At 42.5% G+C, this 72,089-nt stretch overlaps 1 pseudogene; it reads right to left on the bottom strand.

The window, feature by feature from the left end:
• Window positions 1–41,222: 41,222 nt before the first annotated feature.
• LOC127196714 (glyceraldehyde-3-phosphate dehydrogenase-like) lies at window positions 41,223–42,190 on the bottom strand (annotated as a pseudogene).
• Window positions 42,191–72,089: the final 29,899 nt, after the last annotated feature.

The following is a 72,089-nucleotide window of genomic DNA, read 5'->3' as shown; positions in this document are numbered from 1 at the left end:
CTACAGACTGGGAAAAAATCTTCACCAACCCTACATCTGACAAAGGTCTAATATCCAAAATATATAAAGAACTCAAGAAATTAAACACCACCAAACCGAATAACCCAATTGAGAAATGGGGCTTGGAACTAAACAGAGAATTCTCAACAGAGGAGTATCAAATGGCTGAGAAACACTTAAAGAAATGCTCAACCTCCTTAGTCATCAGGGAAATGCAAATCAAAACAACTCTGAGATTCCATCTTACACTCATCAGAATGGCTAAGATCAAAAATTCAAGCGACACCACATGCTGGCGAGGATGTGGGGAGAGAGGAACACTCCTTCATTGCTTGTGGGAATGCAAACTAGTACAGCCACTTTGGAAATCTATCTGGTGCTATCTCAGAAAATGGGAATAGGGCTTCCTCAAGACCCAGCTATTCCACTCCTTGGAATATACCCAGAAGATGCTCCAGCACACAACAAGAAAATTTGCTCAACCATGTTCATAGCAGCCTTATTCATAATAGCCAGAACATGGAAACAGCCTAAGTGTCCCTCAGTAGAAGAGTGGATAAAGAAACTGTGGTACATATACACTATGGAATACTACTCAGCTATTAAAAACAAGGAATTCCCGAAATTTGTGGATAAATGGATTGAGCTAGAAATGATCATAATGAGTGAGTTAACCCAGAAGCAGAAAGAATCAAATGGTATATACTCACTTATATCTGCATACTAGCCCAAGGGGCATGTCCCACAAAAGCCTTCACTTACCAGGAAACTGGGACAGAGGGGAAGGCATCCTATTGGGACTCTAAATGAGAGACGCATGGGAGAACAGCAAAATAAAAGGATACAGAGGGTCCTAGAAATCTACAAGTAGAACAATATGATAGGCAGATTTGGGCCCAGGGGTCCCGCTCAAACTAAGGCACCAGCCAAGGACAATACAGGAGGTAAACTTTAAACCCCTACCCAGATCTAGCCAATGGTCAGAATATTCTCCACAGTTGAGTGGAGAGTGTGATACGACTTTCTCACGTACTCTGGTGCCTCACATTTGACCATGTTCCCTGGAGGGGGAGACCTGGTGGCACTCAGAGGAAGGACAGCAGGTTACCAAGAAGAGACTTGATACCCTATGAGAATATATAGGGGGACGTAATCCCCCTCAGGAACAGTCATAGGGGAGGGGAATAATGGGAAAATGGGGGGGGGGGGAGGAATGGGAAGATACAAGGGATGGGATAACCATTGAGATGTAACAAGAATAAATTAATTAAAAAAATAAAATAAAATAAAGCTCAATATCTCCTTTCATATCCCAACCAATAGGCACTTGCTAAGCTGGAACTCCCCTGCTTTGGGCATGCTGAGAGGGAAAGGAATCTATAAATTACCTCCCAGTTCAGAGTTCAAGGCTCTTCTCCGGATGCCACTCTATTGGTGATGGTCAGAGCCTGGCTCGAGCCGCAAATAAAAATTCTCTTGTGCTTGCATTGGTTTTGTCTCCCATTGGTCTTTCGAGGGTGGGGTCTCACGAACCGGACACAACAGTAGCTAGACAAAGCATTTTAAGCTGCTTGGCTGGGATTTAGAGTAGGGGAATTTTGGGGGCCTTTCCACCTGTCTGGGAGAAAGGAACATTACAAGGTGTTGCAGTTTAACTCTAACAGAATGTACATTTATCTTTAACTCAAGAAGAACATGCATTTGTTGTCTATTGTTTTATTCTAAGCAGCAAGTACTGAATTATTGAATTGTAAGTAAAGGCTATTCTTGTGTCAGGCAGGCAGAGCCTGGGAACTTGAACTCAATTTTACCTTATGATCAAAATGGAAACTAAAGATAAAAATGGCTTCATTTATGCTAAAGAGAAAAGCAGATGTTAACAGAGGAGTTACAGTTATGCTAAAAACTAAACAGAGGGCTATAGGTATTAAAAAAAAAAAAAAAGTTTAAGCAGGCTACAACAAAGCCTGTCTCTTTGTCTCTTGTACCAGCTTAGATATTACCTTTTGAAAGGGACCCTCCTGACCTCCTCTACTATGTTGGGGCTCGGTCTGGTGATATGTATTCTAATGCTGATTACTTGCCCCAGATATCTGGTTGCCACCCAGAGTGCACCAAGTGATGCTGTGTACACTTTGCGCTCCAATATTCTCTGACTTATTAAAGCAGCTGACAGCCTATAGTTGGGCAGAAGAGAAGCGGGTGGAGCTTAGGTTTCCAGACTTGAAGTCAGATGGGACCATGAGTGCATGGCCATGAGGGCTGGCCTGATGGAACAGAAGCAGCCCAAACAGAACACAGGGCAAGTAATATTGAGGTACATGTATCTGAAAAACAACAAAATAGCTTAGACGGTTACTACCTTCCCAGGCATGGTGCTTTAAAACTTGTTTAAATCTAAAAGTTCTCTGCCTCAATTATTTGGCTAGCTGGGGTAGAGAGCCCCTTAGAGTCTAATATTCACTTCCACATTACTGTTACTTTCTGCCTTGCATCATTTGTCACAATTTACAATTGTTTTATTTGCTTGGTTTGGCCACATGTACACATCTGTCTCATTACACAGTGTCACTGAAGGGCCCTTGTCCCTTGCTAGACAAGACATTCCCATACACTATTTAGAATAGCTGTGTAAAGTTCTGCAGAGCTGTTCAATGGATAAATTAGCAATTTCAGGAATGTTGTGCAGCATAACTAATTTGTGACACTGAACAAGTACTCAATAAAGCCATCTTTTCCAATCCTAATTTTAGGAAGAGAATAGGTACATAGTACATCTAGCACAATCTACTAGCATGGCTGTCCATGGGCAATAAAAGGTATAACTTGTGTGGAAATAAAGTCATTTTTGGCCCACTGAAAGACCAACGTGCAGAGGAAAATCTCAGAGACGCGTGGCCTACCATTGGAAGATATTTCCAGATTTGGAAGTAATTGCAGCCTATTTTCAGAGGTTTTTATTTCCTAAAGACAAGCCGGGCCAATAGATAACTGAGCATCCTCCCAGAGGGAGCATTTTCTTCACTGTCCTTACAGTCTGGCTAAATTATAGCAACAAGTCAGGGGTGCATCACCTACACCTTTGAGATAAACAGGCTTTTCCTCTCATTCTTTCTTCAATCAAAAGCAAGCTTTTTAAACAAGTCAGGGATCCATTTTAAACAAAAACAACTCATTGGAAGAGAATAGGTAAGCCATTGAGGGATCTCTCTACTGTATTTTTCCAGTTAATGAGTCATATCCAGGTCTCTGTAGATGCATCCAAGATGATGACAGAAAGGAAGGCTCTACAAACGCCTTCCTAAAAATTGTGGCAAGGCCAATAAAAACCAATGATCTAAGGACAAACACCCGCCAATCCTGTGTCCCTGAGTCATCCGCTGAGGGGAAGTGTTTGGACTTTACCAGGCTTTCAGGAACCACAGGCTGGCTTATTATTTTCATTTTTATTTTCTTAGTGGGTTGTCCTGAAACTTCACATCATTAATATGAGGGATAAAGTACTTAATAAGCTGTAATTTCCTGGGTGAGCACAATAGTGATGAAAACGATAACCGCGGAGAGCTCTCACAGTTGCTTCTGTCAACTGAGCTCCACAAAGACTCAAGCAGTGCACCCTGCAGATTATCTAACCATCAGCCTCCACCCCCCCCCTCCAGCCCGGCCCCCTGCATCTCCTCATCTTAGCTTGGATTCTGAGCTCCCATGGTTTCCCTTTTCCCCTTGTGTATTCAACTCACATTCAATATCTAGGCTCAACCCTATTAACATTGTTCAAATCTATATTCTCACACCCTATCCCCCCACCCATTACCCCACTACCCACCCCCCACCACACTTTGACGGGATTTTTTTCTGATCATTTCCACGTTGGAGTATTTTTAACAGTGTCATTCTTTTTTTTTTTTTTTTTTTTTTTTTAACAGTGTCATTCTTTTAAGATCATTTCTAGGCATGTGTGGCTAAGAGATTGTTAGCAGAGACGCGCCAGTGCTGTCTCTACAGGATTCTTCCTTGTACTGTGCTGTTTTAACAGTCCTGTTGCAACAGGATTGTCTCCTATGCCATGTCACAGACTGAAAAGGGTCAAGTATGGAATCCAGGGGATCAGTCAGAGGCTGATGTAGTTAATAACAGATGAGAAATGATGGTGGCAGAATAAAAACAATGGTCATATATTCTTTTCTTTTTAAAAGATTATTTAAAATTGTGTGTATGTGTGTGCATGCATGCATGTGTCTGTGCACATGGTTGTAGGTGCCCACAGAGGCAAGAAGCGAGCATTGGATACTTTGGATCTGGAGTTGTATGCAATTATGAACTACCTGACATGAGTATTGAGAACAAAATTAGGGTCCTTTGTAAGAGTAATATATATATGTACACACACACACACATATATATACATACATATATATTACATCTTAGTCACTTTAACCATTTCCTTAGGCCACAGCCCCCAGATTTTCCTCCCCTTCCTTCTTCTTTTGAGATAGGGTCTTACTCTGTAGCCCTAGAGGGCCTGGAACTCACTTTATAGATCAGACTGACTTTGAACTCGCAGAGATCCTCCTACCTCTGCCTTACAAGTGCAACCACACCCAGCTACAGTCATTTTCTTGTAAAACTATACACCTCGAGAGGCTGGATGTGGGTGTGAGAGAAAGGCATAGTAGTCAAGGATGATGGCCAGGTTCATCTGGGCAACCTGAAAAGAGGGTTCCTCTTTGCTGAGACTGGAAAAAAAAACTTTGGTTTATGTTTATTTACTTATTAGATATTCAAGCAAGGAATCTGGTGAGGAGCCATAAATGTTAGCCTCAGGTTCATGAGGAGACCTGGTAGAGGATGTACACTTGAAGATTGTCAAAATATGTCAATGGAACAGGAACTAGAAATTCCTGTTTGACAAAGGGAAGCATTGACTGAAAGAAAAGTTCTGCCTTAGTTTGAGTTAACAAGGAGTTAAACAATTAAATTTAATTGCAGGATGAACCTTTAGAAAACATGACTATGGAAGAGGGAAAAAATGAAACAAGGAGGCAATACAATGAGAGGGCTGAGAATAAGAGGTTGGTTGCCTCTGAGGATACCTGGAATCCCAGTGGGGACTCTAGGGAAGGGTATAAAAACACTTCATAATTTCCCTAATCTTGAGTATCAACTCTTCATTTTCTGGCTTCTTTAGTTAAAGATGCTGTAGACTGTAAGTCCCTGGTACTTCAAGAATAGAGAAAGCCCTTTAGTAGAGACTGTTAATGAATACTAATAATTATATTCAGTCATATGTTTAGTAAAACATTATTTATTAATTAATCAATAATTTCACCCAAATAATCACACATTGACACTATGGCTCATTCAAAATTAAGCGTAGAAGTGAACATAATAACCAATCTATTATCCCACTATCAACTTAACTTTCTCCCATCCAAGGTCCCAGGTACTTGCATCATTATCTTCTTGAAATCAGTCCATTCTCCTCCCCCCTTGCCTGCACCTTTTCTTCATGTTCCCCAACCCCGGCCTCACAACCTCAAAACTCCACCCCCTTCTCTTCGGCCAAATCCCAAGCTTCAGCATTTTTATTAACCAATCAACTTTAATTAGGCAGGGCAAGGTTTATACACCAAAGACAGGTATGCTCGTCTTGGCAAGGACCAGATCTTAGGGGCCAGTAATTAGTATTAAAATACATAGCACCAGACCAACCTCCAACAGAGATACACAGAAATGGGGACATGGGATGAAACATTGATGGTCTGATGTAAGTGTGCAAATTGAATCATGTTTGCAGATGTAGTGTACAGGGGCAGGGGAATGGAGGGTGAGCTGAGAGACTGAGACAAAGTGGCCAGTAGTGCTAGAAGAGTGTAATAGATAGAAGTTAAGAAAAGTAATTGTAGAAGGAAATGGTACCAAAGCCTGCTCCTTGGATGGTACATCACAGAACTTGAAGTCCACTTCATGAGATGGAGCAGGATGCAAATCCAATAGGAGTAAGTTCAAGACATGAGAACAGGAAAACAACTTAGCATAGATAGCCAACTGGAGAAATGTTGCACGAACAAGCAAAGAATGGAGAAGGTTGGAGGGGTGTAAGGATCATCTTTCTGTGAAATCCAGCTTATAGTGGGAGCAAAACAGATGTGTTTGGGACCAGGGGATGATTTCAGATATAGATACCAATTAGCTTGGCTGTGCTATAATGAATGAATCCACCATTAGATTTTTCAGTCATCAGTCACACTGGTCTCTCCCTCTAAAGTTGGACATTTGCCTCCCAAACCAGAACACTGAATAAACTAAAATTATATCTAATACTACTAGTAAGCATGTCCAAAATATGTTATTTTAACTTTCAGTGACTCAAGAGTTTGAATAAAAATGATTATGTTTATGAGCTGAGTTATGATGTTTTTCAGGGCATTTTATGAAAGATAGAACACTTAAAAACCAAAACTCTGCAGCTTATATACATGTGTGTACTACCTGGGTGTTTGTGTGTGAACAGATGATAGCAAATACAGCTAACTGGACACACAAAGTCATTATATTTTTAAAGTTTTCTTCTGTGTTATTCATTGTTTCTATGACTCTCATACCTGACAATTGGTTTTTACAAATTGACCTGATGACTCTGAAATTATAAACAATTGTATATATCAGAGTGAAATTCTACAGACAAGGCCTATGAGGATTAGACAGTATGGTCACATAGGTTACAGGGAAAGTGGAAGAGAGAAAATGTATGGTATTCTGATGCTTTGTCATGAGCTTATGCCAAACATAAATGGAGAAAAGTTGTTGAAAGAAAAACAAATCCATACACTCTACATCAACAAAACTAAATTAAACAAAACAACCCACCCAGGTAAAACACTTGCCCCATGAGCATAAAGGCATGAATTCAGGTCCCCAGTACCCATGTAAAAAGCTGGACATATCCAGCCATGTCTACAGCCCTTGTATTGTTGAAACAGAAATGGGAAAACACTTGCCCCATGAGCATGAAGGCATGAATTCAGATCCCCAGTACCCATGTAAAAAACTGGACATATCCAGCCATGTCTACAGCCCTTGTATTGTTGAAACAGAAATGGGAAGATTCCCAGAGTTCCCTGGCCAGATAACCTAGCATACTGGTGAACACCAGGTTCAGTGGGAGACCCAGTCTCAAAAAAAAGAAGGTTGAGAACAATAGAAGAAGACACTGGATTTCAGCCTTTGGTCTACATACACACAAACATGCATGCACATCCGAGCACAAACCCACATCCTCACACTAAATATAACATACAGGCACATACATGTATCAAGTGTGCCTTCCATGTAATTTTCCTTTAAAATAGTATATTAGTTTTGTTGTTGTTGTTGTTGTTGTTGTTGTTGTTGTTGTTGTTGTTGTTACTGTGATAAAACACCATAGTCAAGGAAACAGAGAGTACAAAGAGTTTATTTGAGCTTATGATTCCAGAGGGATAAGAGTCCATCATGGCTGGAGCCATGACAGGAAGGGGCAGACACAGCAGTGGGAGTAGTAAGCAGTGGGCTTATATCTCAATTACCAGCTGTAAATAGTGGGAAGGAAGCAAAAGTGGAGTAAGGCTATGTAAATATCAGAACCCACCACTAGCAACATACTTCCTACAACAACGCTGTATCTCCTAAACTTCCCCTAACAGTGTTATCAACTGGAAGCCAAGTAGACAAATGTCCAACCTATGGGGAGACACTGCTCATTCAAATCATCAGTAGCCATTGTCTTTCATATTGCTTTTGAATAAGAAGTTCTTTCTCTTTGATACAGGATCTCACTGTATAGACAAGTCTAGCCTTGAACTAGTAGACATCCTCCTGCCTCTACCTCTCAAGTGCTAGGATTAAAAAAAATGTATACCACCACGCCTAACCTGATTATAAATCTTAGAAATGCCTAGGTTTCTTTTTCTGGAGAGCAATATGATGCCTTGTTTTCAAATACCATTCATAGAAGATTTCCATAGGAGACAATGCTTAGCACAAAGCACTCTGTCTCACACAGGCATGATAAGGTGATTTGGGTTCACCTTTGGAACATGAGGAGTGACAAAAGGTGAGTTAATTCACTCTCCCTCTTGAATTTTAAATTGAACTAATTAAGTCAAAAATATAATGCCACAATTGAAATTATGGTCACACCACAAATGAGTCCATTTCAGCCCAACAGCTGTATTAAAAACTACGTTATCCAGCATCCAGATGTAAAGCAGCAAAGCTCTGTGTGAGTGCATAAAACTTTTTGGAAGGTATATAATAAATAATAGCTATTTTCAAAAAAAAAATCAATCACTTGTAGCAGTTACAAGAAACAGCACATTAATTTATAATGCAATTCTAGTTTTCACCTTCCTTTAAAAATATTTTGAGGATAATGAGAATAATTCTTTTTTTTTTTTTTTTTTTTTTTTTTTTTGAGAATAATTCTTTTGTCTCAGGGGTGGTAAGGAGGGAGAAACTGTGTCCTGTTAAAGGTTTGCCTTACTTCTTAATTTTTAATTTTTTTTTTTCTTTTCTTCAAGATAGGGTTTCTCTGTGTAGCCCTGGCTGTCCTGGATTCACTTTGTAGACCAGGCAGGCCTCAAACTTACAGAGATCTGCCTGCCTCTACCTTGTCAAGTGCTGAGATTACAGGTGTGTCCACTGTGCCTGGCTACTTTGCCTTACTTTTATGACTGGGTCTAGGTGTGTGAGGTAGGCAGGCATGATCTGTGTGACTGCTGAGTAAACAGCAAAAAGAAAGGGCACTCATGTCAAAGAGCCAGTAAATGCTTAGTTCTAAGTGATATTATTTTTAGCCATGAAGCTTGAAAACTGCGAATTTTTGTTTTGGTTTGGTTTTTAAATAGAATTTAGGTTGTCATGTGAAATGTCTTAGCTTTGAGGTTTTGATTCTATTTTTTAGATACTTTGCAGTGCGTGTAAACCATGTGTATAACGCCCTTTACCAATAGGCAGCACATATGCAAACCTTGCTCTCTAAACTTGAAGCCAACACAGGATGGTCTGAACCAGACTTGACATTTTACATTTAATGTGAGTTGCCACAGATTCTTAGTACAGAAACATGCTTTGTCAGTAGAGTTATAAAAAAAAGCAATTGGGGGGCCATCCAGATGGCTCAGCATGCTAAGGCTCTTGTCACACACAACATTTTAGAGTGACAATTAGGAGCTAAATACTCTAGATCAGTGGTTCTCAAGCTGTGAGTTGCAATCCCCTTGGAAGATCAAATGACCCTCTCACAGGGGTCACCTAAGACCATTGGGAAACACAAATATTTATATTACTATTCATAACAGTAGCAAAATTACATTTATGAAGTAGCAACAAAAATAGCCTTATGGTTGGGGAGGGGGCCATTACAACATGAGGAACTGTATTAAAGGGTCACAGCATTAGGAGGGTTGAGAACCACAGCAAGAGTGCAAAAGCCTGGAAAGAAACAAAAGGGAGTTTTCTGGCTGTTGGAAATAGTTACTTTTAAAATGTTTAACGTGTGTGTGTTGTGTTGTGTGTGTGTGTGTGTGTGTGTCACTGTGTGTGCCATGGTGTGCAAAGGTCACAGGCTAACTCTCAGCTCTCTTCTGCCCCTTATGGGATCCAGGGATTGAACTCAGAGTATCAAGACTGCATGCAAAGGCTCCCTACCCACTGAGTCATCACACCGTCCCTGGCATCATCCTTAAATTATGTGGATGATCCTGTCCATACACAAATGCTTTCACAAGTAAAAAAAGCCTTCCAGCTGCAGGCAAGATTGGTCCCCAGCACATATAGCACCCTTGATGAGATGTTACGAATGTCGTAACGTGCACCTCAGCCAACGCACTACCAACTTTAAGACAATTAGATGGTAACTTCTGACTAGTAGTCAGAACAGTCATTTCTTTTTGGGGGATGCAGAACTGAGACAAAACCAGCTTAAGCAACACTTGTGTTTTCTTTAGTGGGAAATAAGACTTCATACAACCAATGGGTGAAAGCTAGACCCACACAGTCCTTTCTTTCTTCAATCCCAGTGTCTTCTCACTCCTTCACATGTGTCACAGGGGACTATGGGCATGGCAGAGGGAAAGGTACACTCGAGAAAACTTCCTCAGCGCAGGTAAAGGACATGTCTGTCTACAAGAAGCGAAGATGAGCCATGCCCATGGGAGAAAGCTTCCTAGCCTGGGTGTCCATGAGAAGAATCTGCTATGGGTGTCTCGGCCTCAACTGGTAAAGATTCCACCTACACACTGAGAAACCTCACCACCCTCTTCCAGAGTAGAGACAGACAGGCAAATAGTGATTTGTGCCTGTCTTATTACCGGAGCAAGCAATTGGTGTCAAGCCAAAAGCGTTCCTGGATAGCTTGGATCTACGGCTGCAGTTTCAGTCTGGCCAACGCTCACGAGCCTCTGTAGGGTGTACAAAAATGAGCAAGCTCTAAATCGCGTCGCGTTAGATTTCTAACCATAAGACAGCACCGTGGTGGCTTAGAACAACATAAATTTCTTGCTTCATCACTCTGGAGGTGGGATTCCAGTGGCAGCATGTTGGCAGGGCCGCGCTTTCTGCAGGTGCTTGGGAGGTATTTACCCCGACTTAAACTTCTGCCTATTCCTTGATATGCAACTCTAATCTTCACCTGGTACTTTCTATGTGTGTGTGTTTCCACCCAACCCCGTCCACTCCTTTTAAGGAATCAGCCACAATGGATTACCAGCTCTACTTATTCCAGTATAACCTGTCTAAACTCAGCTAGTTAAACTTGCTGATGACCCTTCTTCCAAATAAGGTCATTTTCTGAGGTTCTTGAAATTAAGGATTTTAACATATGCATTTTTTTCCAGGACGTAGTTCAACCCAGGGCACTTTCTCTCCAGGGGTTTATGATCCAGTTAGGGGACGAGGCATATGTGCACCCAGAGCCCATTAAAATGTTCCTACTCAGTAGGAGGAAATCACACTGGACTTTCCGCTCAGAGCCAGGATTTTTCTGTTGATGTCTACCTATCAAGCGTTAATTTCACTTTTTGTCAACATGGCAGTAAATCATGCTAGTTTATAGACATTTCAGCAGCGGGGAGATATTTCATCTCAGATAAAAAGCTGAAGAGCAGACGCTAGAGAGATGGCTCGGCAACTAAGAACACCTGCCTTCTTACAGAAGACTGGGGTTCAATTACCAGCACCCACATAGGGGTTCAGACCTATCCAAAACTCCAGTTCTAGGGCACTGGTCACCTTCATCTTACCTCCTTGAGCACCAGGCATGCACATGAGACATTTACCTACAAGCTGGCAAAGTGCTCAAATACACATATGAGTAAATCTTTTTTAAAAACCCAGTCTCTGAACAACAGCACAGCACCATTGTAAGGAAATCATATGTGATCTTTAGTATAAGGCAGAAGTTAAAATGGGCTCACTAATGAAGTCCGTTCAAGTAAGAAAGGAGGAAATGATACTGTCATATGAACTGTGTTTCAGTTTATTACAGGCAAGGGGGCAAAGCATGCAATCACTTTACATAACCTGTGCCCCCGTGATGCGTGTTGGTGTCCATCCAGGTTCAGCTTGAACATCCATTTGCATAAGGCAAGTGTGACGGTGAAGTGAGTAGGACAGATATTGGAAAGAGTCATCCAGAACAGTAGTTTAGATACAGATCACAAAGAAGGGGCCCTGGAAATGAAAGAGATTGAGAAAGATTGTTTTTTGCCTTTTCTCTTCAACCTATCAGCCTAGTAATGGTTATAATACAATTATAGGCACCGAGAGAATAATGTTTAATGTGGGGGCAGTGAATTTTCTCACCATGCAGATGTTGGAGGCACATGTGAAGCCTGCATGTGCTGCTTGGGAGGTTGGGTTATTCCATTGCTTGTTCCTATTACTGATATCTTTCTCCTAAGAAGGAACTTCGGAGACCTCACTGATTTGTGTCCTGTGATGGAAACTTCCTTGGGTATATTTTGTTAGACAGTGTAGTAGTTAGATACCTGACAAGAGGCAACTTGAGGGAAGAAGAGGCTTTGGGGTCATCATCTCAAAGGCTCCATCCCATTATGACAGGCACAGCATGGCAGCCTGGGTCCATGGAGGTGGAAACCTGGACCTGGTACTCCTGACATCATGGTGGATCGAGAACCAGAGGCCTTGGGTTAGAACCAGGGCCAGACTATTTTCTGTAAAGCACCCCGTCCCATCCCAGTGATCCACTTCCTGCTGCTGGGCCCTTCCTGTTTACACTTCTATAGTTTCTACAGTCAGCACCACCATCTGCGGTCCTAGGGCTTGAAACTCATGAGCCCACATGGGACATTTCACATCCAAACTATAACACTTGCTTGTCACTTAGATTCAGATAGTAAAGTGTCACAAACAGTGTCTGGTGGGAAAGATACTGACTCAGATTTTTGGCCCTAAATGAAAATATCAAAATTGCTCATCACACTCTTTCTTTTTCCATATGTTTAGTTCCTCCGAAAGCTGTCATTTTTAGATATATGCCAATCCGGCGAGGATAGTCTCTCACTATGGGCCCTACTGCCCTTAAAATTAGGTAGGAGCTCTGGGATGCAATCTGTAAAGTCCTTCAGAATGTAGCCCCAGCCCGCTTGTCTAGTTAAAAGGAATGTTGTGTGTGTGTGGGGGGGGGGAGGCTCAGTTCCTCAATCTTTCAAGACACTCCCCATTCTCTGCTCTTGCTCCTATTGTTTGTTTCTCTGCCTCAACATTTCCTCATCTCTGTCTGGTTAGTCCTGACTCACATCCTTCCAGTCTCAGTCTAGCTGCAAATTGTTCCAGGAGCTGCCATTGACCCCCCATGACCATATGATGCACCCTTCTTGACACCTGGCACTCCCTCATTTGGGGGCATTCACTGAGCTATGCAGCAGCCACATGCTTGGTTGTAGGCGTTATACATTCCTCCATGTTCTATAATTTTCCTGAGGACAGACACAAATTCTTGTTCAATATCATATTCTCATTACCATCTGGGCAGCATTGGGGCTAGCTAGTGTTTTTGAACAAATGAGTGAGTGAAAATACACTGACCTATGATATCTCTGAAATATGCATAACCACTAACAGTTATGTTAACATTTTAATACTCTGTACAGCCAGTCAAAGCTAATGGATGTCAGAATGGTGCAACCTTCAGAGAAATTGACTGGGAAAAGCTACAATGGAACCTTAAGGGGAACAGAAAATTGTTAATTTTTAACCTGAGTATTGGTTTGGTGAGGGTAAGACTATGTCAAAATACACTGAGCTACATTCTTTCAATTTGTACCCTAATGTAAAAAAAGGAAATTTTACTTTTATCTCATTCTAATACCATTTGTTAGCTCAAAAAGTCTGATTTTATCATTCTGTTAAGCTTGCTACCATTTGATGAGGTGGCTTACAACCACCTGGCACTGAAACTTCTGGAAAACTTTTAAACTGTTTAACACCTATAAAATGGAGGAATCTGAAGCACATTTTACCTAAAGGTGTATGACTTCCTTGGTTGTATTGTTAAGTTCAAAGTCAACATTGTCCAGTGTGTTTCCCTGACAGATAGAGTGGACCCGTATGTGACTTGTCTTTTAGTTTCAGAACCCAAAGCAATTTTAAATCAGTGAGAGGCCTGGGTTGGTTTTACCTGAGCATCAGATTTCTGTGTAATTGTCCCAATAGTGTGAAACACGCTCTCCTAAAGGTCTAACCAGCCATGCTATATTCCCATCAACCGCTTTCAGATGAGTCTTGGCAAACTCAGGAACACTGCTATTGTTAGTCACCCCCAAACTGAACCCCTGTCCTGTAATGACCCAAGAACTCCTTTGACCAACAGTGGAATTTCCTCGTTCTTAGACTATCTTCCACAGGGGACTTCCAGTGAATTCAGAGGGATTCTTGTGTAATTAAGCCATCATTCTTGCATGTTGGCATTTAAAATTGTCTCAAGAAATTGTTCTACACTCCTAAGGAAGTAGAGCAAACTTTCCTGTTATAAAAATGTCAGAGGCTGAACCATGACTCAGTTGATAAAATGATTGTTCCACAGGCAGGAAGTTCAGAGTTTGGATGTTGAGCACCCACATAAAAAGCTGGACATGATGATATGCACCTATAATCCCAGAGCTGGGGTGCAGAAACAGGAGGATCCCTTGGAGGTGCCTGGCCAGCTGTGCTGGCTAAATTGGTAAGATCCAGCAGGGTTAGTAAGAGACCCTGTCTCAGAAAATAACATACACAGACAAATCATATAATTACATTTGCTTATAATACAATCATTTTTTGGAAATGGATGTTTCAATCCTTCGGGTGCCATATTAAAATCTCTTGGAAGATTTCTAAGTCGACTTTACTCTAACCTCTCTTCTCTCTTCTGACTCATCTCTCATTTGGTATATATACTTCAGATGTGTGGTGCCTAACAGTCTGTCTTGGTAGTCACTTAGGGGGTTAAAAATGGGCTATTCAGACGGATGGACAGTTGTCTCTGTGTATCAGGCACACCATCATTCTCGCTATGTGGTATCCTGCAGTTATTCAATGTGGATTAATGGTCAAAATCAATTACAAACTCAAAGTTGCCTTTGACAGGGGTGTATTTATTAGTGTTATTAGATACTGCACAAGCTCTTGGTGCAATATTTATGGAGGTAAGAACATGCTTCTCTCTAAAGATTTTATCTTTTAGAGGGCACATAAAATCTTAGGCTTGCTTTTCAGCATCATAAAAACACACATGGATACGTAGAGTTAACACAGCTTATCCATCTTGAGTTTCTTTCGGTTCAAGAAACCGTGGAACTAAATCCCACATAACCTATATAAGCTGTATGTTTAAATCAACTTTAATGGGGGTGGTGGGGGGGGGAAATGTCTGGATGCTTGATAATTCAGAACTAGGGAAAACTGTAGCTTCAGTTTAACACTGCATTCAACAAAGTTATGTGCCCTTAGAAAATGAGCTGCAGATTTTTCAGCTCTAAGTGTTTTCAATAGGGTAATTAAAAAAAAAAATCTATCTATGTGTGTTGTGTGTGTGTGTGTATGTGATGTGTATTCACGTGTGTGTGTGTGTGTGTGTGTGTGTGTGTGTTCTTCTTTTCTTGGTCACTTTCTACTTCACTTACTGAGACAAGATTTCACAACTGAATCCAAAGCTTGCTGACATGAGTGATTTAAGTGACCAGCTTGTGCCAGGGATCCCTTGTCCTCCACCTTCCCCACACCAGAATAGCAGGCGGGTTGCCATGTTTACCCAGCATTCACTTGGCTTCTGGGGACCTGAATTCTGATCATGTTCTCACAAACACGTGCTTTTTCCACTGAAACCATCTCCCCAACCCGTAAGTATATTAAAATGCTTGTATGAAATTTCTCATATAATTTGAAGCCATAGTAAGAACAATTTGTTTTTCTGTTTTTAATCTCTGAAAACAATATATAGTAGAGTATTGCAGAACTTTCTATTTTTTCACACACACACACACACACACACACACACACATGCACACACACACACACAAATACAAGTCAGTACTGGGAAATAAGGATATCTATCCCAAAAGTTAATGTTTCAAACAATATTTATGTTGCTAATAATTTTTGCAAGTTCAGTGGGAGTCAGCCTAGAAAGAGACTATGGGGGATGCCTGTGGAAGCCTGACCAATGCAGCATTGATGCAAAATATGTAAACTAAGGTTTCTGGGAAGACGGCTTCCCTCCACTGAACTGATTGACCGATTGGAAGAGCAGTGCTTATGGAGCTCCAGAGCCTTCCTTATCTCTTCTCCTCAAATAGTCATTTTTTGCCTACCTCTGTGTATAACTTAACATCCTGTGGCTATCAGGTAAGTCTTCTTGAAATGTACAAACACACCTCTTGCTTCTACCAACCTCAAGGCTAAGGTCATGGTCAGACAGCTTCTGAAGCTTACAGCAGAGATGCCCCGGCTTTGCTGTAACCACCTTCCTGATGTATCCACCAAAGTACTTGGAAAGTCCTTTGATTTTATTTCATTTGTTCTGTTGCTGTAACTATTTCATAAAACCCAGTTACCATGTTGGAACCTGATGCTGGGGATGATCTGTGTTCTCAGCCCATGATCACTCATATTTGTCTCCAGAATAAACTCCGTTGGGCTGTGTATTTATGTTGACAAGTACTGTAGCTACCTAGCTTTGTTTGGTTGTTGGTTGGTTGGCTGGTTGGTTGGTTTTTGTTTTGTTTTCCCTTTTTTCTCACTTTCTCTGTTCCCTGACTCAAGCACAGAACCCAGTCCCCTCCGTATAATGCTCAGAGAAGCAAATGAGAGAACAGGTCAAAAATAGAACAAGGAATCTGTGGCTTGGGTGTTTTCAACGGTCTGACCCCTGCAAGGAGCTCCCACTAGAGCCTGGAATGCAACCTCAAGGGACACAGGGATTCCCTCAGGAAGAACAAGATGAAACCACAGGATCCCTTCCTCAGACAACTGTTCTCTGAGGAAAACTTCTGTCTCACTAGGCATTTTAAAAGACCTGGTTTAATTTTGTAAATGAGCTTTCCGGGTATCAAGGGGTTAAAAGAGCAAAAAGATTCTCCATAGGAATGATCTGGCAGTAAAGAAAGCAGAGCTACCCACTGGACCGCTCACACTATAGGTAACAAAGTAGAAGGCAGAGCCAGCAAAGCTTACAGAGAAACCACATAGAGATGGGTGGTGCTTGTGCTGACCTGTGCTTGGTTCCTCTAAGATGACTTGGTGGGGCACATTCTGGGATTGCTAGGCAAAGTCTAAAGCCAATGGCCCTTTCAAGGCTAAATGGCCTCTCCTTGACACAACCAACAAAGCCTGAAAGAAACAGGACAGCATTGCCTACTCTCTCACTATAGCCCGTATACCCTCTGCTGTTTCTGATGTAAAAACTAACAGGAGGTGTGTGGAGGGGCAGGAGGGAGAAGCACTAAATTAGCAAGGGAGTCTGAGAAATGCAGTGTGGGAAATCTTAGTCCCATAGGACCGGAGTCCGCATGATGCTGAGCCTGAATCAAAGCAACTCCTCTGAAGAAGGTTTTCTAAGATGGACTTAGATGGACCTTTAGCAGCTTTAGTGGGGCTCAGCCCAGAAAGAGAAGGTGGGGGTATTTGTGGAACCCCAGAAACTGCAACTGTAAACTAAAGTTCCTGGGAAGAAGGCTCACCTACACTGAGCTTTCTACAAAGATTGATTGGCTGATTAGAACGTCAATTATTGGGGAGAGGTTAGCCACCTACCTGGTGCAGTGAGTGCCCCTGGGAGGACTGACTATGGGTATAGCTCACTGGTAGAACACTTGCCGGGTGTGGATGATGCCCTAGGCTCAGTCTCTCCTCACTGCCACTTAAAAGAAAAAGAGCTACTACCCCAACATTTACCTTAACATTTGAGCTGTGTTTCCCCTTGTTAATAAAACTATGTACATGCCCCAGCCCCTCTCCCTTTCCCCGTCCCAGATTGCTAGAACCTGTTTCAAGTCCTGTAATGTGCTGGAGGGTAACGGCCAAGAGTTTCTCGTGGTAGTTTCTACAATCTGGGAACATGAATATTTTTTTTCTTGATACCCTAATTGTCTATAATCAGTTTACAGTAAAGTTGTTTTAAGGGACTTATGGATATAAGTGTTATATTGTGGTTTAGATTGTGCTCTAAATGCACACCTGAATTGGCCTGATAAAAAGCCTGAATTTCACTTTTCATTTTCATACTCTTCTTCTTCTTCTTCTTCTTCTTCTTCTTCTTCTTCTTCTTCTTCTTCTTCTTCTTCTTCTTCTTCTTCTTCTTCTTTCTTCTTCTCTTCTTCTTCTTCTTCTTCTTTTCTTCTTCTTCTTCTTCTTCTTCTTTTCTTTCGTCTTCTTCTCTTCTATTCTTCTTCTTCTTCTTCTTCTTCTTCTTCTTCTTCTTTATCATCATCATCATCATCAACATCATCATCTGTGGGGTGTACGTAACATGCCACATCTTCACAAGGAGGTTAGAAGACAACTTTCAAGAGTCAGTTCTCTCCAACTTTGTTGAAGCAGGGTCTCTCTTCCTGTTTCTATTGCCCACGTATTCCAGACTAGGTCGCCCACAAATTTCCATGAGATTCTCTTGTCTCTGCTTCTGGTCTCATGCTAAAATATACAGGTGGAAGCCACCAGATCTGGGTTTTTATAGGTTCTGTGTCTCAAATTCAGGTCTTCAGACTTTTGCAGCAAGCTTCCCCCCCCCCCCCCGCCCCAATGTCTTACTTAGGGTTTCTCTTGCTGCGAAGAGACACCATGACCACAGAAACTCTTATAAATGAAAGCCTTAAATTAGGGCTGGTTTAGAAGTTTAGAAGTTTAGTTCATTGTCAGTATGGCAGGAAGCATGGTGGCACACAGGCTGGCATGGTGCTGGAGGAGGAGCTGAGAGTTCTACATTCCGACGGGCAGGCAGCAAGAAGAGAGAGACAGCCACTAGGCCTGGTCTGGCTTGAGCTTCTGAAACTTGAAAGGCCACCTCCAGTGACGCATTTCCTCCAAGAAGGCCACACTTTCTACTGGTGCCACTCTTTGCTGACCAAGCATTCAAATATATTAGTCTATGGGGGTCATTCCAATCAAACCACTACACCTGCCAAATCATCTCAGGAGCCTCCAGCCGTGTATTTAAGTGTGATTAGAAATTAGCGTATTCTAGAATATGATTCCTTAATATATTCTTCTTAGCCCCACATCTTCTGAATATGAGGAGGATAAGGGGAGGAGGAAGAGGAAGAAGAAGAAAAGGAACGTGATCTTTATTTTTGTATTTCATTTAGGTGACAAAATAATTCCAATCATTTACTTGTTTGAAATTTTCATAAGTTCTTTCTCCTTCCTAGTCACACCAGAGCGTGGTTCTGTTATGGTGGCCTGCGCCTGATCTCTAAAATGCAGCACAAAAGATGCACCAGAATCTCAGAGAACACGTTCCAAAAGCTCGGCAGAGTTCTGGCTCTGTAAGTACAACACGGAAGGTGACGTATAGGGTGTAGGAGCCTATAATCTGCTTGCTGTGGTGGAACACTGCCATGAGGGGAGATTGAGACAGAGGGAAACTTGGGGAAAAAAAAAAGAGAGGAGATAAAACTAATTAGCCACAGAAGAAGCTCACGGTAGGGCTTGGCAACTCCTCGCTGTGTAATATGGGAAGTTCTTCATACACGTAATTTTATCTGGAATATTCTGTGCCATCAGAGAATTCCTCTAACAGTTCTCATCATGAGCATATGTGTATGCATGAGGACTTTCAGAGTCTTTCAATTAGTTCCTATCTCAGAGTTGCAAGCATGGCATCCCTCCCTCATGATCTCTTAGACCTTCATTGCCCTGAGCCTCATATGAGTTAACTCCATCTTGGCACAGGCAAGTTCCCTCCAGCTCATTCATTGGGACATTTTTCTGAAAAATATGACCTGTAGTTAGGTTTGGATTGGTGTGATCCAACAGTGGAAAGAACGTCAATAATATCAAGGCGCTTTGGGCCACATTTGAGTAAGATGGAAGCTATCTGCCTGGAGTTGGTCGTCAAGTTCAGTTTTATCTGCTCTTCAGGCATTGGCTGTCATCTTAAATCCCTGGACCAATGTCATTTTGTCACAAGTTGTGTGGTTCTGAGGAATCTGACAGGCAATAGGTGTAAAGTTTAAAAAGGAAATCACAGAGAAACATCAATTGTGATGTGATGAACCTGGCTAGCACTGTGATTCTAACCCACAAGGTCTGAAGAGAACCTGTGTAAGCCATAAGGAAACACAGAGGCCTGAGACTCGCCACAAGATACTAAAAGAAACTACATGAATTCAGGATCTAGTCCAATTTTTAGGTCAATATTATTGATGACGGTGCTTTGAGAATAGTGAACATATAGCATGAAGTCAATCTTTGGATTTTAAGTCTCTGGGGTCTGTAGCTACTTTTGTGTAACATTGTCTAGCCTGCCTTAATGTTACAGTACAAATCCTGGCAAAGGCATTTTAACAATTAAACCTGTTTATTTAACATATAGAATATTAGGCTTCATTATTGGCACCTTTCCAACACTTTTTCCTTGATTCTACCCATCCTGGCCTCTCAACAGACTTCCTTTATTTACCCTCCCAGCCTCATAGCCTCCTTTCTGCTCTCATGTCACATGGGTCCCCTTGTCTGTCCCTCTTCCTCAATACGTCTTTCCCTTTTTCATGGTCTCCTTCTCAGCTTCCTGGCCAGTGCCTGTACTCACACACCCTTACACACATACATTAAGAGGTAGATTCTGCACATGAAAAAAAGTGGATGTGATTTATGTCTTTCTGAGTCTAGGTCACCTTGCTTAACACAATGACTTCTGGGTTTCATTTTCCTGTGGATTTTATAATTTCATTTTTCTCTTCACAAGTGAATGAGATGCCATTGTGTTGCTGTAACACGTTTTCGTTATGCATTTGTCTGGACATCTGGGCCAAAGCATTTTAACTACCAATATTTAACTGTTCCCCATTAAGAAAGAGTTCATATACCTCATTATTTCAATAATCCAAGGTACAGGCTCAGGTATTTTGAGTAAATTCCTGACATAAAATATATGATATCATATCACTCTTCCTTTTTAGTAAAGACACTTCAGCTATGCTCTGCTTTTTGGAAGAGCATTTCTTAATTTTATCTCTTCATGCTTTCTCCTATTGTCCTTGTTACTTTTTTAAAAACCATTTCAGTGACTGCTTAATGTATATTCCCACAAACACAGCTTAGGGCGTCTTTGTCCATGTGCTATCCAAGCAGCATTTTTCATTTTGATTTTGGGTTATCTGGCAACTACAGAATAAATAAAAGACTATTTCTTCTCTTTAATAAATCTCACAAGAAATAGAAGAAGTAATGGGAAATTAGCGTTTGAGAAATCAGCCATTGCAGCACCTTGCAAGGAAAGCCCTCTAAGGACGGCATGACTGTGATCACAAACTAATAATAAAAAAATTCCATGATTTTGTGGAAGCTGGTCGTTCCTCAGATTCTTCTAATGCGTCCTTTACAGCTGCTAACGGTTAGATTTATTCAACCTTGTTTTTAAAAGTATCCCATTTTCCCCAAGTGCCACCATCGGCAGTGCAAATTTGAGGGTTATTTTTGCTGGGTGTGTGTCTCTCAGGAGAGAATGGGCAGCCTTGAAGCGTCCTCTATTTTCATCAGCTGGGAACAGTAACCTAATCCGTCCACCCAACCACATCTGACCTTCCTGGACACAGCTTGCCTCTAGCTTGGGATAAAACTGGAGGGAAGACACAGTCTGTGGCCCCAAGTGAGAAAAGAAGAGCAGAGTGGGATAAGAACCTCAGTTCCAGCTATCCTTAATGAGAAACCTCCAAGGTCATTTTTCACCAGCATGGGTGCTGTCAAGAGCTTTGCTTCCCGGCTCCTCTCTCCTGGGGATCTTTTTGTTTGGCCACACTAGCATTTGGGTTTTGGCCAGGCTGTGTTTGCATTCCCCAGGTAACCCTAGGTCTGTCTCAATTCCTGGAACGAGTCACGGGTCTGTAACTGATAGATCACTGTCTGGCTTTTGATGGGTTTTTTTTTTGTACCCCAAATTGCTTTCTTATATTCGTTCATTGAACAGCAAGATTAAAGCTGGGTTGGGTTTTGCTTTGTTTGTTTGCTTGCTTGTTTCTTTTTGTATTTCTGGTTGCGTATGGATGGCTCAGAAAGCCAAAAACGCACCAGATTATTTTCAAAGGTAGTTTTGTTTATTTATTTGGTGTTTTTGTTGCGGGGGTGGGGAGTGGGTACACATGATAAACGCAATGAACTTGTTAAGAAATGACAAGGAGATGAGAAAAAGCACGTCGTTAGCAACTTGTGATTTATGAGTCTGAAGGACCTGTCACATGGAGTTGAAGAGCGATGTTAATTAGCTGCAGGACTGAAATGCCTTGTCAGCACTGCACATTGAGGACATGCCCTCTGACGAGTGAGGAGCCAGGAAAGGGAGCCATTGAAGACCGAGGAGAGGCCAGCTATAAACGCAAACCACGCCACTGATTGCTCCCGCCATCTGCGAACTGCCAACACACGGTCCTCAAAAGAACCGCTTTCCCCTTGGACTTCTTTACATCTGGGTCACTGCTAGAAGGTGCTAAGCATTCTGGGAAACCCTTTCTCTGTCAGTGCATCCTTCCTGGAAATGTCATCAGCATCGCAAAGGCATGTCTCTTAGTCAATTCCAGATCCAATCAAAGTGACAATCAATATTATCCATCACAGTGACAAATATCAAAGGTAGAACTACTTTTCCTGCCAACATTCAAAACAATTTCTTGGGCCAGTAAAATGGCTCAGTAGGTTATAGCTCTTTCCACCAAGCCTGATGACCTGAGCATCTGGTTCCCAGGTAGTATAGACAAATTGTCCTCTAACCAACACACTTGGGCTGTAGCAAATATGTGCCTACGCACAGGGACACACACACTAAGTGAATTTAATTAGAATGTTGTTTAAAGCAAAGCAATTCCTGGGGCTGGAGAAATGGCTCAGTGGTTAAGAGCACATTTTGTTCTTCCTGAGGACCTGAGTTCGATTCCCAGCACCCACATCAGGTGACTTACAACTGCCTATAATCCCAGCTCCAGGGGAATCCAACACCTCTGACCTCTGTGGACATTTGCACTCATGTGCATATGCCCCATTATATACATAATTAGAATAATAAAAACAATCTTAAAAAAGAGAAGCGGTTTCTTTATGTACTTTATGTCATATGCAAGTACGCATAACACGTCGGGAGCCTTAGACAACTCATCCCAATACAATACAGTATAGTGAGTAAAGAGAAGTGTAGTGTCAGAAGGTCCTTGTGGGAGCTTGAGTGAGAATGTCCCTGACAGGCACATATATTTGAATAGTTCTTCCCCCATTTGGTAGAACTGTTTGGGAAAGGCCACAGGAGGTGTGGCCTTGTTGGAGGAGGTGCGGCACTGGGGGTGGGCCTTGAGGTTTCAAAAGACTTGCACCATTCCCAGTGTATCTCTTTCTTGGCCTCGTGGTTGTGGATCAAGATGTGAGTTCCCAGCTGTTCCTTCACTCTGCCATCATGAACTCTGACCTTCTGGAGCTGGAAGCCAAATGAACTCTTTCTTCTATAAGTTGCCTTGGTCACAATGCCTTGTCACTACCACAACAAAATAACTGAGACGGTCCTGAACTTTTATGGGATGCACAGAGCATGGTCTTCACATGGGAATAAGAGCTAGGTTCATTTTCAGTACTTCTATATCGTCAGTGACAGATATCCTTCCTGTCGGAGGCTTAGCTCCAAAGCTCAAATGGCTGAACACCAGCAACCTGTCATCTAAAAGGCAAACAACATCCTCCCCTCGCTAAGAGGTTTCTCATTGTACTGAATGCCACACCTGCAGAGAGGGGCACAGAGCCTCTTCTAGAAAGGGGTGAAACATAACAGATGCCCTAGGAAACAAATCATAGAAAAGGCAGAACTTCTTAGTGCAGTGTGAACAGACTGGACTGCCTCGCGCAACATCAACTACAATGACTAACAGAAGAAAGCGAGAAATTTCTGGAGAATTCTGAGTCTTAAACTGATTCCCCACTGCCTTAGTTAGGGTTCATTGCTGTGAAGAGACGCCGTGATGACAGCAACCCTTATAAAGGAAAGCATTTAATTGAGGTTGGGTTACAGTTTCAGAGGTTTAGTCCATTATCATCATGGCGGGAAGCATGGCGGTGCGCAGGCAGACATGGTGCTGGAGAAGGAGCTGAGAGTTCTGCATCTTGATTCATAGGTTCCAGAAGGAGACGGTGTTCCACACAGGGTGTGACTTGAGCATGTATAAGACCTCAAAGCCCGCCCACAGTGACACATTTCCTCCAACAAGGCTACACTTACTCCCATAAGTCCACACCTCCTCGTAGTGCCATTCCTTATGGGCTATGCCCTCAAACACATGCCTGGGCAGACCACCACAACCACATGGACTCCCTTTCAGCCAATCAAGTTTTCCATGGCTTCTGAAGGTATCTGGCCTTTTAAAATTTTTTTTCTTTTTCCACATTTACGCCTTTCTCGTCACTTTTGTGTTTTCATTTTTTACCTATTAAGTTTAAACCCTGCTTACTAAAATCTACTCCTACCACCTTAGCCAGTGGAAGACCTCCCAGGGCCTTTAGGATCTCCCCACTCAATAATGAAGCATCTAATACCAGGTGGTAACGTCTTTTATATGGTTGTCTAGACTTACTACTTAAATATTTCTCACTATCTAACTGTATGTGTGTACAAATGTGGGAGTAATGATTTCCTGGTGAAAACTGCAACTATGTCCAAGCCATGCTCTCTAAACCACTATCACAGCAGGTGGTCTGGATGAGTTAGGTGGCTACGTACAGTAAAGTCACCTGAGAAACTGGACCATTTTCCCTCTAGAGAGTTCAAGGTAGAATCTTCATCTGGAACTGGTCTAGAAGCTTCACAGATGATAAACGCAGACTCCTTCTACCATTTGACCCCACCCTTATGGTACTTAAGCTTCTGTCCTGAAGGTAAAGTGATGAGGCAAAATGGCCAACATCTGTCTGTTCTCAAAGCATCAGAAAGGATAATGAGATAACAGAAAAGGCCCCCCAGGCAAATCAACTAGCATAGGTATGCCTTCTGAAAGGCCTTGGTGTTCAATTTTTAAGAACTGAATCTTGACCACTTACACATCATCACCATGACAATAGAGAAGAGATGGTGGAATGTATAGTCTTTGGCTGCAGTCATTGCCAACATTAATAAAATACTGATTTTTATACAAGGGAAGAAAGAAGAAATTGATGTTCAGTGTTAGCTAATAATTCCTGACACACGGTCTAACACATAATTCTGTAGTGCTCTGAGGATACAGAAGAATAGTTAGATACCCAAAAACCTCAAAATTCTAGGTTATTCTTACTGAGCTAGGGATAAATGGACCGACAGCTAATAGACTAGCATTACCTGCACACCGCGTGTTCTTCAACCAACATAATATCTCAAATTCTATAAAGCCACACTTAGAATTGGGAGAGAGGACATAGATTCCATCACAGGAGCAGACAAAGAGTATGCCAAAGTTGTCACAGTTATACCATAAACCTCCCACATTGGTCTCATGAGGGTCACAAACCAGTCTACCAGTTACGGTCATGAGCACCAGGCTCATAGCTGATCACTGACTGCAAAGACCACCTATGACTACCTCTCCAAGGAAGCCACTAAGAAAACACCAGCATTTCCAGGGTTGCTCTCAAGGCAGCTTGCCTGAGGGTGCAGGAGACAGCCTTTGATGTACCCTGCAATGCAGGGAGATTGGCGACTTCTACTCACTGTCACCCACATGCACATGAATGTCTGGAAATCCTACTTGTGCCTCACCTCCATTATGCCCCCATGTTTACAACATGTCTAATTAAAATAATATATCAGCTTCTAGCCCTCAGATAATTGTCAAGCTACCAATTCAGTATACCAAAACAAGGGCAGGTGCTAGGACCTCCTTCCTACCTCTTACTTCCCTCTATTCACTCATCTGTGTGCAAATTAATCTTGTCCTGCACACCAGCAGATGGAAACAGATAAAGGCAGGGATCTGGGAAAGGTCTCACAGAGTCACCTCTGAACTTTGCCTCACGTAACTCACGTGTTCCACAAATCAATGAACTCTTAGAATTCTGTCAAAAAAAACAAAACAAAACAAAACAAAACAAAAAAACAAAAACAAAAAAAAACCCCAACAAGTCAGAGGTTGTAATAATGTGCATGGCATCTGTGGTAGTTTGAATGAGAATACCCCCCACCCCATAGGCTTATATATGTGAACACTTGGTCTCCAGCTGTGGAATTGTTTGGGAAGGATTAGGAGATGTGGCTTGTTGGACAAGGTTAGTGCTCTCTACCTCCTACATGCTGTTAAGGATGGAAGGTCTCAGCTACTGCTCCCATACCGTTCTTTCCTGTATGTTGCCACATTCCCTAACACATTGGTCATGAACTCACCCTCTGACAACGTAATCCCTAATAAACTCTTTCTTCAATAAGCTACCTTGGTCATGATGTCTCTTCACAGTAACAGAAAAGTAACTAAGAGTCAGAAAGGCAGAATGGATGCTCAAGATAGAGAGAAGCCATTGCTTGCCTAACCTCTGTATTCTCACTGAACCATACCAGCTTAAATATATGTGAAACACACACACACACATACACTCACACACACACACACACACCCAAAGTGAGTAACATCTATCACATCCATAGCACCAAGTGTCTGACAAGCCTCCCACTTCATGGAGCCCATGGAGGACCAGAGGCGTATAGAATTTAGTAATGAAAATGAAACTGATAAATGTTGATGCCCCCGAACTTTCCAGGTATCAGATAAACCAGGACTCACTCTGAAGTTCAGCTATATGAGACCAAAACCATCTTTCCAGACTGCCATAGGACATTTTCTAAATATGTGGCTGGATGTGACTTCCCCAAATTGCTATGCAGTGAAAATGTCATAGACTCTAAATATGGCGGGTTTTTTTTCAACTACATATTCTGGAAAATATGATATTTTCCCCATAGGATTGGATTACATTGGCCTTGGCTGTGTGTCTTAGATTTTAGTAGCTAGGGATTCAGGCCATTCTACCCATGGGGCTCTGACAGCTAAAGATTGATGAATAGAGGGATGAGCATTTGAACAGTGCCAACTTACTTCTCTTAACGAGGAGAACCTGCTTTGTAAAGAAAATACAAGACATTCTCTGTGCCTGGAAGATACCAAGTGTGCTCACCCAGTTTTGGGTAGCCTTATGACTATTAAACGTTTATGGAGCGACTATTCATTCAGTCATCTCTCTTCTCCACTAAACATGAGCTCCCCAAGGGCACCGAGGGTATCGTTTGTCTCTATAGTCCTGATGGGAAAGGATGCATTGGAGGTGAGCCATAAATGGTGGTTAATGGTCTATCCTATGATGCAACCCCATGGTCTGCAAAAACAAGCGGTGCTCTGCAAAGGATGCCCTGCAAGGAAGGCGATACCCAGGAATAAGGTTTGTTCTGAGTCTTCGCCTTGCTCACAGTTTTTGCTTCAGGGGAAGAGTAACAGAGATTTCACTGAAACCTCATTTCTCAACAAATATATAAAAACCCAGAAAAAAAAAAAAAAGACTTAGGACTTGGAGCGATGAGGGAACGTTATAATCTAGTAATACGGTCTGGCTGTCTTGCCACCCTGAAGCTGAAGGTAATTCTTTTTTTTTTTTTTTTTTTTTTTTTTTTTTTGCAGTTTAGGACACACATTGCATTAGGTTTCTCCCATTCCTCTATGCGTCCAATTGTTCTCACGCTTGCCTCTGCTGTCCCTTTGTGCAGCACAGCAAGGGGTCATTGCGGTGACAGCCATTATCCTGCTGCTGCTGATAGAAGGGAGACATTAATTTTAAAATGGGACATTAAGCACTGACTGACAAAATTTTAAATAGATCCTTATGAGAAGTAGGAATCACTTGTCTTTCACCTACTGGGCTATCTTTCCTTCACCTTAAAAATGGCATGCATTTTCTTCCCTTCTCCATCCTCAAATGCTCCTTGCCGTCTGAAGATCTCCACATCGTGTTGTGTTTCCCTCGGCTGCAACAGCCATCACCTGTATGGAATCCAAGTTCTCACGTTCAGTGTAGGGAAAGGAGAGTAATTGCCAGGGAATGGGCCTGTTTCTCGTCTCTGGCTCTGACTGAAACAGTTTGGGTACTTCGTGAGCCTGCTCCCCAAAATTGTGATGATGGCTTTACAGTTTCCACAGGTTGTTGCCTCTTTAACATACCTGTGGTAGCCACAATCCGCAAGCGTACCTGGCAGCAGTCTGGCCTAACTGCAGAGCAAAAGGACTCAATGTGAGGCAGATAGGAACAACTAAACAGGTTCCATATAGTCAGGTAGGCCTGGCTTCAGACACTGCCTATGGCTCAGAGATCATAAAAAGTTACCTTTTTAGCCCCATGGTTTCCCCATCAATAAAGTGGGACTAATGATATCTGCCTTGCTGAGTTGTTCTAGAATGAAGTCATGTGATATGGTATTTACATATAAAGCGTCTTGGAATCAGTAGGTGTCTTATCAAGTGAGACTGAACCCTAGTTTTGGTGAACCTCCTCCCTCTCCCCTCTAGTCACTGGAGCTGAGAGACAAAGAGGAGGCTGGGGACAGCGCGTTTTTTGTTGGAATCCCCCGATCACTCTGTAACCTCTCCTGCTTAGTTATTTTAAAATAAAATTATGGGGTGTGTATTCAAGCTCTACAACCTGATATTATGGGATGCACACAGAAAAGTGGCTCCCATGGCAAAGCAGATTAAATCCACAATCTCACTTAGTTACTATTTTATTGGAGATAGGCAAGAGAAGCTCAAACACTTACTATTTAACAAACATCTTTACCACATTGTCCTGCTTCTATACCTTTGGTACAGGGGCTCATAAAATCTCTAACAGGACGAATGAGGGTGAAGCTCATAGCAGCAACAGCTTACCTAAAAACGAGCACTTTATCTGGCTGTTAAAAGCATAAAGAACCTTCCTCCGTTCTTACCAGTTCCACTTGAATGGTGCTCCGAAACATCTAAAGCTGCTGCTTACGTTCTTATCTAAAGCAGGGGGTGACAGATGAGAAGCCGGGAAAGTTCTTGGGTTCCACAAAGGCAGTTTTGATTTTCAAACTGATACTACTTCCTTGCCTAGTGACACACAAATGTTTGCTCTGTCCCCAGTGATTCTCCCCCACTAGGCTCATGGCCCTTCGTGTGGAGTGGAAGGATTGACAGGGTTGTTGAAAGATGACCCAATTTTCTAGTTTAAAATAACCACCATCGAGCTGTCGAACCAAGACCAATACAAGCAAAGTCGGAAGAAATGCTCCCCACTGCACAGGCATACGGGATCATGAGGGTGGGGCAGCACACGAGGGCCGCCATTACTGAAGTGAGTAAAATGTGCAGAGGAAATGCCTTTGGCCGCAGGGCCGGTTCAGTCATTTGTGCTTGCTATGTCTAGCTGTATCTCCTAAATGCTGAACATATTGTCCTAGCTGTTTATAGCCTTGGCTCCCAGGACTGCTGTACATTCCCCAGCTCCAAGAGCAGAAGCACAGCCTCAGCTTTCCCTAGAAGGCCCGTAAAGCCGTGACTGGTTTATTCTCAGATATCCAAGGTATTTGCTAAAGCATAAGATCTGTTGCAACTGACAGGACTTGGAGTTAAACGTGTCGCAACATGTTCTTAAGGAGACAGAGTTCCTTTGGCTAACCGTCTTGATATTTCTCAAAGCTACTATAGGCCAAAGGTTAACTTCTGCATCTTGACTGGAGAAAATGAGACCTAAAATGCTAAGGTAAATGCTAAACCAGTGAGCTCATTGCCCACTCTCTCTACTCTTTGCTTTGAGTAGATTCTTTCCCAGCACACAAGGTTTAGGCAATACAGGATGTATAAAAACCAGGCAGAAAAGTAAAGGATGCTTCTGTTTCCCAGAGGGGGATGGCTAAGTCTGATTTTTAACAACTCATAGACTCTACTATACTTTAAAGTGAATCTGTCTCCTTGCACTGCTGTTTGTTTGTTTGTTTGTTTGTTTGTTTTTTAGGTAGCTCAGTTTGAGATGTTCAAAACTCAGACAGACTTAAACACTAAAAAGAAGTTTCTAGGCTGAATGTGGTAGTGTGAGTCCTTAATTCCAGCACTCAGGAGGCAGAGGCAGGTAGGTCTCTTAAGTTTGAGGCCAGTCTGGTCTACTAAGTGAGTTCCAAGCCAACCAGGGCTACCTAGTCCTGTTGTTTCAAAACAACAAACAAACAAATAAAACCAATAATGAAATCAAATGGAAAGTCCATTGGGAGAGATCCAGGAAGAGTTAGAGAGGGGAAATGGGGTTAGGCATGATCTCATCTCACTGTAGGCATGAATGAAATTCTCAAAGAATAGATTTTGTTTTAAGTAGGTCTAAGATCAAGTGTCATCGGAATTCAGTAGATTCACCCAAGGCTTCCGAATACCTTGACCATCTCAGTAGCTGAGCATGCACTATGCTGATCGCCTCAGTAAATACCTTCACTCTGGGGCAGCACTGAAATGGGAAGATGAGCAGACAAGATCCCTACAGGGCACGAGGCCTGAGTTAAGGGTCAGAAAACAAATGGAGGGGCCATCAAGATGGACACTGAGGGACCTTTGAGATGGCACCATGAGTAAAGATGCTTTTGGCATAGGCCTGACAATCTGAGTTCAATCTCTGAACCCACATAATGGTGGAAGGAGACCACTGACTCGGCAGGCACACCATGACGTGTGTGTGTTCACAAATATACACCACACACACACACACACACACACACTCACACACACTCACTCACTCACTCATTCACTAATAAATGAAATGTTTCTTGTTTTGTTTTGTTTTAAAGAGAAAACAAGCTAAAGAAGACGGGAAGAATATACCTTTTCTATACATGTATGTATGTTCATATGCATATGGAGGCCAGAAAACACACTTGGATGTCATCCTCAGGGAGCTGTCCACCTTCTTTGAGACAAGGTCTTTCATTGTACTGAAGCTCACCAATTAGGCTAAACTGGCTAGCTAGCAAGCCCCAGTGATCCTCCTGTCTCTGCCTCCCCATTGGCCAGGCTTACAAGCGTGAGCCACCATGCTAGCATCGTCACACAGGTTCTGGGGACAGAACTCAGATCCTCGTGCTTGTGAGACAAATACTTCACCAATTGAGCCATCTCCCTAGGGGCAAGATGACATTCTTGCAAAAGCAGCCGTGCCCCCAAGGCTAAACACTTCTCATCTCTATGAGCACTTAACATACTGGTAACCAAAGCAAATGACTCACTCATGTTCACTCACGCACACTCGCAGTCTCCCTGTGACACTGATACAAGAGCACAGCTGGCCAAGGAAGACAGAACAGTTCCCAGTAAAAGTCTTGAACAGATTGATGTAGGGTTTGTTTTATTTTTATTTGTGTGTGTGTGAGTACGCTTGCAGGAGTTTATATGTATCATGCAGGAGCACATAGGGGTAACAGAGGACTTGTAATCCCCTGTAACTGGAGTTACAGACTGCTGTGAGCCACCATGTGAGTGCCCGGGGGACAAACCTGGTCCTTCGCAAGAGCAGAAAGTAAGATAGGCTTTTTAACTCATCCCAAGTAAAGAGCTGTAAAAATGTTCATTTATAAGAATGCCCACTGCCATCTTGTTTTCAGAAGAAATGGAAAGTTGTCCAAGAATGACACTCTATATAATCCATTCATGGGATGTAATAATTGATAGTTCTCAAGCAGTGATGTATAAAAGAGTGAGATGGAGGTGGGAGAGATGGCTCAGTGGTTAAGAATGTTTGCTGCCCTTCCAGGGGACTTGAGTTTGATGCTCAGAACTCATACCAGGATTTTCTCAACTGCCTGCAACTCCAGCTTCACAGGATCTGACACGCTTGATGCTTTGGTTATAGACATATCCCTACACAGATAAGCACAACTAACTTAAAGAGACTGATACAGAAAGAAGTGACATGTCCTTGAGTGGAGAAAAGGGCAGACCAAAAGCAGCAAAAGAGACTGAGGAGGGTGAAAATCTCAGGAGATAAAAGAGTGCAAAAGACAACATATTTATGAGTCACATAAACGATAAAGAAAACTGTTTCAAAATACATTTTGAAACATCATAAAGTTCATTGGAAATAAGTAAAAAAATCTGAATATATATCACACAAGTGATTTAGACAGCATAAACAAAAATGAAAAGGGAGTTCACGTTGCCTGTTGTTAGGGAAACACAGATTACAACAGCAACAGGATGCAGCTGCTTTCCTGCTGGAACACCTGGAATTCAAGAGTGAATGATGCCGGTTGTTGTCAGGAATGCTGAGCAGCAATGATGCTCACTCATCCGTCATTGCCAGGGATGAAAGTCAGTACAGTCATCTTGGAAGACAATGGTTTCTTAAAACCAGAGTCTTACCATAGGCCCTCACAACCAGATGCCCAAGCATTTGCTCAGTAGACCTGAAAATATAAATCAACACAACCAAATACAAGTAAGTGGAACAATTTTATTTGTATCTTCCCCAAACTAGAAGCTATCAGTGAACTGTGCCCCATCCAAATAATGGAATACTATTGAGCAATCAAAAGGAAAGTGCTATACAAGCCGTGGGGGGGGGGGGGGGCAGAAGATGACTCTTGAACGCAAATTTCTCAATAAAATTGGCCCATTGGAAAAGGGCTGTGTATTCAACAACACTATTTTTATGACATTATGGGGAAGGAAAAAAAAAAAGCAGAGAGACAGAAAATAGATAAGTGGCTGTCACAGTCTTAAAGAAGGCCAGTGGTTGGGTGGGTGCAGCTATCGTATGTTTTAAGGTGAAAGAACTATTCTGCATGACTGTGCCAGTAGTAACATGGCACTCTCCGTTCATCAACACCATAGGGCTTTGGGGCACAGACTGAAATGTAATGTGCATGCGTACAAAAGCTCACTCTGGGGCATTCGGAGGACAGACTGAGGATTAGGACAAAAGACTCCATCTGTATTACACGTGTTCTAAATTACATCACTGAGGAGGGTGGGGGGTGAAAGCGCTAAACTAAATGATGTTAAAGTGAAGTCACACCTGAAGCTGACCCAGCCCGTGAGCTCTGCACTCTGGCTGGTAAACCGGCCTCCCACGAGATGGGGCTAACAATTCTGGAATCATTCTGTGTGTGCTAGAACCGAGCAGTTAAGAAAATGGATGGCAGATAGCAAGCACTAGGTCTCTTTCACTTTGAGTGAGAGCTTACAGACGAGCAAGGGAAAAGGTCTAGAATGATTCTCTTAGGATTTACTGGATTAGAGTTGAGCTATCAGCGTGAACTCATGTTTAGTTTAATATCAGTGCACATAAACACACAGGAATAAATAATTAGAGATATGTTTATATACACCAGCTATTATACACATACATATTGCCCTGTTAGCTGAGAGGGCCTAAAGGCAGGAGCGTTCATGTGGTAACAAGCACTCCTAGGCCCTAGCTCTTGGTTTCTGATGATGTTCTTCAATATGAGGAAGCGAGCCTTTTTGATAAATGGTCTGGAGCAGGAGAGACATGTGGCAAGTCTGGGGAATTTGTAGGGCGAGGAAGAAAGGAAGGGAATGTGGAAGGAAGCTCACCATAGAGGGCTTCGCAAGAGAACATAGAGTATCGCCACCAGCTAAGGAGGCCCCGGAGGCCAGAGCTGAGCAGCTTGAATGAAGAAGAAGAAGAAGAAGAAGAAGAAGAAGAAGAAGAAGAAGAAGAAGAAGAAGAAGAAGAAGAAGAAGAAGACGAGGAGGAGGAGGAGGAGGAGGAGGAGGAGGAAGAGGAGGAGGAAGAGGAGGAAGAAGAAGAAAGAAAGAAAGAAAGAAACAAAGAAACAAAGAAACAAAGAAACAAAGAAAGAAAGGCAGGGCTTGGTAGTGCATGCCTTTAATCCCAGCACTTGGGAGGCAGAGGCAGGTGTATCAATGTGAGTTCAGGGCCAGCCTGGTCTACAAAATGAGTCCTGGATAGCCAAGGCTATACAGAGTGAAAGAAAAGGAAAAGAAAAAGAAAAAAGATAAAAGGTAACATTTAATGGTACCAACTGTGAAAAATAAGTATCTTTGATTCCTTGCCAATATGAAAAAAAATTTCGAGAAATAGGTGAATGTGTCAGACATGAGACAAAGTATTCACAATAAATAATTTTTTTTTAAATTACAAATTAAATGGTTACTCACCACTCAGAGAATGAAACGTCTCTGCCCATGAAATGTGGTCTCCACATGGGACTTCCCTCAAAAGAGCACAATATAGAGAGACAGAAAAAGAAACTTTATTGTGGAGACTCAGGGCAAGCATTATCTCGGCCAGATGTTGAGTTGACATCACGGTGATGTATGACTGCTTCTGCTGTGATGGAATGAGAAGGGCATTTTCCTCCTGTGTTCTCCCCCGAATCCATAACCTCAGAACAACCAAGAGAAAGTCTCAATTGCTAGACACTTTCAAGAACATCCATACAGCATTCCAAAATTGTCAAGGTCAAAATCTCCATCACCCATTTTTTTTTTTTTTTTTTGAAGCTAGACCTGGCCCCACGAGCGTGATACCACCACTTGTAAGGCAGAAGGAGATGCTTGCCTGGAGTTCCTTGGCTGGCCAGCCTAGCCAATCAGTGAACTCCAGGTTCAGTATGAGACCTTGTCTCAAAATATAAACTTGATAGTGACTGTGGAAGATGCATGATGTCTACCTCTGGCTTTCACACACACACACACACACACACACACACACACACACACACACACACACACACACAATGCTATCAACAGTGAGACTGGTTCATTAGGTCTGTTCATTATATGTGACATTAGCACAGTATTAATGTAAGATATTAGCACGATAGGGAACTGAGTACAAGCAATATGGGAGCTATGCATTGTCTTCTTTTCCACACTTTTTCTATTAATATTTTTGTTGTATATATATATATATATGTATATATATGTTTATACACACACATATATATACATTCATTATATGGGAGGACTGAGTGTGTGTGTGTGTGTGTGTGTGTGTGTGTGTGTGTGTGTGTGTAGGCCAGAGGACAACTTTGGCTGTTATTCCTCATGTTGCTGTCCTGGAACTCACAAAGCAAGCTGTCTGGGGTTTGTTGGGGAATCCCCAGAGATCTGCCTGTTTCCATCTTTATCTCCCCATTACCAGGATTACATGTGTGCGCCACGACAGCTGGCATTTTTGCATCGGTTCTGGGGATGGACTCAGGTCCTCAAGCACTTGGCTGGTTGTGCTTATCTTCTCAGCCCCATTCTTCTATAACTCTTAAATTATTATAAATAAAACTTTTTCTTAAGTTGTATTTTATATGTATGTATGTATGTATGTATGTATGTGTGTGTGTGTGTATGTGTGTGTGTGTGTGTGTGTGTGTGTGTATCATCAGAGACGCATAGGAGTATAAAAGAAAAATGCAGCTATATGCACAGACATCAGCATTGATGGTAGCTGGTGGTGAGATTAGAGAATACTACTCCCTTATTTTCTGCTCTCTTATATATGACTTTGTAACACCAACAAAAGGGAAACTGTAAACATGAACTTGACGCAGAATACTTCCCCGACTTAAGCACAAAAACAGGAATGAAATTTAATATTTAAACTTCCTCAAAATATTTTATAGGCACATAGCATGGACCAAATTTTGTTTCAATAAAATACAAAAAGTACTTTTTGATTAATAATTTTCTTCCCAGTATATCCTTTGGTAGTACTAAGAATTAATATAAAGAGAAATAATTATTTCTTGAACAGAGATGTACTGCTATGCATTTTACCACTATAAAAAAAAAATACCTGAAGTAACTAACTTATAAAAAGAAAACTTTTTTGGCTCATGGCTGTCAGTTTGCCTTTTGAGACAGGGTCTCATTCTGTAGCTCAGGCTGGCCTCCAACTTGCAATGATCTGTAAGAGTAACTTTTATTTGCCTGATGCAGTTGTCTTTGAGGCTTACTGCTTCTGTCTGCTAACCTCAGCCAAGTCCTGAAACCTTCTAGCCTCTGTACAATTGAATCTAGGTGATGTTTTCATCATCTGAAACTTACTGCTGAATAAGCTCACTTTTTCTGGCTCTTTCTGAACTCTGGCTGGCTGCTTCAACTTAGCTGTTCTGGTTCAAACTCCTCTCCAAGCTGACTGGTTCAATATGGCTTCTCTCTTGGCCTCTGAATTGCTCTGCTTGGCCTAATACTAACTTTGGCAATCTGTTCTAATCTTCTGGCTCCTTCTTATGCTCTGGCTTATCCTATCTTCACCTGTGTCTAGCTCCTGCTCGCTTCAACCATTCTCTGTAAAGTTCTCCTGGCATAAACTGACTCTGAACTTCATCAACTGAACTGCCGCAAACTCTACTCCACTGTACCGCCTCTCAACTCACTGACTCAACTGAATGGCACTGACTAGAACCTAGAGAGCCGGTATGCATCTATCCCCTGAGTGCCGAGATTAAAGATCCTGAACCTAAGCTTTTCTTTACCTGAAACTTGCTCTACACCAGGCTGTCATTGAACTCAGAGATCTGCTTGCCTTAAAAGGTGAACCATCCTGTGCCTCCAAGCACATGACTACCCTCCGGATCAAACCTTTAACATTCAGCATCCAAACTCTAGCACCAGAGTCCGACAGAAGATCAAGAAAGCCTTACATCACCTTCAAGAGAAATTAAATTTCCCTTTCTTAATCCGCTCACTTCCGCCATTCTAACATCTTGTGTGAGCCAAGATGTTTAAACCTCTAGAGAAGTTGCTCTCGGATTCCAAGCAGGTGCTGTCAGCAGTCCCTTGTGTCCAGCCTCGGGCAACACCTGCTCAGACTCTCACGCCATGATCCAGAAGACAAAGATCATGAGCTGGTGATGTCATCACCACCTTCCATGGTGAGAAACAATTAGTTACTTTAAACAAAAATCTATTCTTTCATTCCCTTGACAGCTGTGCTCATTCTATTTTAAATTATTACATCACTCTTGACTTGATTTTTTTTTTTTAGAACAGGCCACCCACATTTTCAGTGGATTGTTTTATTGGTTCATTTTCTCATTTTGTAAATATATATTGAAGGCTGACCACTTTTCAGTCGCTACATTGGTAGCTGAGGGATACTAAGTATGAACAATATTAACTTGCCTTTGGCTCTAGGGGGAATCCTAAAAATGCTTACATGATGTAATAAATGCTATAATACACAATAAAGTAAAATGTATATTGCGGCAATAAGAGATTTCATATATCAGAAGAGCATAGTAGGGGGTGCAAAGACAATAGGTAAGTATTGGAACCTACTTAATACTTGGTATTTAGGCTGTGGGTAGAGTTTATGCTTTCTCTGTGTCTCCATTTGGAAGCTCTTCACCTACCCTGGGGAACACCACTTGGTACTTTCACACTCACTGCTCGCCTCACAGTCAAATAGTGAGCTCAAGACCAGAAACTGAGCATGCCCAGTTTATCCCATTTTATTCTCTTTTATAGGGACCACTACATGCAGTGCTTAGTCAGCTCTCTTTTCCTGCTGTGTAGGAAGAAATCCTTAATGTGTCTCTCTGCAACTCATTTTATCAATAATCAAGGAGACAATTTGATATTTGCCTCTCAAGTTTGTAATGGAAGCGGAAGAAGAGACATGTTTAAAGAAGCTCATAAGGCCTAGGGAGCTGATTCAGCAAGTAAAAACACTTCCTATACAAGTATGGGGGCTGGAGTTCAGATCCTCAGTGTCTACCTAGAAGGTGGAGATCACTGGAGCAAGCTTGATAGCCAGACTAGGCAAATTGTTGAGCCTTGGGTTCAAGTGAGAGATTTGCCCTAACAAGGTAGAGACTGGGGGAAAAATACAGCATCAATCTTTGGTGTTCAGACACACATCACATACATACATACATACATACATACATACATACATACATACACACACACACATCACACATGCACACACAAATCGTACACACATACAGACACATGCAAAAATTTAAAATAAAGAAGCTCATAAAATGTGATAACAGACTCTGGACATTTTGAGAACAAGAAAGAAGAAACAAAATTAAAGACACAGATACAAAGTTTGAGGGGACACCAGATCTGGCAAACTGACAGAAAGTGGGTGTGCATAAGAACAGAAATGAAGGGAACTGGAGAGATGGCCCAATGGTTAAGAGCACTTACTGCTCCTATAGAAAGAAGATCCAGATTCAGTTACTAAAATTCAGGGTGAGTCACAGCCATCTGTAGCTCCAGGTCCAAAGTGTCCATCATCATCTTCTGGCTTCCTCCTATAACTGTATACAAATGGTACAAGTGCAGACAAGAAGAAACACACACATGTCCACATAAACACAAGTAAATAATAGGCTTTTTCTGTTTAAAGGGGGAGAGGGGAACAAAGTTAAAAAGGAAAGGTAGAGACTGAATTAGTCAAGGTTACCCAGAGGAATGGAACCAATAGGAAATGTACACAGATCTTAGAGATGTATTGTAAGGGATTAGCTAAGAAACTTATGGAGTCTGGAAAATCCAATAAGGTCCACAGAGCTGGAGGCTCAGGAGAGCTGGTGGTCTCGTTCTGGCCCAAAACCCAAAGGCCTGAGAACCCAGGGTGTCAGTGTGGATAGGTCCTTACCTGAGCCCCAAAGCCTAAAAAAAAAAAAAAAAAAAAATCAAAACCCTCACATCACTTATTTCTCAGGGCAATAAAAGACAGATGTCCCAGGTGAAGCAGAAAGAGCAGACATGGTTTTCTTTCACCTCTTTCTTCCACTTGGCTCTCGGTGGACTGGACGATACCTGACCATGTTGATAACAGTGATATTTATTCCATCTGCTGATTGAACTGCTAATCTTTTCCAGAAATATCCTCATGGACGCAGCCAGCAACATTACCAGCTCTCTGAGTATCCCATAGCCTATTCAAGTTGACACATAAAATTAACCATCACAAAGAATATTTCTGGAGGGTCTTGAAAGTCGAGGTAAAGCTTTAGAACTCATTCGTATTCAACACAAAGGTTCTGAGGTCCTGTACCGACAGGGTATCTTATATTGAACTAACATTCCCCAAGAATATTAAAAACAACTGTTTGAAAGTATTAGAGAGTAAGTAATCAAAAGCAGATCAAACAAGGGGAGATTTGATCCTTGGGAAAAGACCCCCAAATGTAAAATCATGCTTAGCCTTTCCCACCAGGGCCATCTCCAGCCCCCAAGGAGCTCTAAGACATTCCACACTCTTAATACATAAGTCTGAACGTAGAGGTTGATGTAGCTATCATGGTTAAAATTGAGGGATGAAATCCCAGAAAGAAGGGAGCCATCCAGGGCTCTCTTGAAATGTTAACTGCTTAAGCCTTAGCTGACTGTGGAGTTATTGCTTATGAGAGGGGGGAGGGGCTCCACATAACCCAGCAGAAGAAACCTAGACACCCAGAAAGCTAGGTGATCAAAGATTGTATCCCCCTACACACACACACACACACACACACACACACACACACTGTGACAGAATTTTAAGAGTTAGAGGCACTTGATAAAAGTTTGAAGCTTTTGATAAAGCCAGAAGAACCATGCTTTAAAAGCCAGAAACACATACACACGTATTAAGGGTTTTACCTTAGGGTTGACAGGAACTGAATATGGTTCAAGAGTCATTTAACTTTTAGCTGGAACCAAACCGAACATATTGTAGAATATGACAAAATTTATATTTCAACCACCATATTCAGCATATAAAGAAATACTAAGTATGTAAATCAACAACAACAAAAATGTGGTCTATAGCCGAAGGAAAATTAGGTAAAAGAAAACAGATTTATGTCTGGTATGCAGACGTTGTAATTAGATAACACAATCTAAAATATGAAACATCTGCTGAGGCAGTTATATAAAAATTAATGAACAGGTGAAAAGAGTGATTTTAGAAAGGTATGGAAACCATAAAGGTGCCAAAATGAAAACTTTAGACAATCCAATAAAATGACTTAGTCTGAAATAGAGAGAAAATAATTCCTGTAAAACAATGAAAACTCTTCAGCAACTACAGTGTAGTATCAAACTGTCTGAAGTGTGTGTGTGTGTGTGTGTGTGTCTGTGTGTGTGTTTCTGTGTGTGTCTGTGTGTATCTGTGTGTGTGTGGTATGTGTGTGTCTAGATGTGTGTGTGGGTGGTGTGTGTGTATCTGTGTGTATGTGTCTGGATGTGTGTGTCTATGTGTATGTGTGTATCTCTGTGTGTGTGTGTCTGGATTGTGTGTGTGTGTGTGTGTGTGATTTACTAGACAGGGGGCTCTGGATGTGGGTACATGCAGGAAGGTCAGATGACAACTTTCAGGAGTCAATTCTCTACTTGCAACTGTTTGAGGCTGAGGTTCTCTCTTGTTTCTGCCTTGCTGTGTTCTTCAGCCTATCTAGCCCATGAACTTCTGGATGATTCTCCTATCCCCACTTCTCATCTTGTCAAAGGGCCACCGAGATTACACACTGACACCACCGCATGTGGCTTGACTGGCAGTATCTGCAGCCTAAACTGTCTCTGAAGAGCTGTTCTTCAGCAGGACATGGGGCCTCAGAGAACAAGCAACCTAGCTGATGTATGGAGGAAGGGACACTATGACCTGGAAACTTGTCAGCAAAAATAAATGGTTTTAAGTAGCACCTCCATTTTTGGAGATTGGTGATAAAGAGCTTATTGGTATCATTAAGGAAACAGGAACTCTAATGGTCAGAGCTGCTGTGCAAAGACAACGGCCCGTTCACATATGCTCCTACCGAGTATGAGGCGTGGCTGCGGCCATCCAGGTGAGGACTGATGGCAACAGTTCAGAATGAGGCCGTCCCTCCTCATAAAAACCCTAGTGCCTGTCCTCGAAAACTTATAGTGTTTATGTGACTTGTTTTCACTATATGCTATATGATTTGTAGAAAATGCTCTAATCTATACAAGCTGTTGGAAAGAAAAGTATATGCAAACAATGCCAAAGAGAGGCTTTGTAGAGCGGTCTCCCGAGGTCTCTTAATTCAACCAGCCCTCGGTGAACAAAAGGCCAAGGCCAAGGGACCACAGGCTCTGTGCATGCAGCCAGGCACCCATCACCTGATGCAATCTGTAGATAGGTGGCATGTTGCCAATCATTCCTTAAATGCAATATCATTTCTCAACCTACTTTTGCTATAGTCTTTGATTTCTTGATGTAACGCAATCTCAGCAAAAAACACAGTGAAAAGATAAGCCCAAAAATATCCCCAAAAGCTAAGATCCCAACCCTCCTTTCCTGGTCCCCTCCCTGGTAATTAGCAATGGATGCATATGTGTATACATGGTGCAGTGAACTTTATTGATGGTATTCAAGAGAATAGGGCTCCCTGGGCCCCTCCCATTATTCTTGGGGTCTAGGGTGAAAACTGTGAGGGGAGATGTTCAGTGTCAAGGGCTAAGTTGGAACAGGGACTCCTCAGCAGCCAAGGGCCTCTCTATTGCTCCCTTGTCTTGTGTCCTTGCTGGGTGGTTCAGGGCTTCTTACCTCTTGGAGGCCATGCAGGCCATGAGGTCCACCACCCTGTTGCTGTAGCTGTATTCATTATCATACCAAGAAATGAGCTTTACAAAGTTGTCTTTGAGAGCAATGTCAGCCCAGCATCAAAAGTGGAAGAGTGGGAGTCACTGTTAAAGTCGCAGGAGACAACCAGGTCCTCAGTGTAGCCCAGGATGTCCTTTAGTAGGCCCTTGGGTGCCTGCTTCACTACCTTTTGATGTCATCATACTTGGTGGGTTTCTCCAGTCAGCATGTCAGATCCATGAAGGACACGTTGGGGGTAGGAACACAGAAGGCCATACCAGTGAGCTTCCTGTTCAGCTCTGGGATGACCTTGCCCACAGCCTTGGCAGCACCAGTGGATACAGGGATGATGTTCTGGGCAGCCCCATGGTCATCACACCATAGCTTTCCAGAGGGGCCATCCACAGTCTTCTGGGTAGCAGTGATGGCATGGACTGTAGTCATGAGTCTTCCCATGATGCCAAAGTTGTCATAGATGACCTTGGCCAGGGGGTGCTAAGCAGTTGGTGGTGCAGGAAGCATTGCTGACAATTTTGAGTGAGTTGTTGTATTTCTTGTGGTTCACACCCATCACAAACATAGGGCCATCAGCAGAAGGGATGGAGATGATGACCCTTTTGGTCCCAGCCTTTTCCATGGTGGTGAAGACACCAGTAGACTCCACAACATACTCAGCACCAGCATCATCCCATTTGATGTTAGTGGGAACTCCCTCCTGGAAGATGCTGATGGGCTTCCCATTGATGACAAGCTTCCTGTTCTCAGCCTTGTCTATGTAATTGAACCTGCCATGGGGAGAGTCCTCCTGGACCATGTAGACCGTGTAGTTGAGGTCAACGAAGGGGTCACTGATGGCGGCAATCTCCACTTTGCCAGCCCTGGTAAGCAGACACCCAATACGGCCAAATCCGTTTACTCCGTCCTTCATCAAGGGACAAGGCTGGCACTGCACTAGAAGATGTGGCTGTCTCTGGAACAAGGAGAAACAGAGACTCCAGATGCATGCCAAATTAGCTGTGAGAAATTCTACTAGTTCAATTTGCCTACTTCATATTTATTTAAATTTTTGTTTGTCTGCCCTAATAACCACCCCGGAATCTGCTCTTATTAATCCAAGTTGTGAAAGAGATAAAGCAATTTTTTTTTCTTCTATGCCCTGTTCTCCAACACTTTCACACATTTTGGGACCTATACTGAAGGTAACCTCTGCGGGCACAGTGTCCTATTCTGCCACCTTTTAGGTTCCTCTCAGTACCCTTTCTCTTTCCTCTCTTGATTTTGAAAACTCTAAGTTGCTTTTTATCATTAGCATCGGTGAAGAGTTAGAAGAAAACAGACTCATTGACTTAATTGAAAAAAATCATATCATTTCTGAAGCCTTAGCCTCAGCCAGAAGATTTGAGCTGAAGTTAAAATGACAGCATCAGAGAGAGTCCTTGGAGCTGAGTTACAGGGGAGCTGCCTGGGGTGGGCACTAAGAAGTGAATGAACTCAGGTCCTCGAAAGAGCAGCAACTGCTCTTAAGCACAGAGCGAGCTCTCCAGTTCCTGTGGTGATTTTTAAGCTCTGCTATATGCTAGGCCAGGCAATGAAAGAGGAAAAAGAACCCATCCTTTATTTCAATCTGCAGTATTACAATACTGAAAAAACTCAGCCAACCTATGCCACCCATGCCAGTGCATCCATTTCATGAAGTACTGTTGAATATTTCAGGGTAAAACCCCAAACATGAAACTATGAAATTGTAATAGTCTCGTTTCCCATGTGGAAAAACCTATCCAGACAGATCTGTTTGCCTTAATTATTCTCTCGTATCCCTGCTTCCGTCCCTTGAGTGGAATGATATTTTAACGCTGTGTCTCTCTTCCTCCTCTTCCCCTCTCCCTCTCTCTCCCTCTCTCTCCCTCTCCCTCTCTCCCTCTCTTTCTCTCTCCCTGTCTTTCTCTCTCCCTCTCTACCCTCTTACTCACAACCATCTCTCTCCCCCATCTCCCAGACTACTTTACTCTTAATCACTAAAAAGAACCAAACCAAGTCAAAGGCTTGAAAATATCTAAACTCCCTCCCTAGTTTGCTGTGAGAGTTTAATGTAACTGTACAAGAGTTACACAAAAGTTAGGAATGGTATCTTAGGGTCATCTTATGGTCTGAGAGTAACTCCTCCTTGAGTAGACTGTTTTAGAAAATTAGGATGCCTCTGCCCCTTAGTTCACCCAAATCCATTCCAATTCATAAAATCCGTCTCTCATCTCATTCTTCCAGAAGGCCACACCAACAGCCCTTTCCTGATCTTTCATGGAAGTTATGGTCAGTATTGCATGCCTTATGCTCTACTTTCGAGCATTCCCAGCTTGCTCCTTGTGTCTAAATACTCCTTCAGTGAGATCATGGGTTCCCAGAGATAAGGAAACCACACCATAGATCTCAGCACGTCATCTAGCTCAAGGCACATTGTAGAACTGAGTAACACAAGGGCCTGGATTCTTCACGTTCACAGGAATACTGAGTGCTTCGTGAATAGCTTAGCCTTGTTTCTCCATTTATATTTTCCAACCATTTTCCAAAATGGAACCCCCCCCCAACACCCAGTGAGTAGAAAGCAGGTCACAGTCATTGAGCACACTTAAAGTACCAGAACTCAAATGCAGTCAGTGAAAGACTCCCACATCCTTTCCTTCACCTTAGTGATACAGACTTAGGTCCCAACTTGGGTTTCTTAGTCTCAATAATAAAATAACTTCAGACAGAAGCCCAAACAAGACCATTTTGTTAGAGTTTAAATGAGAAACTCCAGGGCAGGCAGGCTGTAAACCTTAGCTGATACCCAGAGAAAGGTAACAGAGAAGAAACTGTGTGCACTGGTGTAAAGGCCAGGCATGTGCAGATAAGCAGCCACATGGTCAGAGGAAGGCTTTAGAACAAGAGTGAGGAAGCCCAAAATGTTAAGAGGGTCCCTAAGGGTCAAGGAAAGCATGGCTAGACTGAGACAGGAAGGGCATGAGAAACTGCAATTTTCTAAATAATTCAAAAGAGCAGGCAGACTCGAGGGCCGTGTTTGTGAGCTACTGCATCTGAGGCCGGGACCCTAGGAAGGAAAAGTACAGTGTTTCCATAAAGGACTAATTATTCCACCTATCTCTTTAAGTGGCTGAGGGTGAGCCCACCTGTCTCAGGATGGTCCCTTGGCTAAAAGGATTGAGCCAACCCAACTGGAGCATTAAATCCTTATCCGGGCCAGAGATTTTATTCTCTTGACCAGAAGACTTTACTCTAACAATAGTACCAGAATGTTTTTTATGTTTATTTACGTGGACCAAGGGAGAAGAGCTAGTAAACGACACAGTTCCTGGAATCCAACAGCACAGATGGAAAACCTAAAAATTATATAATCAAGAAATTACCAGATTTGAGCTTTTTTTCCCCCTCCAGGAATGAGGAAATCAATAATAGAAAAGACTTGCCTATTTAATCCCCATCATTATAATAATCAGGTTCATGTTTCAGTTGTTATCCAAAGCAGGCAGAAACATCACAATCATCACAGGTGGTTTAAAGTATACCTGACTTATATAAAAAGGGCATCCCTTCGTGCGTTTATATATATATATATATATATATATATATATATATATATATATATATATATATATATAATCAGAATTTAAATTATAATATACGAGCACCTGAATGACACCTATGAATAAGAAAATAAAGAGTGCCTATTGATGGCATGACTGAAACATCAGTGTTACACACTGAGAGAAAAAGTAATTGCATGCAGCCAAGACAATTTTCACGGCTGAAAAACACATTACATTTCTTTATCTTTGAGCTGATTTACTTTATGTGTTTCTCTAAAACAGAGTCATAACCGGCCAAAGGGAACAAAATAGAGTGTGTTATTCTCTCCCTCCCTTCCCCCACCCTCGGGGAATAAGCTCAGATCTGAAGGCGCTGATGAAAGCTGTCTGGCCTTTGCTGCTGCTGCGAATCAGCTTGAACGTGTTGATGGATTCCGCAGAGCCTGCTCACAGGCTGAACTCAGATGGAAAAGCCGGCAACGCCTAACACGAAACTTCAGGCAAGGAACAACAATGCGAGCTGTGCGAGTCCTCTTCTTACTTACACTAATATGCTTATTTTAACAGAATCTCAGGGAAGGAATAGAATCTGAAAAGTCAACGGAGTTTTTCAAGTCTGTGTTACATCTCTTCCTGGAGTGAGGCACCAGGAGCGGTCTTGCTCCTTGTGGTTCATTCGCTCATCTATCTCTTTTGTCAACTCACCTTTCCAATATCTATTCAGAGAGGAATCCCCACCCTGCCTCTGAATTCAGCCAACATTATCAGCCCTGACCCCACTCCGCCTCCATTCGGGCCGTGTCATAACGCCATAAGAACTGAGTTCCAACTATCCCTGGCTTTAAAAACAACAAGAACAAAAACAAACAAACAAACAAACAAACAAAAAACAATTAGCACTACGAAAAGTCTATCCACGACTCTCCCAGGTAGTTCCCTTTAATCAGTCCTTCTCAAAACAATTGCCCCTGCAAGGGAAAGTCAAAGCCAGGAAACAATGTTTCTATCGGAGGCTACAGATCCATTTTCACTCCCGTTTCATTGGCTAAAGCCACACTAAACCACAAGCAACGGGGCAAATATGGTACTACTCCCCCATGTATCCAGGTGGAGAAACGTCTGAGGCATCTCGCTTCACTGTTCCCCGTGGCATCTTTCACCTAATAGCACAACAATTGTGTTTGTTCTTGTCTTCTCATCAGAACGTAAGTATCGTGCTTGTCGGCAACCTTGTCTATTTTGCTCACTGCTGTACCCAAAGATCTGAAAACACAGATTCCTGAGGAATTCTTGCTGGTTGTACAAATAACAATGCAAGAAATGTTTCATAAAGCAAACGTCAAGCACAAGGGCGGAAGGGAGTCGGCTACTAATACAAGGAGGGAGGCAAGCGAGGTCAGAACTGTGGCTCGGCAGAACGTTTTCACAAGCTCCCAGTTTCTTCATTCCGTGACCTCAGGTAACCAGATCTCCAACGTGCCCCCGTAAGAAGTTAAAAATCCGGATCTTTCAAATGTAAGCGCTAATTTTCTTTTCCATGTCGCTCAAATGTTTTCAGAAACCACGTTCACTCCGGTCGTGGCCACTAAACATGATGTCAGTCTTTGGGTTTGCTGTAGGGCAAGAAGCTGGACATATGTGCTGTGACCACCCCCAAAGGTCACACCGAGTGGAGAGAGAAAGGCGACAGATAAAAAAGAGACTCTCCACCCTCAACTCCCCACCCCCTAAGCAGTGTCCTGGATCCTCGCCTCCCACCTCTACCCCTCTTCATGCTGGAATTTATAAAGGATCCTTTATCTTTATAGAACTGCCTTCCATTCTTCATTTTTGAATACTCACGAGAAGCTAGTAGGGTGTCCACCCTGTTTTCTCCATTGTGTGTCTTATGTAATGGTATAGAAACGAATAAAAGACCATGGGAAGGGTCTCCAAGGTGAAGATACTTAGAATAAAGAACTGCTATGACTAAAATAGCACCGTGGATATAAAAAAAAAAAGCTGGTATCTATTTCCTATAACAGATTAGACCAAGCCAGGAGCTCTCCTCGATAGCTAATAATTTGATCTGGTTACGTAAGGAGCATTTCTCTTCTTTGCCCTGAAGTTGAACTTTGTATATGGAGAGGCTGCCAAGCATATTTTCACTGAAATGAAATGCTGTTCTCCAATCGTATCACCCAAGAGGCTCCAATTCAGATGGAAATGGTCAAAAAAAAAAAAAAATCAAATGTCTGTATTTCCTCAAACCTAGCTGGAGGTAGTGTGGTCTTCATCCCATTTTTCTTCTCTGGGGAGAATTATTACAAAGTGAGATCAATCAAACTTGAAGTGTAATTGTTGACTGGAGCAGCCCCAAGCCTATACTTGAGTGTTCCTCGGCTATGGAAGCAATGACAATATGTCCCGGACACAGCAATGGACTCCAGGGAAACTACTTTTCTAAGGAAGTGTTTGAACCACAACAAATCTTGTGCAAGTGGGCATGCTTTTTGTTTTTTTAAAAAAAATGACAATTTGGCACAACAATATCCAAACTTACATTAATAAACCAATTTCCAGAAAAGTCGACATTACTGGAGTGATTAAAGAGGAAACAGAAAACAAGAGTAAAACAACTACTTTTTAATGGATTGAATTGTTTGACCCAAAACCAAAAACCAAGAAAACAAAACAAAACAAAAACCCTCTGTTGAAGTCCTAGCTCATGCCTAGTGTCCTCCCAAGGAGGACACCTGGCTCATAGCTCAGGGGTAACAGGTGGTCACTGAATGCACGAGGCCCTGGTACAGTCCCAGTGGCTCCAACCCCAGAGGGAGCAATGTGAACATAGACGGTAGACATGCCCAGAGCAGAGGCGACGTGGAGACACACGGAGAGAAGACTGCATGACTGACAAGACAAACCTGTGAGCTAAGAACTTGAAAGACGGCTAGCTTGCAAGTGATACAAGCTGGCTAGGTACGGCAGGATCCTTCCTAAGAGCCTGAGAGGAGACCCCCTACCACTCTACCCAGACCAGATTTCAGACTTCTGTGTTGTATTTGACCACTCAGTTTGTGATACTTTTTCACGACAGCCCTAGGAAGCAGATTTGCCATTAAACAATAGTCAATCAATACGTTTAAGCCCAGCATTTGGGAGGCAGAAGCAGGTGGATTTCTGTAAGTTCAAGGCCAGCCTGGTCTACAAAGTGAGTCCAGGACAGCCAAAGAATACACAGAGAAACCCTGTCTTGAAAAAACCAAAAAACAAAAATCAAAACTTACGACTTTACCACTACTGCAAGCCATTGGGTTACAGAGTCATTCCTACCTTATGTAAATGTTTTCAGAAAACAACAGCAACAACGTGTTCTGACTGTAGTAGCTTTCGCATCAACATTGATCGTGAGAAGAGAAATGGGATAATGCGATGTTTTAAAGCCCCAATGTCTGCAAAAATAAATATATCAATGTAAACATCATGATGGGAGAAGAGTTCAACCCTGAAACAGAGAAATAGTGTTCAGAATTTCTAGATATAAAACAATTCCATTAAGAAACTAAAAGGAAAATCAATTTGTCACCTCACAAAGAGAGAAAAAAATTCAAGAGCATTAAAAACTTATTTGTAGTTAAAAATAGGGAAACATTCAGCAATAAGTAATCTTTTTTTTTAAGTCCTTGACTTCAGAAATAGTGTTATTTAAAAATTTTAGGAGCACATTTGCTAGTGACATTTCAGAAGAATTCTAAAAATATTGGTAACCAGACCAAAAAAAAAAAAAAAAAGCCTACTCTCAGTTCTGTCTATAATTATAGCCAGAGATAAAACAATGAAAGGACGGCGACCTTGAACTTCTGCATTGAAATTTCAACGTACTACCTCCTTAAATTCTACAGTCCCACACCACACTGGCTGGACATTTTCTTATGCCACCGGAAGCCATCTAACATGCTGTACAATTTTCTTGTTATGCTCATTTAACATTTTCTAAGTTTCCCCAGCAGGATGTAAATTCCTCCCAGCTAAGATCTCTGTTTTGATCACTGCTATATCTTGAGGAATGCTCAATGACAATTTTCCATTGAGAGGTTATGATTCAGCAATCAAAATGAATGAGACTGACATGATAAACAGATATTTTTACAAAACATTACTACTGAGTAAAAACAAACAAACAAACAAACAAACAACAAAAACCTGCATGAGGAACTAAGGCCCCTGCCACAGTGCCTTTCATGTGAAGTTCAAAAACACATGAAAAAGTATGTGTTTATAGACATTAATAACTATACACCTACAAAGCAGAACTATTTAACTTTAGGAGAGAATTACCTCTAAGGAAGACCAGAGAGAAATGCAATGGCTAAGGATCACGAGGATGCTTCACCATCATCTGCCAAGTTTTATTCTCAAGAAGATAATCTTGGGAAGATGCTTTGATGTCCATCTTCTAAGAAGCTTTCACAGGCTTTCAGTAGCTCATGTTTTATTATTAAATAGACTCTCTACAAACTCTCCTGCCAGGCAAGGTATGTTCTATCATCTCAATGTTAGTTACATTTGCTGATCTCACTCACCATGAGGGTTTTTGTTTTGTTTTGTTTTCCTTTTTAGCCAGAATTCTTTGAATAATTTGTAAATCATAATTGAAAGTACCCAGAATCTTGGAGTGAATCCTTAGGTAGACATTTGTGGACATAGCATTCCACCTGGGTGCTTGGTTCTATGCCTCGTTCTGATTACGGTAGCCTCAGTTTTGCCTTCAGCACAATTCTCTGGGTCACGGGAGAAGCTCACCTGTAGTAAACCAGAAGACAACTACTATAGTGGCCACATGGACAGAGTCCAGTGTTTCCAAATGCTGTGACTTAGGTGCACAGTATGCAAGGAGACAGCGGGCTTGAGAATGAGCTCAGGTACAGAGGTCAATGTCACCTGGCTCATTTGGTTTTGGTTTTGTGGTGTGTGTGTGTGTGTGTGTGTGTGTGTGTGTGTGTGTGTGTGTTTTCATTTTGTGTTTTAATTTTTATCTAGGACCATATTGGTAGGAAGAGGGAAAGCAAGCACTGAACAATTTCTTTCTTTGTCTTCACTTTTCCCTCTTTCTTTACATCTGCTCAATCTGAAAGCAAGAACAATTGCTGATGAATTAACTTAAAATATCATTTTAGGCCTTTGATGATGAACAGACTCTTTAAAAAGAACGAACTTTTATTTCCCATCACATTTTCCTTATGGAACAGACTTCATGATCTAATTTCAAAATAATCAAAAGTTGTCTTTCTATGAACCAAGTGACACTGTGGAGTCTTGGTCCTTTCTGATGACTCTGATGTTGTTGTGTTTCTTAGACTAAGAACTTCTGCAAGCTTGAACTGCTAAAAGAATGGGTGAATGGAGAAAGGGAGATGAAGAGAGAGGATGAGAACATAGAGAATAAAGAAGGGAGGGGAGGGAAAGGAAGAGGAGGGGAGGGAAGGGACAAAAGTCAACCTTTCCCCTTCAGGACCAAGTTTTCAGAAACAACTTTCTTGGTTCTCTTCTCTGGTCTCAAAATTTGTCATACTTCTTGTTTTTTTCCCCGCTATTGTTTGCTCTTTAGAGCTGGAAAATGATCCTCTCAGAGTCTCGGCTCCCTCTTCTTTGTTTGTACGGTTGTGTCCTCTCTAACAAATGACAGCTGGGACCATCTTCCTGTTGACTATCAGGCAGATTTTCCCCATCCACTTCCTACTCTAGTAAAAGCAATCTTCTATAATGCTCCCTTATCTGTGCTCTCCACTGTCTCCCCTATTCTTAGACTACCTCTTGAGTAGCCTGATTAATTACTTGGCATCCTGGCAGACTTTTCGGAGTCCACAACAATACCTCTTTGCATTCCATCTCAGGAACACAGAAGAGCTTTTTCTTGACACAGTATTCTGCACAGCCCTTGTTTCGCCTCAGTGGAACACAGATCCAGTGGGGGTAGACCCTTTGCTTCGCCAATTAACAAATTAACAAATGTACCAAGGCATTGACTGAATTTCTTTCCTATTATATGATAACTTGTTGTTAGAGTTAAAAGCATAAAGGTCAGGAAATTTAAGTGGTTATTTAATAATTTTTAAAAATATGTATACTGGACCTTTAATTCCAACATTCAGGAGGCAGAGGCAGGTCTATGAATTCAAGGCTGCCCTGGTCTACATAGCCAAATTTCAGGCCAATCAGAGCTACATAATGAAACATTGTCTTTTTTTTTTTTTTTTTTTTTTTAAGTATATAGGGAATTTAAAGCTTGTGTTGCTAGCAAAGACATTCATTTGGAAACTGAAATGATATCCGTGAATGATCGATGCCTCATCTATTTACAGTCTACAATCATCACAAAGTATCAAACAGTAGGTATGTTTTCTAGTTTCTTTTGTTGTAATGAAATAGACTGACTAAAAGCAACTTAGGGGAGACAGAATTTGTTCGGTTTATAATTCCAGATTGCAGTACATTATTGTGGATAAGTCAAGGCAAAAACTCAAGACAGTCACTTCACATCTGAGAACAGAGGTAGAAGTCAGGGTATGCTTACTTACCTAGCTTGACTGATGTTTTTTCACTCATACAGCTCAGGTTCCAGCCTGTGAAATGATGCTGCCCACATTTGGAGTGGGTCATCACACTTCAACTAGTGCAATTAAAAAAAAAAATTCCAGCTGGGTGTGGTGGCACAAGCCTTTAATACCAGCAATCAGGATGCAGAGGCAGGTGGATCTCTGAGTTTGAGGCCAGACTGGTTTACAGGGTGAGTTCCAGGACAGCCAGGGCTACACAGAGAAACCCTGTCTCAAAAAAGAAGAAGGAGGAGAAGGAGGGGGAAGAAAAGGAGCAGAAAGAAGTAAACAAAGGGTGCGAGTAGGAGAAAGAAGAAGGAAGAAGAAAGGAAGTAGAGCAGATGAAAGAGGAAGAATACAGAAGAAGAAAGAAGGTTTTCTTGCAGTCATGCTCACAGGCCACCGTGACCTAGGCAGTTGCTCACTGAAATCCTCTTCCCACGTGAGTCTTGGTTGTTTCAAGTTGACCATTAAAAATAGTGCTCACTTCAGCAGCAAATTCGTTAACTGTTCCATATAATAATAATAATAACAACAACAATAATAACAACAACAACAACAACAACAATAATAATAATAACAACAATAATAATAACAATAATAATAATGTGTGTGCCTATCAGCCTGGGGACCTAAGCTTCATCCACATAGGTTCTCCTTAAATTGCCCCTATTGGCCGCTGTGCTATGTGGAGTCTTTATGGGAAGAGTCAGGCAAGCTGCCTAGGCAGGGGCTGAGAAATGTCAACTCCATGACTCACGAGACATGTTGGTGAGTTACTCGGAAACTGTAGGCTTTCCATTAGGTGAAAGCAGGGGCCCAGCTGGACATCCTGAGTGACTGGAGCAGGGGCTGCATTTGAGAACCCACGAGGATGATGCAAGCAGAAGCAGCTCATTAATTTCATTCTAAGTCTAAGTTCCCAGGCACAGTAAATCAAAGTAAAATGAGTTTCCATAGAACAAAGCTAGAGAACAGTTTTTAGCAGCACATAGAACATTTATGACTTCAGAATTTGTTGCTTGCTTTTTTCAATAATAATTATATATGCTCTTGATTATGCTTTTAAAGACCACAGCTAAGTTTCAAATTTAGTGAAAATAGGATTTGGCTCCCCTTTAACACGTAAAGGCAAGCTGCTAGTTAGAAAGGGGCAGGGGAAGGGAATGAAGAGACGACTCAGCAGATATGGGCACTTACTGATCTATCGGAGGAAAAGAGTACAGAATTCTGTACCTGCATGGCGTAGCTCATAAGCCCTTGTAACTCTAAGAGACCCAACACTCCTTTCTAGCTTTCATGTGTGATTACACACACACACCACCACCACCACCACCACCACCACCACCACCACCACCACCATTACCACCACCACCACCACTTAAATATAATACAATGTAATACATCTTTTTTTAAGAGAAGATAGTTGTATACAGTACAATAATCAAGCAAATTAAAGAACCATTCCTTTAAGTTTGGACCAGCACCATCCTCTATAGTGGAAAGGCTCTTGTGGCCACACAACCTGGCACATACGTAGCTACCAATAACAGGTACTGAACATTACCGAGTCACTGAATTTTTTTTTAATGTATCATTCAATTTCAATCTAATGTAATGTGAGTAACTACTGGCTTCCATTATTGAACAAAGAAACTTGGGATCATACGTTGCATGTTAACTGAATTAAACTAAGTCTGAGCCATTATTTCATTATTAAGAGTAGAAATGTAGCTGAGGGCATAAATCTTATACTATCTTTTACAGACACTTTTATTACTATCACTTGCTTCAAAGCAACACTCTGAGGTCAGCAGCCAAGTATTATTATCATCTCTATTACTGATAAGAAAACTGACACACTAGCAAGTATTAGGTGACTTAGGTGACCTGTGACTCCCAGTACTTATTCTCAACACCAGTTGTGAGGAACTAAAAGAATATGGAGCTTAGCAGCAGCAAGCCAATCTGAAATCAGGACTTGCTGGCATGGGCGTGGCCCGGCCTAAGTGACACTCGGGGCTCTGCCAGCCATGGATATATAGTCTTCCTTATGCTCTATTATCTTTTGTTCTTTCTGCTTTCCCTCGTCTGAACCACTCTTGTTCGTCTGCATCACGTGATCTCAAGTCAGACACTTGCCTGTATTAAAATGAAAATTCTTATATAACAATTGAATGAAGCATTGTAACAGTAACAGGTTTTCTCTGTCTTTGGAAAATGTGCTGGAACTTGCAAGAGGAAAAAAAATCCATTTTCTTGTTTAAATTAGCATAATGAAATATATTAAATTGAATATGTATGATGGATCATAGCTTAGAGAAATATGAATTGCACATCCCAGTGTCTAGTCGGTGTGCAGACATATTAATGAAGGCGCTATAAAACTGCTTTTGTGATAAGCCTACACAGCAGGTACTCTGCTAGAGAGATGAGACTCGTGTCACTGAGAAAGGCCTTGGTACTGCTAAACAGCTTATGTTTTATACATTTACATTGGAAAGGCAAACGTTGAAATTGGCTATCCAAAAACCTAAGCCTGTGGTTTCGTGGATTCTTGATAATTGAAAACAGAACTTCAGTGCACTAAATCCACCTCTTCCGGGCTCCTCGCCATAACGTGCTCCAATCTGAAAACACTTGTTTTAAAAAGAAGTCTCTCACACAAAGGAGAGAGAGAGACTGAGAAGAAGAGAAATTATCATCAATACACTGTAAAAAAAAACAAAAACAAAAAACAGACTTGTCACTCGCTGAAATATTCTTTACTCGGGTTGCTCTTCTGCTAATAACATTTCCGCTCTATAAAATAATAAGCTTCCTAAGCCACCGGCCCTGCTTTTGCAAATAGTAGCAGAAGAAGCCACTGTGTACAGGATTGAGACCACTCATTGCCAATGCTCCCCACCCGCCCCCCACCCCCGGTGAAGCCAAGTTCATGAACCCTGGGAACCCAGTTGTAGGAACTTTCTGCTCTAGTCAAAGAGCACCCAGGAGGACCAGCTTTTGATGCAGATGGCTGGTATGCACCAGCAATATTACAAAGGATGTTAAATGGTGACAAAAGTGGTACAAAAGGAGGCAGTCAGAAAGATAAAAGGACAGAAAACTACAGATACAAAGGCAGTAAGATAATCTATCATAGCACACAACAAAAGACACATTATTATGAAAGAAAAGCCTGTTAAATTCATCGAATCAAAGTTTTAGGTGACATGGACACCTTCAGAGATTAAAGGCACAGAGATTGAGGGAAGATGGTCTGTCTTTATGCTAAGGTTTGATGACGAATGGCGAGCCAGGGACACGTGTGAATGGGGGACCCAGCAAAGTGTGTTGTTCACTTGACTCTGGCCTCTCTGTGTGGTACTTCTCCCTCCTAGGGATCCAAGCCCTTTGGAATCATAGCCTTCCTGGCAAAGAGAAGGGAGAAAGCAAACTTGCAAAGTTTTACAGAGGGCTTGCATCAACTCACTTCAAGAAACAAAGGTAAAAAACAAAAAACAAAAAAAAAAGGAGGTAGGAAACAGGAGGATGGAAGAAAAACCACCAAGACCTTACTTGAGAGTGTTATCATTAAGAACGAGATGCCACACAACAGACATGATATGGAGAGATTCATTTGAGGGGGAAGGAAAGGGAAGAGAAGTTAGGGCCTATGTGGGCCATGAGAGTAGAGATAGACAGAGACAGGGAGACAGTAGGAGAGAGAGCTGGGGAGGGAGAACCCCAGAAACAGGGAGGGGAAGAGAAGCCCAGGCAGAGAGAATGCAAGAGAGAGAGACAGAGGTAGCAGGTTGTTCCTTTTATGGGCTGGCACACACCTGGCAGCCACAAGTGATGACACCAGAGGTTGCTAGGCAACCTGGATGGAGTAAGGCTAGAGGATGGCTTGTTAACAGTGAGACCTGGCAATCTTCACTTCAGAGTGGTCAGTAATGCCAAAGTGCCATGCTTTGAAGCATTAGATTTTGACTCCCCAAATAGAGAACTGTGGAAGGAACATGACCTTGCCTTAGTCTGGGTCCCAGGTGAAAGCAGTCTTGGGTGGCTGATCCCACTGAGAGAGACCCCACTGAGATAAAGATCTTAGACCGACTTAGAAAGTGAGAGAGAGAAAGGGAAAGTTACAGCCCAAAACAAAAGACAGCTCCCACGACTCTGCCCAGGGTATTGTATTGCAAAAAGGACCATTGAAAGAGACATTGGGGAAAGAGATCAGAGGTTCCTGCCCAGGAGCAGGGAGTTGGAGAGGGGGTACGTCAAGGGATTCACCCCATGGAACTGATACCCAGAAGATTTCATTCTTGTTTTCTTTAATCTCCTTTCCCTCCCGTTTAGAATAGTCGGATTGTAAGGAAGATACCTTTGTTTAATAAATTCATAACAAAGTTTAGTTGTTAAGGAAACAGAGCCGACAGAGAATATATAATTTTAACTGTGAACATCTACAAGTAAACTTATGTGGGAAACAGTAACATTAAGGCTGCTGTTTTGACCCAGAGGTGTAAATTCACTTAGGAATTTACACTTGCTGTAAGAATTGCTTCTCTTTTACTCATTTTATTGAAATGGCTCTGTAACTAAATTTTTTTTTTCAATAAAAACCTATAGACTTTAACATTTTAGCATCTGTTGACGTTGTTTGTTTGTTTGTTTGTTTTTCAAGACAGGGTTTCTCTGTGTATCCTTGGCTGGCCTGGAACTCTCTTTTAGAGCAGGCTGGCCTTGAACTCGCAGAGATTCACCTGCCTCTGCCTCCCAAGTGCTGGGATTAAAGGTGTGCACCGCTATGCCTGGCTCATTTTAGTATTCTTTAAAGTTTTTGTTGTTGGTTCTTTGTTTTGTTTTTTAATGAAGGGAGGAGAGGAATGAGGGAAAGAAGAAGAGGCAGCAATGAACACATTCATACACTGATTTGGGGGACATTGGCAGTTTATTTTATTTCTTCTCTTTGCAAACCCTTTCCTCTCTCTTCATTCCATGATGCAGTTAGATCATGGATCCCCTCCTTCATTTGACCTTATAGTTTCTTTGGTTTTTATCTAAAACGTGCAGTACTATTTTAGCACCTCGAACTTCTTATACCGCAACTGTTGTCTCAACTTGATTTTAGTTGTTAAAGATAAAAAAAAAATTAAAGGCATTTATCCACCTTGCTAGCACAACTCTTGATTGTGATCACTCATTTTAACTACTGGAGAGTGTGCCCTGGAGTTACTGAGCTATAATTTATTTACTCATGAACATCTTGGCTGGTTTTTTGGTGTTGTCTATCACACACACACACACACACACACACACACACACACACGTGTGCGCATGCACGCATATGCGTGCAACTATTCTTTCATGTATGTTCTTGTGCACACAGAGGAAGCTTTTACTCTGGGCCTAGGATTGCTGGCTTTTCACTGAAGCACATCTTTAGTTTGCCCAGATCCAGACACTGCTAGATGCTATTTAAAGCGGTTGCCCATGGTTCTCCATGCATGTCCCTTTATAATCCACTCACAACACAGTCACCCTATAATAACATGTCACGTCATGTCATCCTGTGCTTGGAACCCCGCATTGCCTCTCTGTTTCACTCTGAGCATCTGACAAGACTCAAAAACCGATCCCGGCTCACCTCTGCTATCACCTTCCTGCCTTCACTTGCTCATCCTTAAAAATACTTCCCCACTTTAGGGACTTTGTCTCAGCTTATGAATCCTGCACTTCCAAGTCATCATTTAAAATATCCCCTTAATAATGAGGCTGCCACACAGCCAGTGGCTATCTACTCATTGATTTGCCCCCTGCCATAGAACCAGTATCCTTTGCTACCCAAGGCAATAAATACTCAATGCATTACTTAATTTATTATGTTTTCTAGTGTCTTGTCTACACTAGAACATCAGCTCCATGAGACCCGAGTTCTTTGCACGGTGCGTTCACTGGTGTACCCCAAGCCGCCTACAACAGAACCCGACACATGCCTGCACGAACAGTGTGCCACTGTCATTCCATGTCATTCTTTGTAGGACGCTCCCCAAACATAATATTGGTACTTTATTACTGATGTATGAGGGCTACAACTTGAAGGACTGGCCTTCTGTTTATTTGGGGGTTGTTTGTTTGTTTGTTTGTTTGTTTGTTTTTCAAAAAAAAGGAGCCCGTATATGAGCGAGACCAGATCTGTATTTTCACTGCTTTGTCTCTAGTATCAAGAGCGATGCCCAGTCCAGAGCAGATGACACAGAGAACTTGCTAAACAAACGGTTGAATGGAGATTCCTTGAGAACTTCACTCTGCAACTTAAACTAATTGTGCCAAAAGCTGAGTCTACTAGAAGCTTTATGCCTAAGACATAAAAATGCTTCTGTGCCTGCCATTGAGCCCTAAGCCAACCAGCTGAAGGGCTGTCTTCTTAACAGTTTCCTTTTAAAAGTCCCATGGGGAAGCAAGAGCATGAGAATTTTCTGGATCTCTGCCTCAAGATAAGAATCTCTCAGGGGAGTCTCTTAAGAAGTCTAGACCTAATTCCTTTCTCTGGGAGAGAATTCTGGTGGGGGGGGGGGTGGGGCGGGGTGGGGAGATAGCCAGGAAATTTAATGAACAGGTAGGTTAGGGAAGCAAACAAGCCAGGCAGCTCATCACCAGGCAAAGCATAGCAGGGGAACGGAACCATCAACAGGGCCTCTTATAAGCCTTGTTTAGAGAGTAATGGCCAAAGAGCTGACAGGCAGCAGACAACTACGAGCCCTTTGGTGTTTGACTTGGGTCCCAGAGCCTCTCTTCTGTGCCTACCTAACATGGTCAGTAGGGACTCAAGGAATTTGGGGTGACTCATAGCCTTGTTTATGAATTAGTCATAGACGTCACAGCCAGAAGAAAAGAGGCTGCTGTCCACTCATCCAAAGCTGCTCCTAAGATCCTGATTGCTTCCATCTCATGAGCAGATGAAGCAGGAAAGAGTAAAGATCTGGACCACATGGGAAAAGGGGAGGAAACACCACGAGAGAGAAAGAGAGATGCTGGAGCCACTAGTGTTCATAAAGTGACCAGCCTAGGAATGTTCGCTCGGTCCCCCAAAAGTAAAAGCTTCCCTAGATGTGCAAATCACCTGCTAAAAGGGATTTTTATGTGTATACTGCATTCTGTCAGAGAAAGACATGTGCCTCAATGTTCTAACTACAGCCTTTAAAACATAGTCCCTGTTCAAAGGAAGGGTTTTAACTACTCCCCAGAACACTTGTGTCCCACTGCCATCACTGGTAAAGTTGGTCAACAGATGCAGTTTGGGTGCTCAAGCTTTCAAACACTTGTGCTTTGAGTTATCTTTCTAGAATCCTCCCAGCGAAACACGTGTACACGCATGTGCACACACACACACACACACACACACACGGGTAGGGGAGAGTTAGTATAAAAAGACCTATAGTTTGATCTGATGAAAACTCTCTGTTTTTAAATTTAGCACATATCTCAGACACTCACATCTTAGTCATTTCATACTTAGCTTCTGGGATGGCAGAGGAAAGGGTATTTTAGAGACCCTGCGGGATTTCACAGCTCTTTACAGAAATCAGCACATGTTTATTAAAGAGTGGGCGAGACGGTTCCCATCTGTTAGCTTTTCTCAAAGTGCTGACAAGAACATTCCAATATCCAGCTTGACCCCCCCAACCCCCCACCTCACATCCCACCCCCACCCCCACATTCCCCCCTCCGTCTTTTCTCTACTTATTCTGAATGAGCAAGGAGCTGCTGTAGTGATCAAACGCGGAGTTGTAAGCAGTGGAGCCACCCCAAGCTTCAGGTCCTCGGATATCTCTGCCGGTTTGTGTATGACTCACTCAAGACTGTCTCCTCCTAGGGCTGGTCTTGAGCTAGTGTTATTCCTTACGTCTCTGTTCTTAGAGAAACTCAGACCCTGCACCAAACAAACTGACGCCCTTGAGTTCTTCAGTCAGAGACCTGGGGTGACCTTTGAGGATGCCGCCTCTGTCCTTCCATGGTGCAAACACTCAACTTCACTCTCAGAAACTAAATGTTTGGAATAGTTGGTAAGCCAGAGATGTTCATGCTGAGGCTGGGTTTCCCTGTCACTCTGTGGGCTCACTCTGTTCCTGTCCCCTGTCTGCCCCCACACTCATTCCCACCTCAGCTCTCCTGACCCCGGCTCATCCAGCAGCCTTTTCCACATACTTAGAGAAGCGGCATCCTTCCTCTAACACTCTGTGGGATCTGTGACTCTCCTGCACAGAGCTTTACAGAGTCTGGGCTGTTCAATTTTCTCCCTCATGTAATACTATTAAAATTCTAACAGAATTTTAAACTGGCATCCGACATCCCTTTCCTGAGATACAGGGGCTCTTGGGTTACGCCCCTTTCCTTGGTATGAACATGGCCTGTGGATACAATAGAGTGCCACTCCTGTGGTCGTGAACTATTGTGTGCTTTATAAAGGTGAAAGGATCCTGCAGACATTATTAATGTCCCTATTCAGTTGACACTGTTAATTAAAGGAATATGATCTTAGGTAGGTCAGCTTGTTTGTTTGTGACAGGGTTTCTCTGGGTAGCCCTGGTTGTCCCAGAACTCACTCTGTAGACCAGGCTGGCCTCAAACTCACAGAGATCCACCTGACTCTGCCTCCTGAGAGCTGGGGTTAAAGGCATGCCCTTCAAATGAGGAGCCACAGACCCTCTCTTACTAACCTTAAAAAAAAAAAAGGCAAACTGACTTGAGTTTTGCAACTACAGAAAAACTGATTTCTGTCAACACCCAGGAATTTAAAGGGCATCTCAGATACCAGCGCCCTGCTGTGGAGTGTCATGAATCCAGTTAGACTTGATGGTGCTGCCAAAGCACCAGGAAGCACATCTCACTGGGGATGCCATTAGCAGTAACTCAGGGGTCCATAAGCAGGCAGATCCATCCACAGCAGGTCTTCCCAGTAGCCCACATGATGCCTTCCTGCACTAAGAGATTCTAGTCAGCCAGAAAACACTTGAATCTTGTTCTCCATGCCCGGCAACCACAGCATAAGGAGTCATTACCATCAGGGAACTGCCACCAACTTCCGGTGTACAACCAGCACCAGTAGCGAGTATGGGAAGGACTCAGGGCTTTTCCTGACTGACGTGTTACACACTGATGAGGTAGCCCAACACTGGCATTGAGACTTTTTAATAACTTCTTTACTATTCAATTGCCTTCTATAGTGTTTCCCTCCCAATCAGGGTGCCACCTTTGTTTAAATCCTCTAACTCCTGGCTTTCAGATTTTTTTTTTTTTTTAAAGGTCTTTAAAATACTCAGGGGCTAGCAATCTATAATAAAACCTTGCTTTCAGAATGTGGGTTGGATCTCCAAAGAGTCACTGCCATCTGTCCCAAGCAAATCCAAATTGGTCCTGGGGCTCAGAAGCCTAAGGGATAGAAATTAATAACAATAATAATTTTTAAATTAGCAACTGTCAGAACACGACCCATGAATGCAAGTGTGTGAGATTTCTGAGACCTTGTGGGAAAACTCCAAGTAAACAAGATAAGAGTCTTGTACTCTCTGTTTCTCCATAGCATGGGTTATTCTCGGAACACGAGTCCATGCCCTTCCCAGGCGTATCAGATAGGAGTGAGTTGGCATCACGTTTTTCATTACATGTAGCTGGCTATTGTTCATTTATATGCCTCTATGGGAAAACATGTTTTTGCCATGTGCGGCTTGTCCTTGTGATTGTAATTCAGGTGACTCTTCTTAGCCCCCCGGAGTTTAAGTTGTCTGATCCTCTGACTAAAGTTGGCTGTTGCTTGGGGCTTTGGGCAGCCTTGCGTTTAGGCCCCGCTCTCCCAGGTCCATGCTGCCTTTTGAGCAATAAACAAGCAAGATCTTTTACGGCACCAGAAGATTCCATCACAGGTATCAGTCATTCTGCCCAACTAACAATGTTGGTCCAGCAGCATAGATGGGGGGTGGGGGACATCTTTTACCTTACTTAGCTCTCTATAGTCCACATTTCCCTGAGCTGTCTAGCTTCTTAATAGACCATACTTATCTGCTGAAGATACCTCAGCTAGATGAATAATCTCTGTTTTTATAGGCTCTCATTTCACCCAAGCATGCATGACTCCCTTTTCAGTTTGCCCTTCCTAAAAGAACTCTCCAATGGGAGAATTCAGGGTGTGTCGTGGTAACACATCCACTCAGTGCTCAAAGCTGCAGGGAAGAAATGCACACAGTATGTTTAGGGGGAATATCTGCCTAGCCCTTGGGCAACCTTAATCTTATCATCAACAATGCTCTAGCTCCATATTGGTCCATCACTGCCTATTGGTCCTGGGACATTTGGGGTACTGCTTTGAATTAATAAGGTCTAGTCAACTCCAACATCTGCCAAAGCCCAAGTATTCCACACACCTATCAGGGCACAACAAATCCACAGTTCAACTTCGGGTCCCTGGTTGCCACATCTGCAAGCAACACCAGCCTCCATAGCAAGAGCCACTCAACTGCCACCACAGCTTGAAGGCATGTCATCCTACTACCACACGGGGAGGTGGCCATGTCAGGATTCCTTGAAAATGCTCTGACTTGCTTTCTAGCCTTACAGCCTGTGTTATCATCCAAAGGAGCCCTGCACCTGCCACCAGAGCGAGGATGCAAGTCACCCCGTGTCTTCGGCCATATCAGTTGCCTGCAGGTTTTCTACACTGGTTTTCCTTCTAGGAAAACATAAAGAAATATCTTTTCACCACAGATAGTACCAACCAAGAGACAAAAATAAATAAATAAAATTGCGTTCAACTTAGTGAACCAATGAATTTACTGAGTTACTTCAGGAGCACAGGTGACTCAAAGTCAATTACATCACCAAAAGTCTCATACTAGCATGGATGATGACTCAAAAATGGTTCATTACAGAAGACTCCATACCTTCAGGAAACCATCTGTTTTTAGGTGTTTGGGGAAGAGGAGGAGAAAGGGGTTCAAAAGAAAGGTACTGAATCAAATTTCTTTGATGGGGAGGTGTATTGACACAGGAGCAAACCATGCAACCGTACATGTGGCAGAGGTCTGGAGTGTTGGTGTGCAGGCAGTTCAACTGGCCCTGGCCTCAGAGGCCTTCAGGGGCATGACCAGTTCTATGCCATCACCTGCACCAGGTGCATGGGGTGTAAGAACCCATAGACCACCTCTCCTCTCCTTTTCTCTCCTCTCCTCTCTTGTGGTCCTGTGTCTAGTGGTATTTTCAGACTTCGATCTTATCCAACAGAGAGAGTCTCTCTCTCTCTCTCTCTCTCTCTCTCTCTCTCTCTCTCTCTCTCTCTCTCTCTCTCCTCTCTCCTCTCTCTCTCTCTCTCCCTCCCTCCCTCCCTCCCTCCCTCCCCTCATGGCTCACCCAGGCTCTAACTCCTCTCCCCTCCCCTTAAATAAGCCTCCTTGTATCAGACCTGCTGTGTGGCATGCAATCCTCACATATATTATAACAGTGAGGGGCTACAGTCCTAGAAGATAAACTTGTGTTTCGGAGGGGAGCGGGGGAATCCTAGACTGTGAGGAAGCAGCTTGGTTAATGTGTGACCTATGCTACCTGACAGGGGTTACAGAGACCCAGGATAGGGGGATGGGGCTGAGTTAATATGTGACTGCAGTCAAGTTGCCATGACCCTGGGTGTGAGAAGTTGGGGGGTGGAGTTGAGATCTGGCTCTTTGGGAAAATTGTGTGTGTGACCTGTTGGCGTTTACAGTAGCTATGAGGGGAAAGAGACAGCAGCGGGTGAGATCAGATCTGTAGGCTCTTTGCAGCAGCGCCTGGAAGGGTTTGTCTAATGATACAAATTCTAACGACTTCGAACTTGACCCCACCCTTTAACTACAGTTAAAGGACAAGAGACAGTCCCTCCTAGATCAGGTAAAGGTCTAACGAGCTCCTCTTTAGCCCCATTATCACTGCCACAAACCTAGCTATTGCCGTATTGCTTTTTCTAATTTTATTGCTCTGGCTGTGCATGGGGCCTTCTGTAAGCCTGACTTGTGTAGTGAAATGCCAGGTGGGAAGGTTTCTATCTGATGAATTTCAAATCCTCCCCCCCCACACACACACACACACCACCCTCCCTCTGAAGCCTCCTTGCATTGATTGAGCCTTTTAAACATCTCTTCCACCCCCCTCCACCCCCACCCCGTCCCCTCCAGTCTTACCACACACCATCACTCACCCTCCCTCTGTAGGACCACTTGTCCTGCCACATTGGCTTCAGCTGTCAGCTGCAGAAGGTAAACCATGAACCTAAGCAGAACCCTGCAGAGCTCCCAGCCAGGCTCATGACTCAGTGAGAAGCAGTGTTTCTCTCTGAATCAGCCCCGGCCAGGCCACATCTGAAGCTAAGCAGAGCCAAGAGCCCAGCCACTGCCCAGCTGCCTGTGGGCACATGAGCCCTGTGCTGTCTCAGTGGAGAGGAGACCCCGTCTGCTGATTCACTTGCACCTGGGGGTTCCTGGCTGGACATCTGGAAAGGGACAAGCTCAAGCTTTATTTATCCAAAGCAATCATTTTAAAAAGTCACCCTATGTTTCTTCAAAGTGTCTGGACGCAGTGTGGGATGTGGTTTATTTTGTCCGTGTTGCAGTAGCCTGTGTTGGAACTTGCTGAGGTTTAAAAGGCTGTCATCAACACGCAGACTTACATGAACCTTCACTGGAGAACAACAGAGAGCTGTTGAGGCAAATGGGAGACATGACAGGGTATCAAAGACTGCTGGGGCAGCTAAAGCTCACCCTCAGCCATGCTGGATGTGCCTCTCTGAGACTTCACGCCCATGTAACGTGTGAAGGGTGGACGAGTGAGCTGAGCATCTATTAAAGGGGCTGGCTTGAAACCGGACTTGTTTGGGATGATATAAACAAAATCTTGCCCAGTATGTTTAACAGTTACAAAATATTTCATATGTGATGGGTCATTTGTCTTCCTGACACACTACGAAGCAGGAAGAAAAATAAAAATGGACAACCGTAACCCCATGTCACACGAGAGGAACAAGAAACACCAACATGACCAAGGAAGAAGCCAGATATGGGTTTGGGTGTTGGCTCTGCCACATGCTGGGAAGATTAACCCTGTGGCCTTTCTAAGGATTCATGTGAAAACTATGGTTAATAAGTCCTTCCCCACAACATTTTCATTAGGATAAGAACCCCTATGAGAAGCACCTAGGACTCACCTGTCCTAACTACTCAGTTTTCTTAAAGGCTCAGAGATGTTCAGAAGCATGCTCAAAGGCGCTCAGCTTGTAGGACAAGGAACTGGAGCCTGAATGAGGTCCTTGGTTCAGCAACACACTTATTGATGCATTTATCCAGACTTGGATCTGTTGACTATAAAAAGAATGAGATCTATGCCTCTTCTCCCTCGTGTGTAGTCCCATCGGACAGAGAACACTGTTAAGACATCTTTGGTTCTCTGTATCTTTGCTTCTGGTTTCCCTGATTCTAATATTTCTCTCTCTCTCTCTCTCTCTCTCTCTCTCTCTCTCTCTCTCTCTCTCTCTCTCTGTCCCTCCCTCCCTCCCTCTCTCTCTTCAGAATCTTAAACCCTCTTTTTCCAGAAATCACCTTCAGGATATATTTTTAAATAAATTTTTTAAAAAGCAGATTCAAACAGCACACTGAATAGGAATGATGCCTTATTAAAGAAAATTGGTCAATTATGCAGGAGGAAAGATGTGACATGTATTAATATAACAGCGGTTGTGTTTGATTGACAGGACTGGATGAAATTTTATACTGATTTGTGTGTGTGTGTGTGTGTGTGTGTGTGTGTGTGTGTGTGTGTGTGTGCGTGTCCAGATAAGCCTGCCTGTGCATGTAGAGTTCAAAAGTTCACGTCAGTTGTCTTATTCTATTGTTTTCCACAGTCTCTTATTGAACCTAGAATTTACTATCCTATTTACACTAATTGGCCCACAAGTTCCAAAGATCTAACCATCTCTGCCACCCCTCTACCTCACCTCCTAGCACTAGAATTGCAGGCATGAGCAGACATACCCAGGGTTTCACATGGGTGCTAACGACCCGAACGCAGGTCCTTAAATTTGCACAGTAAGCATTTTACCCACTGAGCCATCTTGCCCTTATTCTGATTTTTGCTCTTTTGGAGTTTCCAAAGTTAATATGTTTTCCAATAATTGTTTCCAACAATAAATATGTTTTGCTTTAGTTATTAGGGAGGAAATTCCTCGTTCTCTGTGTTGAAACTCTGTTGAGCAAAGTCAGTTCTTTTGTCTTAAAGGTATAAATTACCAGCTGCCATATTCTCAGTATCTACATTTTTTTGCAGGGTCTCCATGCTACCCTCATGGAACTGCTTGAATTTCATTCTCCTGTATCAATCCACAGGTTTTAAGGACTTAAACTTTCTAAAGGGCTCCAGCCACGGAAATGACTATTGGCTCTTCCACCAAAGGTGCTAAAACCCATCCCACTGTCACATTTAAGTATGAGAAGCCCCCAACATGAGAGAAGACATCACTTCTTGTTATGGCCTTGGTATGTGCCAGCTTTTAGAATATGCATCATAAACTGGGCATCGTGGCACATGCCATTAATCCTAGCACCTGGTAGGCAGAGGAAGGTAGCCTGGTTGGTCTACAGAGTGAGTTCCAGGATACTCAGAGATAGAATAGTGAGACCATGTCTTGGACAAACAAATCTATATTATATATTTATATTGTATATTATATCACGCATATGATAATTATATGATTATAGTACACTATGCATATGACCATATATATGATACATATATGGTATATGCACCATAATCTTTCTTTCCTGTATACTGAAGAAGTTGATATTTCAATCTCCCTTAAATAAGATTGTGTATTCCTTCCTGAGCACTTAAATGTGTTTATGAACTGTGAGTAAACCATGCCTTGGCAAATTAGCAGATTGAAGCATTGAATTTCACAAGCAGAGGCTTGGAAATTAAGCCACTATTAACTTCTGCTAAATGTTTTTAACTTTTTTATTTTAACTTGGGGTAGTATTTCTCACTGAGGACATCTGTAAGCCAAACTTAATATTTATAGCTCCAACTATTTCAGAAGTCAGACAGCTAAGTAGACAGCCAAATGTACGAAGAGACGAAGAGTTTCTCGGATTTTCTTACTGAGTCACGTTTGTCCCCTTCGAACGCTGTTAAAAGATGCTTCTCTCCAAGATTTTTAAAGATTGTATCTCTTATGTATGACAACTCTGTGCTCTGAAAGGAGTCCTATAAGAAAGTGTAGGCTTCATGTGAAACTATCTGGTTACCCAATGTGTGTCACTTTACCTGTTCCTGGGAAGCCCTTTACCATGAAACAATGTAGAAAGAAGCAAAGCAGCTAAGACACGGAGACATGGAGGGGGTGTGCGAAGTGGCTGATGTCCTAAGTATCTGCAAGTTTCATGAAGTCAGCAGTAGCCATTGATGAGAGGTAGCACGGAACCACGCTTTTTGAGAATCATGCCATAGAGAACCAGTTGGCTGCCCAGCCCCTGCCCTAAACCCTGCAATGGGGTACATGTGAATTACTTATTACTGGCTAAGCAGTGGCCTGAGACAAGGTGAAACAGGAAGTCACCAGAAAGGGACATAAAAAAAAAAATACAGACTGATCTGCTGACTGATTGTCCTTTCATAAACCTAAAATATCCATTTTTCCCCTAGTGAAGACAATCCTTAAGGTAAAAAACAAACAAACAAATTAAAAACTTGATCCAAACAACCTTTTAAATCCCAGGCATAGAAACACAGTGAGACACAGCTTTCATTTGAAATTTCAGCATCCACTGCTCCTTAGACAGTGCTGTTTACTCAACCGCCCATCAGGACCTTGGGACAGCAGAGAACAGGCCATTATCGACAGTGGAAAAGTGGAATGCTGTGTGACACAAAGATGCCAGGCTGAAGAAGAGGCATCAAGGGACAGGAGATATTGTCAGCGGGAAACAAGAAGACCCAGAAGATATGGAATACCAACTGGGGACACCAAAAAGGAGCCTCACTGCTCAGTGTAGGCTGTGTAACCAGGTGGCAGCTACTAAGATGTTGCAAGAGGAAGACAGAGGAGGTGGGAGTGCCAAAAGGCATTCTAACCCTTTACGGCAGCAGGTCTCAAACTTCCTACCAATGGGACCCTTTAATACAGCCCCTCATGTTGTGGTGACCCCCAACCATAAGATTACTTCATTGCTACTTCATAACTGTAATTTTGCTACTGTTATGAATCGTAATATAAATACCTATGTTTCCCAATGGCCTTAAGGTGGCCCCTGTGAAAGACTCCTTTGACCCCGAAAGGGGGCACACCCTACAGGTTGAGAGCCATTGCTTTACAGGAAGTAGATTCTCCTACTCTGGTCCTGTTTTGTCTATTTATTTTTATGTATATGAGTGCTCTATCTGCATGTATACGTGCTTGTCAGAAAAGGGCATCAGATCGTATTATAGATGGTTGTGAGTCACCATGTGACTTTAACCATGCTTTTAACCACTGCAGCGCCATCTCTCCAAGCCCCCAAGGTCTTATTTTTATCATTTTGGCAATGTTTCCATGTGACAATTCCTGCATATTCCTCTTAACCCTTCTTAGTGAGTTCTATGATACCTTCATTTTGCACTAGGTTAGGAGGATCTTCTGTCTATATCTTTACATTCTCCAACTATTTTTTTCGAGAATTTATTTATTTTTATTTGGTATGTATGCATGCTTTACTTGCCTGTATATCTGCTCACCATGTACCTACAGTGCTGGTGAAGGCTGGAAGAGGGAGTTGAATCCTCTAGTATTTGGCACTGAAAGTACAGATAAGTCAGCAACTATGTGGATGCTGGGAACTGAACCCCTGGTCCTCTGGAAGGCTCGCTCACAAGCACTCCTCACTGCTGAGCCATCTCTCTGGCCTCTCTTAGACTTCTCTTAAGATTTAAATACAATAATAAAAAATTTCCAGAAAATACTCCTTCATTGCTGGTCTGCCTACGAAACCTTTGGGCCAGTGGAATCTACTTAAAATTAAATGTTGCTTATTCCAGATGTTTCAGAGGGAGACAAGTATAAGAGAGAGCCAAGTAGTCCTTACAGAGTCAGAAAGAAGTTTTGTTTAGGACAAAATCTTTTTTTAAAATAAAGTTAAATATATTTGTTTTTATTTTCTATGAATTGGTGCTTTGCTTGCAAATTTATCTGTGAGGGTGTTAGGTCCACTGGAACTGGAGTTACAGACAGTTGTGACCTGCCTTGTCCACCTAGGTCCCCTGAAAGAGCAGCCATTGAGTGCTCTTAACTGCTGAGCCACCTCTCTACTCCCTGATACAGAATCTTTTTCCTTTTCTTTTCTATTCTTTTCTTTTCTTTTCTTTTCTTTTTTGTGTTGTTGTTGTTGTTGTTTTTCAAGACAGGGTTTCTCTGTATAGCCTTGCCTGTCCTGAACTCATTTTGTAAAGCAAGCTGGCCTCTAACACACAGATCTACCTGCCTCTGCCTCCCCGAGTACTGGGGTTACAGGTGTGCGCCGGGCTGTCTGGTACAGAATCTTAATGATGTCTTTTTAACAAGTAGTTACCGCAGTCTGGTGAGATGGCGCAGTGGGTCAAAGTCTTTACTGCCAAGCATGGCAACTTGAGTTCAGTGCCCAGGACCAGGTGACAGGAAGAGAGAACCCAAATCCTGCAAGTGTTCCCTGACCTGCCCAGGAATGCCAGGGTACATGCACGTCTTTATATATGTAAATAGAATGTGATCAAAATATCTTAAAGTGACTTACTACAGCAAACATATTAGGAAAAGATCAGTGCCTTTGGAAGCTCCACTGTTCTCCATTACTCATGCTTCTGCCTCCTTCCGTTGCTAGGATCTGTTCTTATCACTTAGCCATACAAAGGATGCTGACAAAAAAAAAAAAAAAAAAAAAAAAAAACCTCCTCTTTGAGCAGCTCCTTTCACCAGCATTTTGCTTCAGAGCCTCCCAAGTGACTCATCTGAATGAGACTGGGTGCTGCAGCCCCAGGGGGATGGCTAAGTGAGTGACTAATAGTTCACACTGCAGAGAGAGCAGGAAGCTGGCTCTGTGTTTATTATTGGAAGCAGACACTAAGGAGCTGTTAAAAAAAAAACACTTAGAAATACTGAGCCCCAAGAAATGTTGCCTACTACTTTGCTTAATTCTTGTTAATAAGGTTAAAGGTGACTTGTCTTTAAGCGGGTTTTGGGTGGTGTGATGATAATTGCACAAAATTGAGTGGTGAAAGGTATTTGAATATTGACATTTCAAAAAAAAAAAAATAATGCAAGTCACAAGTTACTAGAAGAAAGATATAAGGCCGCAAGTTGATTTTGACTTACATGTTGCTTCTGTTGTCTGGTCAGATAAGATGCAATTAGCAACATCTTTTACCTGGTAGTTAGAATTCCTTCTAACACCAAGGCAACAATGAGACTTTTCAGTTCAACACATCTTTTGTTTTGTTTTGTTTTTGTTTTTTGTAGGAATTATTTCTTGTAGCCAATAGTGTTCTAGCCTCTATTGTCCTCTAAACATCACTGATTCACAACCATTTCAAATGCAGTAGACCCACCATTCTTAGGTGGTGGTGGTGGTGGTGATGGTGATGGTGATGATGACGATATGACAACAACAATGATGATGAGTAACTATGGATACAGAGATAGCTCGGTCCATAAAGTGCTTGAGGACCTGAGTGTGATCTCCAGCACACATATGTGAAAATCAGATGACAAGAGGAGGTCTTCGCCTGAGATCCATCCCAGCACTCGGGAAGAGGCAATAGGTGAATCTCCGGGGCTAGCTACCCAGACAGCCTTGCCTATTTGTCAAATCCCAGGTCCCAGTGAGAGACACTGTCTTTAAAAGCAAGGTGGATGGTGTCTGGGGAACAACACTCAAGGCTGACTTCTGACCTCTATACACATAGACAGACAGACACAATGAACTAAAATGCAATATTCTATCTTTCATTGGTTTGGGTAGGAACGTTGTTCCTAGCATATGGATTAATATTATTTGGAGATTCTGCCAGTCTTTTCGTCAAAGGGCATTTCTTCCCTTTTCCTGCCTGTTCAGTATTTCCTGACACCACATTTAACAGCGCAGTGATAACTCTGTCTGTACACCAATATCCATCAGCTCACCTAACCTGTCACCATTGCCACCACCACTGTCATCAGGGAGAGTGAAAGCATGGCCACACTGAACCTCATTCCAAATTGTCCCTTAGCTGAGACTTTTAACATTCTTTCCCACCAAACCAGAGACCCACACGTGAAAACAGATCTTTCATTTCACCTCTCTTCTCTCTTTGTGGATTCACCACACACAACAAAATGGTGAAAACCATGTGGTCTTTAGGTTAGACCAGCAGGCAACCGCAGGCGTTGATTTCAGATGTGCCTTTTCCTGTTAACAATTTGATAAATATTAGCTAAAGTTTATGACTGCTTCACATAAGTGAACTTAACATTTATAAACTATAAAATTCTTTGTACTCATTATTGGGGCTTTCCAGTGTGAATGGGAAAGCAAGACTCTCTCAATTTATAGGCCAGTGCCATAGAGCAGCTACCCTTTGTGTCTCTGCAGGTCAGTTTACACACAATCCACTGGACCAAAAGGCAAAGATGGCCCTTTCTGCCTATTTGTAACTTAGGATCAAAACAGAGCCAATTTAGCAAAAGATAATGCCATTTCTAATTCTCCATTTTCATGCTGAAAAATGAAGAGTTATCTAAGGTATCTAGCTAGTCACATGTCTACTCACCAATAAAACATCAGCTCACCAAGGTTCTGCGTAAACCAACTCCTTGGATATAGTCTCCTTTCCTTCCTTCTCCTACTAAATATGACCTGTATTCGCTCCCATATTCCTTAAATGGCAAGCCATAAAGTGACTATATCATAAAAGGAACCTCAAACGTCCCTCAGAGCTGACCTTTCCTTCATCCCTCCCCCTTGGAACTCTGTAGGCCAACTGATACAATCTGATACACTCTTCTCTGGGCAGACACTGCCTGGTACCTTCTTCCTCATGGTAATGCGTTTCCATTCCAACAGGAATTGTCATCGTCTGAAACCAGTGTTTTCGACATTACATTTAAAAAGAAAGGAAAGGAAAGGAAAGACACTCTGCAGTGTAAATATTCTAGGGATTTTCTGACAGCCTGAAAGGCTGATAATGGAAACATGTCGAGGTTGGGAAAGTCCTGACAGGATGGACAAAAATGCTGAGCCTGACATTTTTCTTTCACTTAATGAAAATGGCAAAGGTCACTCGCTGAATGAGACACGGCACTGGAGATAATAACGCACAGGTCAGCTTGCACTCTCAGCCTTAGCCTCCATGCTTTCACCTTTTATCTTTCCCTCTTTGCATAGAGTTGCTCTCCATCATCACTTGATTCTGGATCTTTTCCCAAGCCAATGATGAAAGTTTCCAGGAGAAAAAGAAAACACTAGGAACTGAGCTTAAAAGCTTTTCCATCGGTGTAGGGAGGAAGCCAGGGGAGCAAACGATTGCGGTTCATTTTAGAAGGCACCGTGTCCCACAAAAAAGGCCGTGTTTCAGCTTAAGTGACTTGACAGGGGGAGACAAAATGTGTAACTGGGGAGAGTTAGAAGAG

Source organism: Acomys russatus, chromosome 12 (assembly GCF_903995435.1).
Source record: "Acomys russatus chromosome 12, mAcoRus1.1, whole genome shotgun sequence".
In the NCBI taxonomy this organism is placed as follows: Eukaryota; Metazoa; Chordata; class Mammalia; order Rodentia; family Muridae; genus Acomys; species Acomys russatus.
The sequence above is the reverse complement of the archived record's forward strand: the minus strand, read 5'-3'. Positions and strand labels throughout refer to the sequence as shown.